At 44.8% G+C, this 72,089-nt stretch overlaps 1 long non-coding RNA gene across 3 annotated transcripts; it reads left to right on the top strand.

Moving 5' to 3' along the window:
- Nucleotides 1-38,642: 38,642 nt before the first annotated feature.
- LOC141174018 (uncharacterized) lies at nucleotides 38,643-63,690 on the top strand. Of its 3 annotated transcripts, none has more exons than XR_012252746.1 (3): nucleotides 38,643-42,250; nucleotides 42,744-62,846; nucleotides 63,265-63,690. It is a non-coding gene; the product is annotated as an uncharacterized lncRNA (long non-coding RNA). The 3 variants fall into 3 exon arrangements; XR_012252745.1 differs by having other exon boundaries at nucleotides 38,643-42,307; XR_012252744.1 differs by having other exon boundaries at nucleotides 38,643-62,846.
- The last annotated feature ends 8,399 nt before the right edge of the window (nucleotides 63,691-72,089 follow it).

Below are 72,089 nucleotides of genomic sequence, written 5' to 3'. Positions count from 1 at the left end.
CCACTTATAGGAGACCCGCTCCTTTGTAATGGGAACATTTTTTTTGCTGAGACCCTCCTCTATGTCTCTTCAAAGGGGTATTGGGTTGCGTCCAAATTTTTGGCAGCCCTTGCAGTCACTGGATACGCAATAACAGTATAGGAGACCCACTTGTTAATAATGGGAACAACAAAGCATAGCCGGCTGATGGCTCTCTAACAATAGCTAGGGCCGACTGCTGGTCTTTTAAGAATAGTAAGGGCCATCTGATATCCCTATAAAAATAGGCTTTATGACTTTCAGAGTCCCTCCATCATAAATAAAACAGGAAGTGTCTGATGATGTGTCACACACCACATTGCCAGCTAAGGTTGTAAAATGTTAAAATGACATTTCCCGGTGAATGCATTTGTCTTAAAAAAAAACGTAAAAAAAAAATAAAAAAATCTTTCTTTAGTATAAAAAACAGCGTCACCAATTTAACAACAATGTAATCACATTGTTCAGCTCATGCACCTCCTCCTCCATCTCCGAAATGACCACATCAGTCACAAGCTGACTGCACTGCAGCACTGCCTTGGCCAAGCGGCAACAGGCTGTGCTGAAGATAGCATGCTTAATGCTTAATTGACAAACCGCCCAGCGCTGCAGAGTTGTTGAAAGCTGTAACACAGCAGCCTGATCTGTGGCTCTCACCGCTGAACATACAGCCAGGCATGGTCATGTGTGACAATGGGCGGAACCTGGTGATGGAGAAATGACAGCCGGGGTAGGTTTCCCTCTATGCCAGTCCTTTCACCAAGCTAAAGAATATGGCTGTGGTGAAATACAACTCCCACTGAGAAGCTGTTTCAGATTGAAAAACATTGTGCCCACCAGAGGATTTGATTCTGAGGGCTAACCTTTCTCCCCCGCTCAAGAGCCCCATAGCAGCTGCAAAGTTAGCGCTATCATGAACTTTCCTGAGGTAGAAGCCAAGGCACACCAGAGGATTCTCTGGTGGGACCGTCCAACCCTGCCGAGAAGCAGTCCTGGCTAAGAAAAGTGTGTGGAAAGGTTCCCGGACACTCTATGGCTGCTTTTTTTAATGTGGATCGGCCATGCTTATGCATGTTATTTCTCAAACCGTATTACAGATCAGGCCATTGTCCATCTCTGTATTCAAGAAATTAAATGCGCAAAGAAAGATGTGTGTGTGTGTCAAACCACCATCGACAAGGGCGAGTTGATGCTGGAAGGGCTGCCATTGCTTCTGCAACAAGCTGCATTACAGGACTTCCTGTGAGAAATGACATGCAGGGTAGATAGGGTTTCCCTCTATGCCAGTCCTTTCACCGAGCTAAATACAACTGTCAGCAAAAAAAAGTTGTGGACTGGCTCCGTACCGTCTCTGGCCACATTCACCTGTCCACGTGTTTGTGGTTAGGCAGTCCTTCCCAGTAAGTGCACTGGGGAAGGCACGGGTAATGTTGTGGGACCCGTGCTTGTGGAAGGCGGAGGCGATACCGGGAAATATAGTGGCGTCTGGGGACCGAGTATGGACATCCGGCCGCCGCCGGCATGAGGTTGTGAAAAGCTTCCGCCTCCACGAGCTTAATAGGCCACATTTCAACTGCAAGCAGCTGTCAAAAATTTGGCAGTATAGTATTGCAGCCTGTGGGTGGGTGGGTGGCTGCCTGCATACTTGCGCTTGCATTCCAAGGAATGAAGGATGGTAGGGACAACTGAACGCTGCAGTGGGACAAGGACGTGGACGGTGATTATTGCAAGTCTGCAACGACAGGTGCATGGCGGGAGGCATCTTCGCATGCGCCAAGGATCACTTATGATGGGCACACTTTTAGACAGTGACCTGGAAGTCAGAGATACTTCCAGAGGTCTTCCCCATGCTGTTCCCATGTCTTTTCAGCACTGTATGCATGTGTCTGATGATGTGTCACACACCACATGGCCAGATAAGGTTGTAAAATGTTAAAATTACATTTCCTGGTGAATGCATTTGTCTTGGTTGAAAGTAATGCAAAAGTGCAAAAACGCATCAAAAACGCAACGTGTGAACATAGCCCAAGGTGTGGAGGAGTATTTTTGGTTTTGGTTATTTATTTTGCCTTCTATACAAGTCATTACCCTGGAAAGGATGTTCCTTAACATATTTCCCAGGAAAATCCATTTTGGTTTCGTTTTTGTATGTTTTATTGTGAGTCCGTAAAAGTGGCGTAATACTCTGACAACGTTGTTAACAGCAGTGACCTGGGAGTCAGAAATGCTTCCAGGGGTCTTCCCCATGCTGTTCCCATGTCATTTGAGCACTGTTTCCATCGATTTGGGCAATTTTTAGGCCCTCTGCAGACCGCCGGGTGGAGCCGCCTGAAAAATGCTTGAGTTTCCCATAGACTTACATTGGGCTCGTTGCTCGTGTCGAGCACCCGAGTATTCCAATTTGCTCGACCCGAGCAACGAGTACCCGAGCATTTTGCTCGCTCATCCCTAATAATAATAATAATTAGTGTTGAGCGAGTATGTTCTGTTCCGAGTGCTCGGGCGAGCTCCGAGTATTTACGGCTGCTCGGTGATATGTTTAAATCGCTCCCGTGTGCATGATTTGCAACTGTTTGACAGCTTTATTACATGTGAGGAATGTGTAAGAAATAGACATTCCTCATGTGGTAAAAATGTCAAACAGTCGCAAATCATGCACACGGGAGCGATTTAAACATATCACCGAGCAGCTGTAACTACTCGGCGCTCGGCCCGAGCATACTCGGCGAAAGGGTTAATAGAACATACTCGCTCAACACTAATAATACTTAATAAAAAGTTCAATGTCCCTAACTGGGGCTTGAACCCAAAAGCATATGTTTCACAATCAGCACACTTACCATTGAGCTATACACTCATTAAAGAACAGTGGGCATTCTACTTGATTGTTATTTCCAGTGCAATAAGGACTTTCAGACAAACATTGTCCAAACTAAATTCAAATGATGTATGAGTTTGATGAATGAGTTTGATACTTGACTTTCTTCACACATCAGAATCAAAATAAGAAGAACTTCCAGACACCATGAGTATTTGCATAGTAAATCTCATAAACCAAGAAAAACCATCTTGCAGCCTCATTTGAGCTTATGGCAGAATGGTACCTCTCGTGCCTCACGGAATGGACGTTCTGAGTTCAGATCCCTGGTGCAGAAAAAAATAAACTTTTTTTATTTTTTTAAATGATGCTGTCTAACACACAAACTCCAGTGATGCTTGGCTTTGACAGCTGACTTTTCTTACACATCAGAATAAGAATCACAATTACTTTTAGACACCCTGATAATTATCATAGTTAATATTATAAGCCAAAAAAAACCCGTTGCCAGTATTATGAGAAGCAATGGCTGAATGGTTAAGATTCACATCCACAGAGTGGAGTCTCTGGGGTTTGGGGTTCAAGTCCCAGTAGGCAAAAAAAACACTTTTTTTTGTTTTAATTCTTCTGGCTAGCATCACATAGACTACAATTATGTTTTATTTTAATATCTGACATTCTGATTGTAATCCTCCTGATGTGTTAAGAGTTTCAGACAATCAGTCTATTTGCATGGGAAATCACATAGCCAAACAAAATTAGGGCTGGTGGGGGCATTAATTTACTATATATCTATTTCCAAGTGACTGTACGTTTGCATCATTTCAGAGGAAAGGATCTAAGGATCAAATTTCTTGATTGTAAATTTTTCTTTGCATACACCCAAGAACTGGCTGCAAACTCCAGACCACTAGGGGGTCTCACTAGTCCATTGACTGATAGGAATGGTCCTTCTCTAGCAGCAAAAACAAGCATGAGGAGGTATAGGCCGGCCTATCATAGACTAGCTGATACTGGCTGCAGGAGATGTGTGGGAGTCCCTGCCACCTCACAGATCTGGAAAGCAGCTTATCTTACTGTAAGTTATACTTTGATTCAACTCTTCCATGTGTTTTTGCAGTTTCTTGGCCTTATGCACAAGGGCCAAGCATTTTACCTTCCGAAATAGCCCGTACTATTAAAATCTAAAAATATTTATCCCATATGGAAAAAGGAGGTGGGTCTCCACCTCCTATAGGCGTACACTACCGAAAAAAGTGCACGGCAGAGCGCATGTTCGCTCTGCTGTCACCATTGCAGTCTATGGCCCCCGTCACACCTTACGTCCAGACCCCATTTTGCGTGCAATTTAGGACGTATGCCCCGATGGGGACACAGAACACAATGTGAAAGCACCCTAACATGAAGTACAATGTGTCACTATAAAACAGTCTCAGAATCGGTTGGATACGTAAAAGTGATCCAAAGTTCTTACCACATAAGGTGACACGCCAGATTTGCAAATATAGACCTGGGTATGAAGGTAAAAACTAGCTCAGTCTTGAAAGGGTTAAAAAGCCTTCTGCTTTACATAAAAAAGAAAATAGCGGTCCATGTGAAGACAGGTTACACGGAAGACAATATAGAAAGCAAAAACAAAAGCTTGCTCCAGCCTAGAAACCCAGCCAGTATGTGCAGTTCACCATACAGTTCTGGACATACAGTACAGACCAAAAGTTTGGACGCACCTTCTCATTTAAAGATTTTTCTGTATTTTAATGACTATGAAAATTGTACATTCACACTGAAGGCATCAAAACTATGAATTAACACATGTGGAATTATATACTTAACAAAAAAGTGTGAAACAACTGAAAATATGTCTTATATTCTAGGTTCTTCAAAGTAGCCACCTTTTGCTTTGATGACTGCTTTGCACACTCTTGGCATTCTCTTGATGAGCTTCAAGAGGTAGTCACCAGAAATGGTTTTCACTTCACAGGTGTGCCCTGTCAGGTTTAATAAGTGGGATTTCTTGCCTTATAAATGGGGTTGGGACCATCAGTTGTGTTGTGCAGAAGTCAGGTGGATACACAGCTGATAGTCCTACTGAATAGACTGTTAGAATTTGTATTATGGCAAGAAAAAAGCAGCTAAGTAAAGAAAAACGAGTGGCCATCATTAGTTTAAGAAATGAAGGTCAGTCAGTCCGAAAAATTGGGAAAACTTTGAAAGTGTCCCCAAGTGCAGTTGCAAAAACCATCAAGTGCTACAAAGAAACTGGCTCACATGAGGACCGCCCCAGGAAAGGAAGACCAAGAGTCACCTCTGCTTCTGAGGATAAGTTTATCCGAGTCACCAGCCTCAGAAATCGCAGGTTAACAGCAGCTCAGATTAGAGACCAGGTCAATGCCACGCAGAGTTCTAGCCGCAGACACATCTCTACAACAACTGTTAAGAGGAGACTTGTGCAGCAGGCCTTCATGGTAAAATAGCTGCTAGGAAACCACTGCTAAGGACAGGCAACAAGCAGAAGAGACAACTTTGGGCTAAAGAACACAAGGAATGGACATCAGACCAGTGGAAATCTGTGATTTTGTCTGATGAGTCCAAATTTGAGATCTTTGGTTCCAACCACCATGTCATTGTGCGATGCAGAAAAGGTGAACGGATAGACTCTACATGCCTGGTTCCCACCGTGAAGCATGGAGGAGGAGGTGTGATGGTGTGGGGGTGCTTTGCTGGTGACACTGTTGGGGATTTATTCAAAATTGAAGGCATACTGAACCAGCATGGCTACCACAGCATCTTGCAGCGGCATGCTATTCCATCCGGTTTGCGTTTAGTTGTACCATCATTTATTTTTCAACAGGACAATGACCCCAAACACACCTCCAGGCTGTGTAAGGGCTATTTGACCAAGAAGGAGAGTGATGGGGTGCTATGCCAGATGACCTGGCCTCCACAGTCACCAGACCTGAACCCAATCGAGATGGTTTGGGGTGAGCTGGACCGCAGAGTGAAGGCAAAAGGGCCAACAAGTGCTAAGCATCTCTGGGAACTTATTCAAGATTGTTGGAAGACCATTTCCGGTGACTACCTCTTGAAGCTCATCAAGAGAATTCCAAGAGTGTGCAAAGCAGTCATCAAAGCAAAAGGTGGCTATTTTGAAGAACCTAGAATATAAGACATATTTTCAGTTGTTTCACACTTTTTTGTTAAGTATATAATTCCACATGTGTTAATTCATAGTTTTGATGCCTTCAGTGTGAATGTACAATTTTCATAGTCATGAAAATACAGAAAACTCTTTAAATGAGAAGGTGTGTCCAAACTTTTGGTCTGTACTGTATAATTCAGGTACTGTCTCAATAGAGCGATAAAATAATCCAGACAATGTCCTCCTAGACTTTTCTACCATAGAAAACAATGTGAATGCTTGTTAACAAATGTTTTATTCTTCATATTTTTTTCTTTTTTTTTAGGGTTTATTGACTATGGACTTGTCACAGGAGTGTAGTATCCTTTACAAGTTTATTTATAATGACATATTTATACCCATTTCTTATTTTAACATTTACCTTATTTGTGAGGTCAAATGAATGTTCTTTAACTCTTTAATAACTGCCAATATGTGTTTGCATGCCGTTCACTAATGACCATTATATAGCGCCTTAGAATAAGCACTAGAGCAGATTCTCAGCTCTCACATGGGAGCCGGGCTCCTGTCTGAAGTTCTGCTGTTTGTCTCAGCAGTTATCTGGCCAGATAAATCCTTAGGCGCCACTGTCAATAGCAACTGTTGCATCTAAATAGTTTAGAGGGTGTAAACTCCCTTTGTGTCCCATCGGAACCCCATGAATAAAATGTCCAGCAGTCTGGGGTCCAAACAAGAATGTATATGTGACTTTAGTGTATGCCTGTCAGGTAACTTAGACCAAAGTGACACTACCGTATAACATGGCCGAGTGCTATGCGATAAAACATGGCATAGCACTCTGCCCAGTGTTACTTTATGGGGCAGCTCAGATCTGCGATTATTTTCTAATTCGACATGCTGCGATTGTCAGCGAGGCGAGACTCACATGCACCCATACAAGTCTATAAGTGCTTGTGAAACATCGGACTGCACTCGGATGTCATCCCAGTGCAGTCTGATATACGCAGAGTCATGCCATGGAGGAGATGTAGAAATTACTTTCCCCGTCTCCTCCGCACCTGTTCAGTGATTCTGTCATGCGAGAGAATCGGAGCACAGAGCACTGACATTTGGCTCCCGCTCGCAGCAGACAGGAGCCGAGTGAAATACATATTGTCGGTGGAGCCTGTTACATGTATTCTTTCTTACTGGAATTTTTACACTTCTCCATCGGATGCCATACGCTGGTGTGATTCCAGCCTAATGGTGACTGTCACTATAGCTTTTCTTTCAAAAACCACACATAAACCATATTTCTCACTGTGATGAAAGCCGGCCGGTGGGTGCAGCTCTCTGGCGCCCCCTTACCTCTCAGGTCAGTCAAGGTACTGCACCTAGAGAAAGTAGTGCCAGGAAGCTGCAACCAGCGCAGGGAACACGGTAGTGTGTTATCCCTTCAACGTCACTAAACCGTAACGTCACTACACAGCACAACTCGCTAGCGCCCTCTTAGCCTCAGGTCAGTCAAGGAACTGCACCTAGGATAAGCGGTCGCCAGGGAGACTGTCCTGTAACCTACTGGGTATCGGGGCCCTCTGTAGTGAGGGCGGTATATATATCTTCCTTGGCCGCGCCAGGAATATATATATCTGAACCTCCGACCGTCACTACCAGCCTTCCCCAATCCCCAGTTGGTATGCTGCCACCAGTCCCTATTTTAGATATACGCCCAGTCCGTGAATGGGCCTATATCGGGTCAGGAACCAACCCTGGGTAGCGTTTTTGGCTTGAGCCGAGCTCACACGGACGTGCGTTCGTTATGCAGAATAAAAGGCAGGCCCACAATTACTTGAGGTAATTGATTATAATAATACACTAGATACACGATATACAACTAAATATACACAGGTATAAGGTCAGGCTAAACTATACAACAATGGAATACAACACACAGAATCACCACAGCATATCAGTTACCGGTTTCTTGATTTTCTTGTGACGCAGGGAGAGGATTCTGCGGTCGCAGGCACGGTTCTTTGTTACAGGCTGAGGCCTACCACCGCATGGTCAAACTGCTCCTCCCCTTGGTGGCCTCAGCTGGTGCTCAGATGTTCAGCACCCCACTCTTGGGTCAAAACTGACTTATCTCTTGTCTGTCCTGCTATCTTACCTGCCCCGTCCCGCCCACTGCTGGTGAGGTCAGCTGGCTCAGTCTCCACCCTCAGGTCTAACTTCGATCAGAAGCCCAAATTCTATGGAACCCAATAACTTCTTCTGGGATGGTCTCATGATACCCCCAGGGGTTCCCATGGATTCGGGCCGCCGTAACCGACCTTTTGATATCAATTATGATACCATACGGTCCTCAGGAATGGCTCCGCGCTATATCTTGGCTTCCAGAGCCCGTACAAACGTCTACCGCGGAGGCTTGTGTGCGCAATGGCTCCGGGACGCCGTGATATTTTTTTATTGGCCCATCCCACGCAACATGCGTGTACTATTCATGTTTCTATATCTTATGCCTCCATGCTTGTGACAGACAAAGAAACTAGTCCTATGGGACAAATGGTCAGGTACAGATAGACGAAGCACCCCCCCCTGCTGGCTGTGTTTCCTCTCGAAGTCTTTGAAGCTCCTAGCATTCAAGTGTTAAGTAGGCTTCTTATCTTACAGGAGCCTGGATGGGGGGAAACTATCTAGTTGACGTTTTAACAGAAGGTCCCAAGGGTGGGGGCTGCTGAAGTGTGGCCATCCCTGGATATGATTTATCATTACCAAGATGGCGGCTACAGGTTCATCACACCTCCCCCTATACGAGGGCGCGAGGGGGTAGCACATTCCTGTGTTCCCCCGTGCGTCCTTCTGCACCCTCCCCTTGCCGGGATAACCCGTCAGCGTTACCGTGGTCACGGCCTCTTCTGTGGCGAATGGAGAAGTGGTACTGCTGGAGAGCGAGGCTCCAGCGTAGCAACCTGCCATTCGACCCAGAGACCGTGTGTAACCAGCTGAGGGGGTTGTGGTCCGTCTCCACGGTGAAATGGCTCCCGTACAAGTAGGGCTGCAGACGCTGCAGGGCCCATACAATTGCCAGGCATTCTTTTTCCACCGTGGAGTAAGCCACCTCCCGGGGCAGTAGCTTCCTGCTCAGGTACAAGACAGGATGTTCCTGGCCTGTCGTGTTGACCTGACTTAGCACAGCACCGAGGCCAAAGTCACTGGCGTCGGTCTGTACCACAAACGGCCGGTCGAAGTCGGCAGCTTGCAGTACAGGGGAGCTACTTAGGGCGGCCTTGAGTGCCCCGAAAGCTGTCTCGCAGGCGACTGTCCAGTCGACTGCGACGGGCAGCTTCTTCTTGGTGAGGTCCGTCAGGGGCTTGGCCAGGGTGCTATAGTGTGGGACGAACCTCCTATAGTACCCGGCGGTCCCCAAGAAGGACATCACCTGCTTTTTGGTCCTAGGAGTGGGCCAGGATGCGATGGCATCCACTTTCCCCGGTTCTGGCTTCAGAACCCCCCCGCCTACCCGGTGACCCAGGTAGAGGACCTCACTCATGCCCAGCTGGCACTTTTCCGGCTTGATGGTCAAGCCTGCCCGGTGGATCCGACCGAGCACCTGCCGCAGGTGCTCTAGGTGATCCTCCCAAGTGGGACTGAAGACTGCAATATCGTCCAAGTACGCAGCCGCGTACCCTTCAAGTCCCTCAAGCAGCGTATTGACCATCCGCTGAAAAGTGGCAGGGGCATTCTTCATGCCGAATGGCATCACTGTGGACTCGTACAGTCCAAAAGGGGTGATAAAGGCAGAGCGTTCCCTTGCCGCGGGGGTCAGAGGAATCTGCCAGTACCCCCGGCTCAGATCCATGATGGTCAGGTACTTAGCCCCGGCCATCCGATCGAGCAGGTCATCGATGCGTGGTATGGGGAACGCATCGGTGGCCGTTACAGCGTTGAGCCCCCGGTAGTCCACGCAGAACCGTGTAGTTCGGTCCTTCTTTGGTACGAGGACTACAGGCGAGGCCCACGCGCTGCTGGATGCCTGGATCACCCCCAGCTTCAGCATCTCGTCTATCTCTTGGCGCATGTTTCCCTGCACCTCGAAAGAGACCCGATATGCTGAACGCCGGATCGGCGGGTGATCGCCAGTGTCCACGTCGTGGACAGCCATCTCAGTCCTTCCGGGCAGGCTGCTGAACAGCCCCCGGAAGGGGTGCAGGGTGGTCCCCAGCTGGGACCGTTGGTCCTCCGTGAGCTGGTGGCCAACCCCCACATCCTCGATGGACCCACCCGCCTTGGCTTGGGTGAGCAGATCCAGGAGGGTTTCTACCTCTCCTTCCTCGGGAAGGTTGCACACTGGGTGGGCAGTCGCTTCCCGCTCATGATGAGCCTTCATCATGTTTACGTGGAAGGCCTTCCTCCTTCCACGGGCGTGATCCAGGGTGACCAGATAGGTGACGGCATTGAGTTTCTGGTGCACGAAGTAGGGACCTTCCCAGGCTGCCTGAAGCTTGTTCTGTGGTACGGGGACCAGTACCCACACCTTTTGACCCACCTGGTAGGTCCTCTCACAAGCATTCTGGTCGTACCACCGCTTCTGGTCGGCCTGGGCCTGGGCCATATTGTCCTGCACCAGCTTTGCCAAGGCCATCATCCTGTCCCGGTGGCGCACGACATACTCGATGACCGACACCTCGGGGGTGGCCAAATCCCCTTCCCATGCTTCCTTCACCAGAGCCAGGGGGCCCCGTACCCGTCGCCCGTACAGGAGCTCAAAGGGGGAGAACCCCGTTGAGGCCTGCGGAACCTCCCGGTAAGCAAATAGGAGGTGTGGGAGGTAACGCTCCCAGTCTCTCCCGTGGGAGTCGACCAACATCTTAAGCATCTGCTTTAAGGTGCCATTGAACCGCTCACACAGGCCATTAGTCTGTGGGTGATACGGGCTGGCCACCAGATGTTGCACCTGCATTTGCTTACAGAGGGACTCCATCAGCCGCGACATGAACTGGGTCCCTCGGTCGGTGAGCATTTCTTGGGGGAAACCCACTCTGGAGAAGATCTCCAGTAAGGCGGTAGCCACCTTGTCGGCCCGAATGGACGACAAAGCTACCGCTTCCGGGTACCGGGTGGCATAGTCCACTACCGTGAGTATGAAGCATTTCCCGGAGTGGCTGGGAGTGGACAGAGGTCCAATAAGATCCACAGCAACCCTCGAGAAAGGCTCTTCGATGATTGGCAGAGTTACCAGTGGGGCTTTGGGGCGCGGCCCCGCCTTCCCCACCCTCTGACAGGTGTCACACGAACGGCAGTAGGCACCCACCGCGGCTCCCATCCCAGGCCAGTAGAAATGCTGAGCTATCCTGGCCTTGGTTTTAGCGATCCCTAGGTGTCCGGCCATCGGAATCTCGTGTGCGATCCGCAACAATTCTGCCCTGAACGGATAGGGTACCACTAACTGTCAGTCCCTGGGCCACGCCTCCGGTGAACCCTGCTGGACCGTTACCCGGTACAGCCGTCCCTGGTCCCAGACCACCCGCTCGCAGTCTGACTCCATGGGAGGCTGTGCCGCCTGTTCCTTGAGAGCTTTCAGGCTGTCGTCTGCTTCCAACGCAGCCTGAAATTCCTGACTTGATGTGGCCAGAATCGACGAAACTGCCACATCCTCTGTCAGCCCCTCCGGGCATGTCACCTGGCCGCTGTCTGACCCGGCAGACACTTGGTCAGAAGTGGGGAAGCCGTCGGACCTCTGCAAGGCTCCTTGGGCTCCGGCGCTCCCACTCCTGGTGACAGCGGCTATGACCGCTGTGACCGTGGGTAGTGCCTGCTTCCCCTCTGTTTCTGACCAAGCCGCCCGATCAGGCAGGCTTCCTAGGCCTTTGGACATCTCGGATGTGGGGAACTCCTGCCCTGGGGTCTTACCTGGCGGCTCCTCTCTTGGGACACCCCCACCTCCCATGGCCTGTTCCTCCCCCTGCAGTGGGCCTATACTCAGCAGCCTGGATACCCCTGGGAGCCCTACACTGCCGGTAGCTGCCCCCCTCTCCATCCCTGAGCTTCCCTCTACAGAATCCTGCCCGCCCCCTCCCTCACCGGAGGACAAGAGGTCACGGCACGCCGGCTGAGCACCTCTGCGGGCATCCCCACACTCCCCACCTGCTTTCACTAACCCTGTTTGTGTTGTGTCTGTGCAGGTGTTACCCTCAGGTTTCACTCCCTCCTCCTCAGCAGGACGCACACTACATACAACATGGTTGGCATTAGCAGCAGACAAATCAATACACTCTTGGGGGGCCGAACTTGGGGGTTCAGAGGGTACATACTGCGATACTAGACGCCCCAAGTCGGTCCCTAATAAAACATTTGCGGGAATATTTGGCGTTACTCCCACCTCCCGCATCCCCCTTCCGGCACCCCAGTCCAAATACACCATGGCAACGGGAAGTGCCGGCTCCACGCCTCCAACCCCGGAGACGGAAAGAGTCTTTCCTGGTACCAAGTCCTGGGGGGACACCACCTCAGGCCGTACCAGTGTTCGTTCAGCGCCCGTGTCCCGCAGTCCCATGACCGCAGAACGGCCTATGGTGACGGGTTGGATGTTGTCCAGGGACCTACCACCACCCCCTCCCACACACAAAACATTGGGCGCTCTCTGGGACTGGGATGGGGTCTTTTGGCGCTGGGGACACTCAGCCCTAAAGTGTCCTGGTTTGTTGCATAGATGACAACGTCTTACGTCTGGTCCTTGCCTGGAGAGGGCAACAGGGGGATACACCCCTTGTGTTCTAGGGGCCGGGGAAACAGGGGCATGACTGGGCTTACCCCCTCTCCAGGTGCTGCTGGCAGACTTCTTCAGCTCAGGCGCCCTGTTATTGGCATACTCGTCTGCCAGGGCGGCTGTAGCAGAAGCCCCTGTTGGTTTTCGGTCACGGAGGAACTGTCGGAGGTCCTCTGGGCAGTTCCACAAGAACTGCTCCGTGACGAACAGTTCCTGGACCTCCTGGCGGGTAGTAAGCGCTAGACCCGAGGTCCAGTGCTCTGCGGCTCTCAACAGCGCCCGCATATGATCGGTCCAGGTGTCCTTGGGGCCACGCAGCAGGCTCCGGAACTTCTGGCGGTACGACTCGGGAGTGAGGTTGTACTGCCGGATCAGGGCCCGCTTGATGCAGTCGTAGTTCTGTACCTCCCCGGCAGGTAAGTCCCCCAAGGCATCCAGGGACTTACCCCTCAAACGGGGGGTCAGGTATCTGGCCCACTGATCCCGGGCCAGATGGTGCTGAAGACAGGTCCGTTCAAATGCCACCAGAAAGGAGTCCAGGTCCCCATCCTTCTCCAGTAGAGGGAAGTCCTCAGCTCGGACTTTGGACGACTTGGTCTCCTGATGGGTTGGTTGCTCTAGCGGAAGCCCCCGCTGGGCCAGGTCCAGTTGGTGCTGGCGCTCCGCAGCTCGCTCTGCACGCTCCGCAGCCTCCCGGCGCTCTGCAGCTTCACGCTCCGCAGCCTCCCGGCGCTCCGCAGCTTCGCGCTCCTCCTCCGCTGCCTTCTCTGATGCTGCCAGGAGGGTTTTGTAGACGGCATCGCCATGAGACTGGAGACTTGCCATAGCCGCTTGTAAAAGGGCTTGTGATCTGGACAGGCTGGGCTGGGTAGGTGGTGGGCAGCCCACTGCGGGACCGTATACTGGGGACTGGCTCCCTGAGGTGCCCGGGCTGGACTCCTCCTCGCCATGAGTAACAATGTCCTCCCCTCCTGCCACACGGACCGTAGCATTAGCCTCCTGCAGGGTCTTGCTCCTGGTGCCGTCTGCCATCTTGGTAACCGACACCGCTGCAACCCTGAGTTTGCACACACCTTGTTATACTTTTAGCCTGACCGTCTAACGTTGGGCTGACCTTAAGACTCCAGCAGTGGAAGTTACCACTGGCAGTCTTTAGTGCCTGGGAGTAGGGGTCCCACAACACTATTATTCTGCAATCCCACCGCTCTGCCACCAATGTGATGAAAGCCGGCCGGTGGGTGCAGCTCTCTGGCGCCCCCTTACCTCTCAGGTCAGTCAAGGTACTGCACCTAGAGAAAGTAGTGCCAGGAAGCTGCAACCAGCGCAGGGAACACGGTAGTGTGTTATCCCTTCAACGTCACTAAACCGTAACGTCACTACACAGCACAACTCGCTAGCGCCCTCTTAGCCTCAGGTCAGTCAAGGAACTGCACCTAGGATAAGCGGTCGCCAGGGAGACTGTCCTGTAACCTACTGGGTATCGGGGCCCTCTGTAGTGAGGGCGGTATATATATCTTCCTTGGCCGCGCCAGGAATATATATATCTGAACCTCCGACCGTCACTACCAGCCTTCCCCAATCCCCAGTTGGTATGCTGCCACCAGTCCCTATTTTAGATATACGCCCAGTCCGTGAATGGGCCTATATCGGGTCAGGAACCAACCCTGGGTAGCGTTTTTGGCTTGAGCCGAGCTCACACGGACGTGCGTTCGTTATGCAGAATAAAAGGCAGGCCCACAATTACTTGAGGTAATTGATTATAATAATACACTAGATACACGATATACAACTAAATATACACAGGTATAAGGTCAGGCTAAACTATACAACAATGGAATACAACACACAGAATCACCACAGCATATCAGTTACCGGTTTCTTGATTTTCTTGTGACGCAGGGAGAGGATTCTGCGGTCGCAGGCACGGTTCTTTGTTACAGGCTGAGGCCTACCACCGCATGGTCAAACTGCTCCTCCCCTTGGTGGCCTCAGCTGGTGCTCAGATGTTCAGCACCCCACTCTTGGGTCAAAACTGACTTATCTCTTGTCTGTCCTGCTATCTTACCTGCCCCGTCCCGCCCACTGCTGGTGAGGTCAGCTGGCTCAGTCTCCACCCTCAGGTCTAACTTCGATCAGAAGCCCAAATTCTATGGAACCCAATAACTTCTTCTGGGATGGTCTCATGATACCCCCAGGGGTTCCCATGGATTCGGGCCGCCGTAACCGACCTTTTGATATCAATTATGATACCATACGGTCCTCAGGAATGGCTCCGCGCTATATCTTGGCTTCCAGAGCCCGTACAAACGTCTACCGCGGAGGCTTGTGTGCGCAATGGCTCCGGGACGCCGTGATATTTTTTTATTGGCCCATCCCACGCAACATGCGTGTACTATTCATGTTTCTATATCTTATGCCTCCATGCTTGTGACAGACAAAGAAACTAGTCCTATGGGACAAATGGTCAGGTACAGATAGACGAAGCACCCCCCCCTGCTGGCTGTGTTTCCTCTCGAAGTCTTTGAAGCTCCTAGCATTCAAGTGTTAAGTAGGCTTCTTATCTTACAGGAGCCTGGATGGGGGGAAACTATCTAGTTGACGTTTTAACAGAAGGTCCCAAGGGTGGGGGCTGCTGAAGTGTGGCCATCCCTGGATATGATTTATCATTACCAAGATGGCGGCTACAGGTTCATCACACTCACTGAAGTTTTCTTTTATATTTCCAAATTCCTCATGTAATTTACATCACAGAATTTCCATTCACTGTTCTGGTAAGCATGATACTACATTTTGTAGAGCTCCACCTCCTTTATCAAGCAAAGAATGCAGCATTCCATGTGTATGACACAGACGACAAACACTTGATGTGGTGTTTGTATGATGTTACTGACGCGCCCCCTGGGCCGCGTGTGTAGGGGAATACCTGGAGCCAGGTCTCTGTGTAATACTGGGGGTTGTAGTCTCCGTGGCGGCGACCCGGTCCCGTGGCTCAGGGTGGTCAAACCAGTGGCGGATCTGTTTCTTTGGTTTTGTAATATTTAAATGTCCGACTACGCCACCCGTGGATTGTGGTCACTGAGAACTGCCGCTGCGGGGCAGACCGCTGAGGCCGATATTGCAGAGGGTAGTATAACTCCCCACGGGAGGAGTATAGCCTCAGGGCAGCGCCGGTAGATGGTGAGGGTTGTGGTGCATGGGCGAAGCAGAAATGACTCAGAGTCCGTGCAGTGCAGTTCAGGGTCTTTACTGTTGGTAATGAAGAAGGCCCTGCCGGGAGTACTGGCTAACATTAGAGGCCTGGTCAGTCTGTGAGCGAACAAGAGTCCTCCTGGCCAGGTGGAGGTATAGGCCTTCCCGTCTGACTGCACTCTTCCTGGCTACCCTGCTGTAGTCGTGTAGTAGCCCACGTCCCTGAGTGTACCGTGTGGTGCTCAACCGTATGGCTGGTGACTTGGGGCCTTTGTTTCCTTCCGCTCCTCGATGGTGGTGCCGGTCCCTTGCGTGTGACTGAGCCTCTGGGCTTTCTATGGCCAGAGGACCTGAAATCCCCTGCCAGGTGGTTTCTGCTGCTGGATGTAGATATCCCCACAGCCTCGAACTCCGGTGTCCGGTTCTCTGCATCTTCTGCCAGGACGAGCTCTGCTCCAGTCCCTGGTTTTCAGCTCCTGGCTCCTACAGAGCTGCTTGCTGCTCCTCTGTCCCTTCCCTGGAACTAGACTCGACTCGACTCCCTAACCCTGCCCCAGATCCAGTTTATAAAGGGCAGGTTCCTCCCCTCCCTGGACTGGGGCAGGAGGTGTGGCTTGCAATATTGCTCCTGACCAGGAAAACCCATGCTCGCTCTCAGACATGGTATTTCTACCACTGTGGCAACCAGACCCCTGGGGTGCCACATTACATATGTAAAAATACAGAGGTATTTCTTACAGGGGTGTCAGCCAGGAAGAATAAGCAGAGCAAAAGAAAACAATATGAAGGTATTTTAAAAAAAGAAAATTATTTTTGGTTTGTTTACAGGGGACAATGATTTCAGAGAATTAGGTGTAAAGGTAACAATAATGTGATTTTTATTTTATCCTTACTTTTACACTTGTTGTGGACAGCAGGGGCGGATTACAACTCTCAACATTTTCCTTGCCAAATTTGATGAAAGCTGCCTCCAGCACCCAGCACAGGGGAACAGTGCAAACTGTACCGCTGTTTACCAGGCGACGGTGCGTGTCACACTGATAACACACAGATGTCATCCATGCGTCATCAATGTGAGCGTGTGTGGAACGTTTTGTGTCCCGTGTGTCCATGGGCAAAACATGTTGATATGTCTGGTTTTTGCATGTCCAGAGACCCATTCATTTGAATCAAAGGCATAGATAGGGGTTCAGCTCAGGAGGGAAAACATCTGAATGGGTTCCTAACCGGTAACCCTGATTACAACCATGGTGGTGGACCTTAAAGGGGTTTTCCCACAAACAAAAGTTGTTTGTAATCAATAGATCTTGGAATAATAATAACTTCCACAATTGGATGTGATTAAATAAAATGTTCCTGTGCTGAGATAATCTTATAAATGTGCCCCTGCTGTGTACTGTGTAATGGCTGTGTCTGACCGTACAGGAGCATGGTCTGATCATACCTCATCTCCTGGGCAGGGGAGGAAGCAAAGGAGTATACAGACATTACAGCATGGGATCACAGCTGATTCTTTTGTGAGGTAAAGCATTTCCCAGCCTGTTCTTAAACAATTTTTTACTTCAAAGAAAGAATCAGCTGTGATCCCCTGCTGTAATGTCTGTATACTCTTTTGCTTTCTCCCCTGCCCAGGAGCTGTGGTATGATCAGACCATGTTCCTGTACGGTCAGACACAGCCATTACACAGTACACAGCAGGGGCACATTTATAAGATTATCTCAGCACAGGAACATTTTATTTAATCACATCCAATTGTGGAAATTATTATTATTCCAAGATGTATTTAATAAAATTAACTTTTGTTCGAGGGAAAACCCCTTTAACCCCTTAATAACATCTGACGTACTAATACGCGTCTGTGCCCTGGGACTTAAGAGCCAGACCCGTATTAGTACGTCATTGCGATCGCGCGCGCACACAGGCTGTGCGGGCGCGATCGCCGCCGGGTGTCAGCTGATTGTCACAGCTGACACCCGGTACTATGTGCAGGGAGCGGTCCTGCACCGCTCCCAGCACATTAACCTCCGCGATGCTGCGATCGAAGTCGATCGCGGCATTGCGGGGGCAAGGGGAGGTGATCGGCGATACTCACCTCCTCTTCCGGCTTCCAGCGCAGTCTGCAAAGGCTTCCCGGGTGTTGCCATGACAACCCGATGTCGTCATGACAACATCCGGGTCACCAGAGAGTAGGAAGATTGCTTGGGCATGCGCAGTGCATCTCCAAGCAATCTTCACACTGTGCACTTCTGACAGCCTTCATGGCATAGGGATGGTGCTTCATTCCTGTGCCATGCAGGCGATCAGAAAAAAAAAAGTGAAAGTCCCAGAGTGGGACAAAGTAATAAAGTGTATAAACTGTGTGAAAGTGGAAAAAAAAAAAAAAAATGTGCAAAAATATTATAAAAAAATAAAAAAAATAATACACCAAAAATAAAAATATAATGTACCCATCAATAAATATTATTATAAAAAAAAAAACAACAAAACAATAAAAGTACACATATTTGATATCGCCGCGTCCGGAACAACCTGACCTATAAAACTGTCCCACTAGTTAACCCCTTCAGTGAACACGGTAAAAAAAAAAAAAAAACGAAGCAAAAAACAATGCTTTATCACCATACCGCCAAACAAAAAGTGGAATAACACGCGATCAAAAAGACGCATATAAATAAAAATGATACCGCTGAAAACGTCATCTCGCCCCGCAAAAAAAAAGCCGCCATACAGCTCCATCAGCCGAAAAATAAAAAAGTTATAGCTCTCAGAATAAAGCGATGCTAAAAAATATTTTTTTCTATAAAATAGCTTTTATTGTGTATAAGCGCCAAAACATAGAAAAATGATACAAATGTGGTACCGCTGTAAACGTACTGACCCGAAGAATAAAGCTACCTCATCAATTTTACCACACGCGGAACAGAATAAATAAAACAAAAAAAAACAATTCCTGAATTGTTGGTTTTTGTTTATTCTGCCTCCCAAAAATCGGAATAGAAAGCGATCAAAAAATGTCACATGCCTGAAAATGGCACCAATAACAACGTCAAGTCATCCCGCAAAAAACGAGCCGTCACATGACTGTCTGCCAAAATCTGGAAAAATTATAGCTCTCAAAATATGGCGATGCAAAAACTAGATTTTACAAAAAATGCGTCTTTTAGTGTGTGACAGCTGTCAGTCATAAAAACCCCATATGATTCTGGCATTGCTGTAATCACACCGACCCGAAGAATAAAGTCGTCTAATCACTTATACCGCACAAGGAACGGCGTCAAAAATAAACTCTTGGGTTAGGATTGGGCTAGGGTTAGGGCTGGGTTTGGGGCTAGGGTTGTGCTGGGGCTAAGGTTGTGCTGGGGCTAGGGTTGTGCTAGGGCTAGGGTTGTGCTAGGGCTAGGGTTGTGCTAGGGTTAGGGCTGGGGTTGGGATTTTTTTCAAAAGTAAGAAAAAAAGATGACGATATGGCGACTAGTGTTGAGAGCAAGTGCTCGCTACTTGAGTTTGCATCGGGTGCTCTGGTATGCATTGAGTATCGTGGGTATTTGAGTGACATGCTCGAGTCTCTGCCCCATATGCTTCGCGGCCAAAAAACTTTACGGGGATTGCCTGCCATGCACGAGCGATCCCCGCATGTTTTTTTTTGGGTGTCTAATAACCGTGAAACATGCGGAGCAGGGACTCGAGCATGTCACTCGAGCACACGCTGTACATGGTGCATACCTGAGTACCCGATGCAAACTCAAGTAGCGAGCACTTGCGCTCAAGAATAATGACAACTTATTCAATATGATGACCTAATGTAAACAAATTCTGTGCCGTACCTCTGGGTTCAAAATGTTCACTATACACCTTAATAAAATCCTTGAGGGGTATAGTTTCCAAAATGGGGACACTTGTAGGGGAGCTCCACTGTTTAGGCACATCACGGGCTCTCCAAACGCGACATGGTGTCCGCTATCAAATTGAATGTTGCATTTAGAGAGTCCCTGTGTGCCCAAACATTGGAGCTCCCCCACAAATGACCCCATTTTGGAAACTAGACCCCCCAAGGCACCTATCTAGATGCATAGTGAGCACTTGGAACCCCTAGGTGCTTCACAAATTGATTCCTAAAAATGAAAAAGTGTTTTTTTTTCACTTTTTCATTTTTACAAATCAATTTGTGAAGCACCTGGGGGTTCCAAGTGCTCACTATGCATCTATAAAGGTGCCTTGGGGGGTCTAGTTTCCAAAATGGGGTCACTTGTGGGGGAGCTCCAAAGTTTGGGCACACAGGGGCTCTCCAAACACAACATGGCGTCCGCTAATTATTCAAGCAAATTTTACAATCAAAAAGTCAAATGGCGCTCCTTCCCTTCCGAGCCCTGCCGTGCGCCCAAACAGTGTTTTTTCCCCAAATATTGGGTATCTGCGTGCCCAGGGGAAATTGCACAACAAATTTTGGGGTCCATTTTTTCTTGTTACCCCTGTGAAAATAAAAAAAATTGGGTCTAAATTAACATTTTTGTGAAAAAAGTTAAATGTTCATTTTTTTCTTCCACATTCAAAAAATTCCTGTGAAGCACCTGAAGGGTTAATAACGTTCTTGAATGTGGTTTTGAGCACCTTGAGGGGTGCAGTTTTTAGAATGGTGTCACTTTTGGGTATTTTCTATCAAAAAGACCTCTCCAAGTGACTTCAAATGTGATGTGGTCCCTAAAAAAATGGTTTTGTAAATTTTGTTGGAAAAATGAGAAATCGCTGGTCAACTTTTAACCCTTATAGCTCCCTAACAAAAAAAAAATTTGGTTCCAAAATTGTGCTGATATAAAGTAGACATGTGGGAAATGTTATTTATTAACTCTTTTGTGTGACATATCGCTCTGATTTCAGGGCTTAAAAATTCAAATTTTGAAAATTGCAAAATTTTCAAAATTTTCGCCAAATTTCTGTTTTTTTCACAAATAAACGCAAGTGATATCGAAGAAATTTTTCCACAATCATGAAGTACAATATGTCACGAAAAAACAGTCTCAGAATCAGGGGGATCCGTTGAAGCGTTCCAGAGTAATTACCTCATAAAGTGACAGTGGTCAGAATTGTAAAAATTGGCCCGGTCATTAACGTGCAAACCACCCGCGGGGCTTAAGGGGTTAATAATACGTATAGGGGAACCTCAGCAGATGACCGCGCTGTTACTAAAAACAAATCTCTATACAAGACCAACACTGATATTAGTGCCATATGGTGACATATAGTGGGAGATATCAGTCCTGCAGAACATGTAGGAGATCAGAGTACAGTTACAGATATTGACTTACAGATGACGTTCTTTCTGATGAAGTCATTCACTTTTCCCATCTTCTCCATCTGGCTCAGACCGATGTGACAACTTCTCCAACCAAGACTCGGCTGCAGAGATTACACCAAAGACACATTTGACTTCTCACATTTCCAGCACATATATTTGCAACCTACACAAACTCCTTATCCTGTTGTCATTACAGTACTGAGCCGCTGCTGCCGTTACAGTGGGTACGGAAAGTATTCAGACCCCTTTAAATGTTTCACTCTTTGTTTCATTGCTGCCATTTGGTAAATTCTAAAAAGTTCATTTTTTTCTCATTAAAGTACACTCTGCACCTCATCTTGACTGAAAAAAACAGAAATGTAGAAATTTTTGCAAATTTATTAAAAAAGAAAAACTGAAATATCACATGGTCATAAGTATTCAGAACCTTTGCTCAGACACTCATATTTAAGTCACATGCGGTCCATTTCCATGTGATCCTCCTTGAGATGGTTCTACTCCTTCATTGAAGTCCAGCTGTGTTTATGTAATCTGATAGGACTTGATTTGGAAAGGCACACACCTGTCTATATAAGACCTCACAGCTCACAGTGCATGTCAGACTAAATGAGAATCATGAGCTCAAAGGAACTGCCCAAGGAGCTCAGAGACAGAATTGTGGCAAGGCACAGATCTGGCCAAGGTTACAAAAGAATTTCTGCATTACTCAAGGTTCCTAAAAGCACAATGGCCTCCATAATCTTTAAATAGAAGTTTGGGACCACCAGAATTCTTCCTAGACCTGGCCGTCCAGTCAAACTGAGCAATCGTGGGAGAAGAGCCTTGGTGAGAGAGGTAAAGAAGAACCCCAAGATCACTGTGGCTGAGCCGAGAGATGCAGAAGGGAGATGGGAGAAAGTTCCACAAAGTCAACTATCACTGCAGCCCTCCTAAACTCGGGCCTTCATGGCAGAGTGGCCCGACGGAAGCCTCTCCTCAGTGCAAGACATATGAAAGCCCTCATAGAGTTTGCTCAAAAACACATGAAGGACTCCCAGACTATAAGAAATAAGATTCTCTGGTCTGATGAGACGAAGATAGAACTTTTTGGTGATAATTCTAAGCGGTATGCATGGAGAAAACCAGGCGCTGCTCGTCACCTGCCCAATAAAATCCCAACAGTGAAACATGGTGGTGGCAGCATCATGCTATGGGGGTGTTTTTCAGCTGCAGGGACAGGATGACTGGTTGCAATTGAAGGAAACATGAATGCGGCCAAGTACAGAGATATCCTTTATGAAAACCTCTTCCAGAGTGCTCTGGACCTCAGACTTGGCCGAAGGTTCACCTTCCAACAAGACAATGACCCTAAGTACACAGGTAAAATAACAAAGGAGTGGCTTCAGAACAACTCTGTGACCATTCTTGACTGACCCAGCCAGAGCCCTGACCTAAACCCAATTGAGCATCTCTGAAGAGACCTCAAAATGGCTGTCCACCAACGTTCATCATCCAACCTGACGGAACTGGAGAGGGTCCCCAAATCCAGGTGTGAAAAACTTGTTGCATCATTCCCAAGAAGACTCATGGATGTACTAGCTCAAAAGGGTGCTTCTACTCAATACTGAGCAAAGGGTCTGAATACTTATGACCGTGTAATATTTCAGTTTTCCTTTTTTAGTAAATTTGCAAAAATTTCAACATTTCTGTGTTTTTTTTTTTCAGTCAAGATGGGGTGCAAAGTGTACTTTAATAAGAAAAAAAATGAACTTTTTAGAATTTACCAAATGGCTGCAATAAAACAAAGAGTGAAAAATTTAAAGGGGTCTGAATACTTTCCGTACTCACTGTATATATATCTTAATTGTTATCACAATTGGGTACTTTGAACATAAACATTGATGCTATTGGTTAAATATTGCATGCACATCTAACATATATGGCTATTACTCTGGCTACTACACAGGGTTTCTTTGTCTTGTCAAACTCAATATATACATATAGGCTTCTCGCTTAAAAAATCTCCAACACTTTTGGAATTTGGAAACTAGCCTGTGACTTGAGATTGTGGAATATAGGATCACAAGTGGCAAAGAATCCAATCATAGAATGTTAGAGTTGGAGGGGACATCCAGAGTCATCTGGTCGAACCCCCTGCTCAATGCAGGATTCACTAAACCATCTCAGACAGATTTCTGTCTAGCCTCTGAAGACTTCCATTGAAGGAGAACTCACCACCTCTCGTGGCCGCCTATTCCACTCATTGATCACCCTCACTGTCAAAAAGTTTTTTTCTAATATCTAATCTGTATCTTCTCCGATTCAGTTTCATCCCATTGTTTCTTGTGTTTCTGTAACGGGTCTGGGAGGCGGAACCTCTGAGCAACTATACAAGGGGGCGGTCCTTGTAAGGAAGCGGGTGGCTCCCAGGGAAGACGGGCAGGTAGTCACGGCAAGTGACAGGGACAGTCTCTGGGTAGAAGGGCAGGTAGTCACGGCAAGTGACAGGGACAGTCTCTGGGTAGAAGGGCAGGTAGTCACGGCAAGTGACAGGGACAGTCTCTGAGTAGAAGGACGGGTACTCACGGCAAGTGACAGGGACAGTCTCTGGGTAGAAGGACAGCAGGCAGGTGGCTGGTGAGCGCTCCCAGGTGAGCGGGCGAGAGTCTCTGGACGGGCAGGTGGTCACGGCAAGTGACGGCAGAGCCTCCAGGTAGGCTAGCAGACAGGTAGCAGGTGAGCGCTCCCAGGTGAGCAGGCAAGAGTCTCTGGACAGGCAGGTGGTCACGGCAAGTGACGGCGGAGCCTCCAGGTAGGCTAGCAGACAGGTAGCAGGTGAGCGCTCCCAGGTGAGCAGGCAAGAGTCTCTGGACAGGCAGGTGGTCACGGCAAGTGACGGCGGAGCCTCCAGGTAGGCTAGCAGACAGGTAGCAGGTGAGCGCTCCCAGGTGAGCAGGCAAGAGTCTCTGGACAGGCAGGTGGTCACGGCAAGTGACGGCGGAGCCTCCAGGTAGGCTAGCAGAGAGGTAGCAGGTGAGCGCTCCCAGGTGAGCAGGCAGGCTGGTCCATAGACAGACTGACAGGTGTCGGAAGGCAGACCGTCGGACCGCAGGCTTGCAAGCAGGTAAACGGATATCAGGCAGGTATCAAGCAGGAATCTGGCAGGTGACTGGCAGGTAACTGGTAACGGGACCTGAGGGCTGAAGCAGAGTGAAGGCTTTGCAACAACATTGCTCGGGCACCTCCATTTTGGAGGAGGTGCCTTATATATGGTGAGGTCCTCCGGCCATTGGCCGGGGACTCCTTAGGACGGCGCGCGCGCCCTAAGCACAGTGGCCGGGAAGCAGCGCGCGCTGCCAGCAGAGCGGGAGGAGGACGCCGGGCACGGAGAGGAGAGGTGAGGGGAGCAGCATCCCTGCCTAGCAGGAGGCAGGGACGCCGACGCTACAGTTTCCATGTGCAAATGAGAATAAAGCTGATCCCTCTACAATGTGACAGCCCTTGATATATTTGTAGTCAGCTATTAAGTCTCCTCTCAGTCTTCTCTTTTGCAAGCTAAACATTCCCAAATCCTCTAACCGTTCCTCATAGAACATTGTTTGTAGACCGGTCACCATTTTGGTCGCTCTTCTCTGAACTTGCTTCAGTTTCTTCATGTCTTTTTTAAGATGTGGTGACCAGAACTGGACACAGTATTCCAGATGAGGTCTGACCAAAGAGGAGTAGAGGGGGATAATTACTTCACGTGATTTAGACTCTATGCTTCTGTTAATGCAACCCAGAATTGTGTTTGCCTTTTTTGCTGCTGCATCACACTGTTGACTCATGTTCAGTCTGTGATCTATGAGTATACCCAAGTCTTTTTCACATGTGCTGTTGCTTATCCCTATGCCTCCCATTCTGTATATGCTTTTTTCATTTTTCTTGCCCAGATGTAGGACTTTGCATTTTTCCTTTTTAAAAACCATTCTGTTAGTTGCGGCCCACAGTTGCAGATTATTTAGATCTTTTTGAATCCTCTCTCTCTCTTCTCTAGCATTGGCTATCCATCGTAGCTTAGTGTCATCAGCAAATTTAATCAGTTTACCCTCAATTCCTTCATTTAAATTGTTGATAAAGATGTTGAACAACACAGGGACCAGGACAGAGCCTTGTGGTACCCCACTTGAGACATTCTTCCAACTGGATGTGTAATAGTGAGGGAGGCTATAACCTTCCTTTGGCACTAAAGTAGTTAAAGAAAATGTTCCTGTAGTTAGATCTCTCTGAACTGTTGTTAAGCCAAGCTAAGGGGTTAGCTTCAGTGGTTCAGTCCGTAGAGTAGAGGAGGAACTTGGTGCCATGGTCAAATATTGAGTATGTCTAGAGCTTAGTTTAACATAATTCCTTGTGTCCTGCAGTACTTGTAACCAGCCACAAGATGCCACTGTCAGGTACAGCTGTTAGTAAGAGTCTGCTAGCAGGGTGATAGTGAGGAGTTAATTGAGTAAAAGGACAGCCCATAGAGGGTGGACACTCAGGAAAACCTGCAGTGTTTCCAAAGAGAACTCAGTGAGAGTTGGGACAGTGAACTGTATGGGCAGCTTGATTATATGGTGGCTGCTAGGGTAGACGGGAGCTCCGTACCCTCAGACAGTAGGATCACCAGTGTGAAGATCTCCCTACACAAGAGTCCTGTTAGCTGGCAGGAGAAAATCAACAGAGGTATTGAGGACCCGGGGCACTTTCAGTCTGCAGGCCACAGAGGAAGATAGGACTCCAGGCTAAGACGTGGGGGAGATATAGGATCTGGATGCACTGTCGATAGTGAGGAAGATTCTCTTGAGCTAGAGATTAGAGTCACAGAGATGCGTCACGTAAAGAGGGAACCAGGGCTGAAGATGTTGCCAGCGCCTGTGAGGGAGCCTTATCCATTATATCTGCCTGTAAATATTGTACATATTCCTCTTCCCCAAGTAAAGTCCCAGTTATGGTTAAGAACTTCGTGTCCTCTGAATTTATTGTTTCCCTGGTCCCAGAAGAGAAATGCCTGGAGACAGCCGCGTTCGGATGGTCTGAAGTAAGTGGAGAGCACCACATACACAGCCACACATCAGAGGGAGGACACGTATTGTCTGTAGGGTGACAGAGCGAGCAGGGGCTACAGCTTGCCCACGACTACCTCGCTGAGGCACCTTACAGATGTGCAACCATTTATGACCACTCTTTTTGTCTTATCACTAAGCCAGTTCTGAATCCACCTAAGGCCACGGCCCCACTATCAGTATTTGGTCAGTATTCGGTCAGTATTTTTTCTCAGGAGTGGGAGCCAAAACCAGGAGTGGGTGATAAATGCAGAATTGGTGCACTTGTTTCTATTAAACATTTTCTCTGATTTATCCTCACCTGGTTTTGGCTCCCACTCCTGAGAAAAAAACTGACTGAATACTGACTAAATACTGATAGCGGGGCAGTGGCCTAACAGTTTCCTTGTCCATTCCATAGCTGGTAATTTTTTCAATAAGAATAGTATGAGATACTTTGTCAAATGCTTTTCTTCTTCAGTTTAATGCTGCAATTTAGTTAATGTAAATAGGCCCATACACAATGAGAAAGGGTGGAATTGGTACACTAGTAATATTTACACAGCGATATAATGATAGTTCAGAGGATTCCATAAGGGTCATGGGATTGCCAGACACAAAGAACTTTTAATTAGTGAAGGTCTCTTTTTTTGGGAATAGAGAGAAACCTGAAATATAGAACAGAAAAAGAAGGAATGAAGAGAAAAGAAAACAGGAGGGGGAAAAAAACAGTAAAGAAGAGGGACTATTGGGGAACACAAAGATAATCTGTGGATTCCTTATATTTCAGCAAATACAAGGCAAAAAAAAGGGACTTCAAGAAATCATCTCCAGCTTTTTTTTTATTGCACCGCCGCTGGAGTAGTGCTTTAAAGTCTCAGGAAGACAGCGGTATTTTATGTGCGAGGATCACATCGCAATCCTCAGACTGCCCGCCACCTCTCCTGACCTGAGCCTGACAGCTGCAGAGAATTACATCACGCTGTCAGACTTAGGTCAGGAGAGAGGCCGGCCAGTCCGTGCACTGCGATGTGATCCTCGCATGAGAAATATGGCCGTCTTTCTGCGCCCTAAATGTAAGTCTCCTGCCCACTGTCTCATACTTACCTGCCGCTGCCTTCATAATTTTCCAGCATTGCTGCGTTCGGTCTCCGGCAAAAAGTGACCTTCCGGCAACTCCAGTGTTCCAGCGCAGAGGTCACTTTTCAATACAAGTCTATGAGAGCCTTATTCTGCCCTTATTCTGGTTCTCATAGACTTGCATTGAGAGCTTGTGGCGTAGCTTCTGACTACTGGCCAATCAGAATCTGCACTCACAAGATGGCGCGGGGGGAACCGGAGCAGCACTGAAAATGGGGAAGACGTTGGAGGGCGAGTACATCGTCCGGTATTACATGTGTTTTCTGCAGCAGAAATGCACTAAAACCACATATGAGTTTTTTACCTGCAGATTTTCTGCATCATATACAAGTCTATGGGGAAAATCCGCACATAAAACTCAGCGTACCCCGCAGGAGAAACTGACATGTTGCTGATTTGAAACACCAACTGCTGCGTAAAAAAAAGCACAGTGGGCACGAGATCTCTATACATCCCATACACTTTGCTGGAAGTGTAAGAGACTTTTTTTTGTGCAGCAAAAATACACAGTGTAAAAAAAAAATCACCAAAAAAATCATAGTCGGAACTTTTACCTAAGGCCACGGCCTGACTATCAGTATTCGGTCAGTATTTTTTCTCAGGAGTGGGAGCCAAAACCAGGTGAGGAACAAGCAGAGAAAAGGTATAATAGAAACACGTCACCAATTCTGCATTTATCACCCACTCCTGGTTTTGGCTCCCACTCCTGAGAAAAAATACTGACCGAATACTGACCAAATACTGATAGTGGGGCCGTGGCCTTAGGTTAACAATTCAAAATAAGGTCTGCACAAATATATAGAGGTGTGACTACCTCAAATATTTATGAGGCTGGGCTCAGACGGGTGTATCTCACTGTTCATGTATGGACTGCAATGGAAACAAACTGCGCCTGAAAACGGTTTGCAGTAAAACGCATGCAGCGCCATTTTGTCATCCAAGAAGGGTTATTCCAGCTCTGCTTCCACATTGGAAAGTAAATGGGCCCATTGACAACAAGTCCACTGATATTTGCCGATGTCACGTTCGCAACTGGCAAGTATCTGACCCCTTTTGTGGTGTAAAAATGGCGCTGAACGCACATTACTGCAAATTGATGCTGTTTTTGGATGCAGTTACCGGCTACGTGATTATTACAGGTGGAGAACACCATTTTTAGACATTATAGCAGGAAATATCAAGCCAATTAGGCCACATTCACACATTCAGTATTTGGTCAGTTTTTACCTCAGTATTTGTAAGTCAAAACCAGGAGTGAAACAATCAGAGGAAAAGTATAATAGAAACACGTCACCACTTCTGTATTTATCACCCTCTCCTGGTTTTGGCTTACAAATACTGAGGTAAAATACTGACCAAATACTGAACGTGTGTCTATGTGGCTGTTAGGCCACGTTCACACGTTAAGTATTTGGTGAGTTTTTTACCTCAGTATTAGTGTTGAGCGAGCACTAAAATGCTCGGGTGCTCGAAGCTCGGGCCGAGCTCACCGTGATACTCGGGTGCTCGACCCGAGCAACAAGCCCAATGTTAGTCTACGGGAGACCCGAGCATTTTTGCGGCGGCACCTCCGGCAGTCTGTAGAAAGCCTAAAAAGTGCCCAAAACGATAGTGACAGTGCTCAAAAGACATGGGGGAAGCATGGGGATTGCCCCAGGAAGCATTTCTGACCCCCAGGTCACAGCTGTCAACAACGTGGTCAGAGGTATTAAGCCACTTTTACAGGCTCACAATAAAACGTTCAAAAACGAAACTGAAACGGTTTTCCTGTGAAATATGTTAAGGAACTTCCTTTCCAGGGTAAAGACTTGTGTATACTGTAAAATAAATAAACAAAAACAAAAATACTCCTCCACACCTTGGGCTATGTTCACAAGTAGCATTTTTTATGCGTTTTTGCACTTTTGTATTGCTTTCAACCGTGACAAATGCATTCACCGGGAAATGTCATTTTAACATTTTACAACCTTATCTGGCCATGTGCTGTGTGACACATGCATACAGTGCTGAAAAGACATGGGAACAGCATGGGGAAGACCCCTAGAAGCATCTCTGACACCCAGGTCACTGCCTAAAAGTGTGCGCATCAGAAGTGATCCTTGCCGCATCAGAAGATGCAGACTTGCAACTATCCCTGTGCAAGTCCTTGTCCCAGGGCAGTGTTCAATTGTACCTCTCCATTCCTTGCAATGAAAGCGTAAGTGTGCAACCTGCCACCCACCCACCCCCAGGCTGCAATACCATACTGCTAGCTTGCTTGCACTTGAAATTGGGCCTTTTAGGCATGTGGAGACAGACGCCGGCCACCATGTCATGGCTGCGTCGGCGGCCTGGTATCCATACTCAGTCCCCAGCCTCCCGGCGGCCAGGTGTCCACACTCGATCCCCAGCCGCCAGGGGGCGGCCGGGTGTCCATACTCGGTCCCCAGCCGCCCCGCGGCCGGGTGTCCACACACGGTCCCCAGCCGCCTGGGGGCTGCCGGGTGTCCATAAACGGTCCCCAGCCGCCCCGCGGCCGGGTGTCCACACATGGTCCCCAGCCACCTGGGGGATGTCCGAGTGTCCATAAACGGTCCCCAACCGCCCCTATTTCTCCTTGGAACTTCCCCCACACTTTTCTTAGCCTGGCCTGCTTTAGGGCAGCATTGGACAAGCCCACCAGAGAACCAGACTCCTCCAGTGGGCCCTAGCTTCTACATCAGGGGAGTTGAGAGTGCCAAGGTGAGGAGCATGATGATGATGATAGAAGTTAGCGTCTGCTTTGTTTTCTTGGAATGCAATCGCATGTATGTAGTAGCGGCTAGGCCTGAGGTGGTCAGCGTTTTGGCGCATATCCTACCTCCTCCCAGGATTGCTGGATGTTTTCCTGCTACTATCCCAGTTCTATGACTCCCGTTAAAACAAAGGTGGTGGCAAAGGAGAAAGAGCAGGAGGAACAGGGACCATTCACATCAATATCAGGCCAGTCAACCACACATGTCTTGTAGGATAGCGTTTCGGCTACACAGTTATAGGGCATGCAGTGAGTGCAATGCCTACCAAAAATTTCGAGGCACTCCAATGCCCCTTGGAAGTGACATGGAGGTCAGAGGGCCTTAACTTAACCGTTTTTTCCATTTATAGCAACTGGGTCTCCTGTGCACTGTTGGCCTAAGCAGTGAATGGAAGGCTTTCCAAAAATTATGAGGAACTGCAATGCCCCTTGAAACTGACGTGGATTACAGCAAACTAAAAACCTTCTACCCATTATTGGGGAGTGGGTATCCCTTAGTGTTCGCCTATGCATTGAAAAGCAAAAGCTGACTAAAATTAGGAGGAAATGCAATGCCCGTTGGATGAGTCGTGGAGGTTAGGGGTAATTAAAAACAACATTTCAATGCCCCTTGGAAGAGCTGTGGAGTTCAGAGTGGTTTAACAAGACGGTTTTAATGCCCCTTGGAAGAGACGTGGAGGTCTGTATTGCTAATAAAAATATGGATATCTTATAGCCTACATATTGTAACATATTGTTTATATGCTTTGATAAAGTGTGGTCATTAGACCAAGTGTGGAATATATTGCAATATACTGCAGTGTAATATCATTGATATACTCTGATAGTTCTTTTACATGAACTGTCCTTGATGCATGCTATCCACAAAGTGTTTGCTAGGTGTCAATGCAGTAAGACAATGTTAATTGTTCTATGGTCTATGAAGTTGTGTGTTTCAAAGATTCATTATCCTGATTTGTACACAAGTGACCAGTGTTATATTTGCTTTGACAAATAGTGTTATTGTAACCAAAATACTGATTCAGATAATGTATGTACACTTACCATTATGTTCCACGAGAAATACACAGATCTATTGTCTAAAACAATGTTTATAGGTAAACTTCTCGAGATTACAGAACCTGGCCAATTCTGTATTATCGACGACTCATACTTATAAACATTAACCAGTTTTATGCTTCCATTGTCTAAGCCTTATAAAAGTCACTGGAATCATGATACAGACAGAAGCTTTCTTGTGTAGACTTCTCAGGGGTTTTCTGTCAATTAGACAGATGATGCTCATAAGCTCCTAGATGGAGAAGCCATAAGTTATACCTGCACTGATGTGTAGTGTTGTATGTACCTGCCCATGCAGTGTTGTGAAGACTTCCAGGGGTCTCTCTGTCTTGGTGAAATTGCTTCTCTGATGTTCCAGATGGATGATGTTTAAAAGCTTACAAGAGCCATGCAGTACAGCATATTAAAAACATTATTCCCATTATTGGGGAGTGGGTCTCCCATAGTCTTTGCCTATGCCTTCCAAGCAAAAGCTGCCAAAAATTAGGACGGAGGAACTTGCAATGCTGGCAACACGGACCACGGTCACCCTGGTGGTATAGTGGTGGTGGAGGCTGAGGATAAGGAGAAGAGCAAAATACAGCTGAAATGAGGAAGCGTATACCCATGTGTGGGTGTGAAGCGGTGCATGGGAATACACCTCCCGAAATAACACAGTGGATTTGACTTTATGTTACTCTGCTGTCATTTGGTGGTGATGAGAAATCTGGCCCAATCCAGCCCTTGTTCATTTTGATAAGGGTCAGCTTATCAGCATTGTCAGTGGACAGGCGAGTGCACTTATCAGTTATAATTACCCCAGCGGCACTAAAAACACGCTCCGATAACATGCTAGCGGCAGGCCAGGACCTCCAAGGCGTACAGAGCGAGTTCATTCCAAGTGTCCAGCTTGGATACCCAATAATTAAAAGGCACAGAGGAATCACGGAGGACGCTGGTACAGTCGGCAAGGTACTCCCTCACCATCTTTTGAAACTTTCCACTCCTTGTGAGAGTACCCCGCGCCTCAGGGCCTGTAAGCTGGGCGGGTCTCAGAAAACTGTCCCAGAATGTGGACAGTGTTCCCCTGCCTCTGCTGGATTGGAGTTGCGTCTCTCTCGCCTGTACGCCTTGGTTGGGCAACGAACTGTGACCTCTGCCGCTAGCGTGTTCAGATGGGAATTTTTTTAACAGTTCTGCAGCAAGGGCCTTCTGGTACTGCCATATTTTTGTAGACCTCTCCACCTCAGGAATAAATGAAAGTTCTCCTTGTAGCGGGGGTCTAAAAGTGTCACCCAACAGTTTGACAACGCGAGGGTCACGGTTAAGGCAGCATAACATAAAGTCAGCCATGCGTGCCAGACTGGTAAGGGCAAGACTTCCGTGTCCTCACCAACATGACGACTGACCATGCTCTCCTCCTCCTCCTCCCTGTCCTCAGGCCACCCACGCTGAACCGACTGTATGACAGTTGTACAGGTACTACCGTCTACAGCGCATGATACCAGCTCCTGTTCTTCCTCCTCCTCCTCCTCCTCCTCTCCCTCATTATCCCCCAATGCACGTTGGGATGAGATGAGGCTGGGCTGTGTGTAATCGCCCATTATGGCTTCTTGATCCATCTCATCATACTCTGGCTGCAATGCCTCCTCTTTAATTCTCTGCAGAGAGCATTGCAAAAGACAGACAAGTGGGATGCTGACGCTAATGATGGCGTCATCGCCACTCACCATCTTGGTGGACTCCTCAAAGTTTGTCAGGATGGTGCATATGTCAGACATCCAGGTCCACTCCTGAGGTCTTATGTGTGGAGTCTGACCTGAATATCGACGGCCTTGTTGCAGCTGGTACTCCATAACTGCTTTCTTCTGCTCACAAATCCTTTGCAACATGTGGATGGTAGCATTCCAACGTGTGGGGACATCACACACCAGTCGGTGTGCCGGAAGCTGCAAACGCTGCTGCAACACAGCAAGGGCGGCGGAAGCTGTAGACGACTTCCGAAAATGAGCTGACAGGCGGCGTACTTTGACGAGCAGATCTGGCAACTCGGGGTACGATTTAAGAAACCGCTGAACCACGAGGTTAAGCACATGAGCCAGGCATGGTATGTGTGTGATCTCGCCTCGCCTCAGAGCCGCCACCAGGTTACGGCCATTGTCACACACGACCATGCCTGGATGTAGGTTCAGTGGTCTCAGCCACAGATCTGCCTGCTCTTTCACAGCTGTCCACAACTCACAAGCAGTGTGAGGTTTATCACCTAAGCTTATGAGTTTCAGCACTGCCTGTTGCCGCTTGGCTGAGGCAGTACTGCAGTGCTTCCAGCTTGTAACTGATGTGGTGATATCTGAGATGGAGGCTGAACATGAGGAGGAGGAGGATGATGCGCAGGAGCTGTACACTGTGGGGGCAACTCTGACTGACATAGGGCCCGCAATCCTCGGTGTGGGGAGGATGTGTTCCGTCCCAAGGTCCGACTGGGTCCCGGCTTCCACTATGTTTACCCAGTGTGCCGTCAGGGAGATATGCCGTCCCTGGCCACAAGCACTTGTCCACGTGTCCATTGTCAGGTGAACTCTCCCAGTAACTACGTTGTTGAGGGCACGGCAGATGTTTTGGGACACGTGCTTGTGTAGTGCGGGGATGGCACACCGGGCAAAATAGTGTCGGCTGGGGACCGGGTACCGAGGGACGGCCACCGCCATAAGGTCGCGGAAGGATTCCGTCTCCACCAGCCTAAAAGGCAGCATTTCCAACGCAAGCAGTCGTGAAATGTGCGAATTTAGGACTGTGGCCTGTGGGGCGTTGGCTGCGAATTTGCGCTTTCATTCAAAGCTCTGGGATATGGACAATTGAACGCTGCAGTGGGACGTGGACGTGGATGCTGTTTCTTGAGAAACTGCCATAACAAGTGAAGACTGAGAGTAGGGGGCATCTTTGCATGCAGTATGGACAGGGGATTGCCTTGCACGCACAACAGGGGGTTCTATTACACGCACAACAGCGGAAGAAGCAGTGGTGACACCCGCTGACACTGGTCGTGGCCCCTGGGGTTCGCCCCACAAAGTCGGGTGCTTTGCTGACATGTGCCTGATCATGCTGGTGGTGGTCAGGCCAGTAGTTTTGTCACCCCTGCTGATGCTGGCATGGCAGGTGGTACAGATGGCCTTTTTGGGGTTATCAGCAGAGTCTTTAAAAAAATTACAGACTCTGGAAGACCTACCGGTTGTACTGGCAACATCCCTCGTGTTGGTGTTACGGGGAACTGTTGCCCGCCTTCTGTGTGCGGCCACCACACTGCATCTTCCTGCCTGTTGGGGTACTCTGCCTCCCTCCCCCTGTGTGCTGCTGGCCTCGCTCTGCGTGTCCTCCTGCCACGTTGGGTCAGTTACTAGATCATCCACCACCTCCTCCTCTTCCACTTGCGCACCACGATCCTCCTCCTCACTTTGTGGCAATTGTGTCTTGTCATCGTCCACCTCTTGTGACAAATTGCCAGCGTCGACTTCTTGTGGCCGTGGCTGTTCAAATATTTGGGCATCGCTACATGGGATCTCCTCTTCCACCACTTCAAGCGGAGCAGGCGAGGGGCACAAATATGGAAATGGACCAGTGAACAGCTCTTCAGAGTGTCCAAGTGTGGGATCAGTTGCTGTCTGACGACACTCGGCATGGTGGGAGGAAGGAGCATCAGGGTGAGGAGGAGTATGCGGTCGAGACTCACGGCTACTAAAACTTGACCGTGTGGAAGACAGACTGGAGGTGGTGGTGCCCAGGTAACTGGAAGTATTTTCTGCTATCCAATTAATAACCTGTTCACACTGATCAGTTCGCAATACTGGTGTTGTAGTGTGCTTCCCTAGTAATTCGGTCAAGAAGTGGGAGCGAGAAGATGTGGCTGTTGGTTGTGGCACATTTTCACCTTGGCCACGGCCCCGTCCTCTACACGCACCATCACTAGAACATCCAGTTCCACGTCCCTTGCCATGCGCCTTGCCCATTGTAAATGAAGTAAAATAGCTTACACTCGCACTATCAATGGAAAAAGGGTAATAAAAAGGAGATTAGAACCGTGGAAGAGGGAAACCACAGTTCTATTTATCTGGCCTACACCAGACTCTTTTAAACAGATATATTGGTGTCTGACCAGTCAGCGAGATACTATTACAGTTTTTTTTTTACGGAAAAAATGGCAAAAGCAGGATAATACAGAGATTTGACCCGTGGAACTGCAAAACCACAGTTCTATTTCTCTGGCCTACACCAGGCTCTTTTAGACAGATATATTGGTGTCTGAGCAGTCAGGGAGACACTATTACAGTTTTTTTTATGGCAAAAAATGCCAAAAGCAGGATAATACAGAGATTTTACCCGTGGAACTGCAAAACCACAGTTCTATTTCTCTGGCCTACACCAGACTCTTTTAAACAGATATATTGGTGTCTGACCAGTCAGGGAGACACTATTACAGTTTTTTTTACGTCAAAAAATGCCAAAAGCAGGATAATACAGAGATTTGACCCGTGGAGCTGCAAAACCTCAGTTCTATTTCTCTGGCCTACACCAGGCTCTTTTAAACAGATATATTGGTGTCTGACCAGTCAGGGAGACACTATTATAGTTTTTTTTTTATGGCAAAAAATGCCAAGAGCAGGATAATACAGAGATTTGACACGTGGAACTGCAAAACCACAGTTCTATTTCTCTGGCCTACACCAGACTCTTTTAAACAGATATATTGGTGTCTGACCAGTCAGGGAGACACTATTACAGTTTTTCTTATGGCAAAAAATGCCCAAAGCAGGATAATACAGAGATTTGACCCGTGGAACTGCAAAACCACAGTTCTATTTCTCTGGCCTACACCAGACTCTTTTAAACAGATATATTGGTGTCTGACCAGTCAGGGAGACACTATTACAGGGTTTTTTTTTCACGGCAAAAAAATGCCAAAAGCAGGATAATACAGAGATTTGACCTGTGGAACTGCAAAACCACAGTTCTATTTCTCTGGCCTACACCAGGCTCTTTTAAACAGATATATTGGTGTCTGACCAGTCAGGGAGACACTAATACAGTTTTTTTTACGGCAAAAAATGCCAAAAGCAGGATAATACAGAGATTTGACACGTGGAACTGCAAAACCACAGTTCTATTTCTCTGGCCTACACCAGACTCTTTTAAATAGATATATTGGTGTCTGAACAGTCACAGACACACTCAATTTTTTTTTTTTTGGGGGGGGGGCGGGGGGAAATACCAAAAGGTTAATAAGAGCCGTATTTGCACAGTCTGACTGAGGAAAAAAAATAAATACAGGATTTAGATGAAAAAAAAAGAAAAGAATTTATCCTGGCCCCTGAGACCTGGGTGATAAGTCTAGCAATTTGACCAACAGGAGCACACAGGACTGTAATGCAGCGTTTGCTGGTATAACCACTGCGTCTCCTATACAGCCTGCCTGCCTGCCTGATAATCTGGGATGGATATTAATCCTGAGAAGGACTGTTTGTTTGATTTGGCAGGCTTTAAAGACCCTACACTACCTATTTCGCACTATACAGGGTGGTCCAAAAGTAGGTGGACAGAAAGTGTAATAAGGTTATGGAGGGGGAGATTTATCAAACATGGTGTAAAGTGAAACTGGCTCAGTTGCCCTTAGAAACCAATCAGATTCCACTTTTCATTCCTCACAGACTCTTTGGAAAATGAAAGGTGGAATCTGATTGGTTGCTAAGGGCAACTGAGCCAGTTGCACAGATCTAGTTTTCACACATAGATCTCCCCCAAATCTGTTTTCTTTTCAGATAATTCAGATAACACATAATGGCAAATAATTTAAATACAGATCAAAGAAAATGGATTTTAACAGAGTATTGGAAATCTCAAAATACTGAAACCGTTAGAGCAAATTGGTTTGAAACACTTGGTACTCAAGCCCCAAAGAGATAAACCATTTACCGCATTCGTGACAAATTCATTGCCACTGGCTCAATCCTTAATGCTCCAAAAACTGGTCGACCCAAAACAGTCTGTACAGAAGATAATAAACAACTTGTTGCTGAAACATTTGTTCAGAGTCCAAAAAAGTCCACCAGAAGAGCCTCTTTTGAATTGGGAATTTCACGAGCTTCTATCATGCGAATCCTGAAATCTATTGGGTGGAAAGCTTATCGTCCACATCTAATTCATGGTTTATTGGAGGATGATCCAGACAGGCGGCTGCAATTTAGTGTTTGATAAATCTCCCCCTTCATAACCTTATTACACTTTCTGTCCACCTACTTTTGGACCACCCTGTATATCTCTCCCTAACTCAGCAGCACTCTCCCTACACTGTCTGATCCGGAGAGACTGTGTCCAAGATGGCGGCGCCCGGTTTTAAATACTCGACGTGACGCTGTGCGGCCAGCCAATCACTGTAATGCCCACAACCAACATGGCTGCGGCATTTCAGTGACTGGCTGGCAATCCCTGCATGTTCATTGGCTCTGTAAAGAGCGCCAAACATGCAGGGCGGAGACCCGAGCTCCCACCCGAGTAACCCGGAAATGCTCGGTGCTCGCCGAACATCCCGAGTAGTGAGATGCCCGGGCGAGTACCGAGCATGCTCGCTCAACACTACTCAGTATCTGTAAGCCAACACCAGGAGTGAGTGATAAATACAGAAATGGTGACTTGTTTCTATTAGACTTTTCCTCTGATTGTTCCACTCATGATTTTGGCTTACACATACTGAGGTAAAAAACTGACCAAATACTGAACGTGTGAACGTGGCCTTATTCACAATACAGTGGCAATTTGTGGTAAAAAGTTCAATGCAATGTGTGACCGATGCCTGAGGACCGAGTGCAGGTGGTTTTCATCAAGAAACATGGCTTGCAGATGCACTTTTCCTCACAAAAGTAAGTTTTGGTGTTTTATATCGGGGTGCTGCTGGCTTGTACAGTGTTATAGAGAGCTTATTTATTGGAAGTTTTAATACACAGCCGCCTGTTTTCCTCATTCTGTTATATAACCCCAGTGTACAGGGCGCCATACACACTGCTTACAGGCAGTGCGTCACTACAGCTACAAAACATAATAAACAGTCACGTATCAACTGGATTCAGCCGGTCTGAACTGGTTTTCTAACGGGACTACATACACTGCTCACCGGGACTTCGGTATCCCTACGCCCAAACAATCCGCCATTTTATACTGAGTCATTTGCTTGCCAGATTTTAGTTTATAGTGATTATTAAGGAGCTTAATTCAGCAGTAATTGTTAGGTTATTGAAAAAAGTTTAATAATTTGTTTTAATATGAATCCTCCGAGGTTACCGTGTCCTCTGTGTGTTAAAATAAACAGGGACTACATGAAGTTCTCCTCACGTAGCACTCGCGGAAGGATACAACATTGGAGCTGGTATATGTGACGTCACGAGAGCCTATAAAAACCTTCCCCCAGATGCCGTCTCTCATTGCTGCGGAGACGTCTGCGAGAGGAAGCCTTGTCGTGATGAAGCTGCTGTCTTAAGCTACAGAAAACCCTTTGTTTCCTTCCCTGGCATTTCTCGGCTATTATATAGGCTTCTGTGTAAGGTATTTTGTTCCCATTGACTTTATTAGAACGTAAAATACCATTTTACCAGATTATTGGGCGGGTGATAGCGCGGGTTAGCGTTTACTGTGTGAAGGTGTATCATGTGAGACTTGAGCTGATTTTTTATTAATCCGTCCATATAGGAAGACTTGCCTCGTATTTGATGCAGCTTGATGTTGTGCGGGGTCTACTGGCTATAGACTTAAATGGGAGGTGGGTTAAACTGCGTTCATTAAGTACATGGACGCCGGTGCTTTATCAGCGTAGGCAAGAGTATGGCGGGTGCTTGGAGTGTACTCGGTGGGGCGGGTGACTGCGGCTTTTCTCAAATATGGCCGCTGGTAGCCTGAGGGAGGGCGGAGTTATGGGGCTGACTCGCTTTACGTCATCTCTTTTGCTAAGCGGGCGTTGTCTGCTAGTGGGCGGGGCTAAGGTTGATGATGTGTTAAGTTGTGCTCAGTTGCTAGATAGCCACCAGTATGTAATAGGACACACCCAATGTAGCTCCACGTCAGCATGAAGCTGATATCTTTATGAGTTCTTGCTAGGGGGCGGAACTAATGGCCATACGTGTCCTGCCCTTTAGTGGTAGGCTTACCTTTTGCCAAATATAGAAGCTGATATTTTAGTGGGTGGAGTTAAGTGGTGACTCGTTAACCTGCCCCTTGTATTCCTGATGCCATATATGGTTGGTAGTGAGGCTCTTCACCGCCCCCTCTTGTTCCTGCTCTGTAATGGCATTTCAATGACTGCTCTTCTGGCAGTTTCTGGATTTGACTTGTTGCTCTTAAGCAATGAAGATTTTAGTGGATACAATATATATTTTTTCTCAATCTTGGTAAAATGGTATTTTTAACATTTAAATGTTCACTTGTGGTTTGTAACGGGAGCTTTGTAATAGCCAAGAAATATATATCCCATGTGCATTCTCTGAAGAGCCGTTGCATTTTTCCACGGACGAACAGCGATGGAGCCACGCAACAGAATTAAAGACTATTGATGGATTGGTCCCATACCAGAAACCGGACGAAAGACTGAATCTGCCCGAAATGAACTTGGTGCTTGAAATAAGCAACCCAAATAGACTGTCCCGGGAAAACAGATGTTTGCACTTATCTTGCCGGCCAACCGAGGCCACCCAGTTAGTGGGCTAAGTATCACATTGACCACCAGTATACATTTATTTTGAGATTTTACAGGGCAACTTGGTAAAGATAACTAGGTGATATCTGGTTTCCGTCACAATGAGATTGTAAACTGTAAGAAGTCATTAAATTACATAATGAAACATGTTTTGTTACATTAGTAGCAATCTGTTATGTTGCTGATCTTATTTGCTATAATACAACTGTAATGTTACAGCTGCTTGTTATAGGACGATGAACACCACATTGAACCACTTTCCATGACCCCATGTTAACTTAAATTCTTTTTCCTTAGGATGCAGTCATAGAACCTCATTTTCGTGATCCTTGGCCACTAGCACCTCTAAACTTCAGGCACCAGCAGTGGGGGTTGTCTGCGCAGGTGTCTGGTCACCAAACAGATCTTTTTGTTTATTTTCTACTAGTCTTAATCTTCTCAAACATGAAATCACATCTGGGAGGAAACCTCACCCATTTGTGGCCACTTCATAGATAATGGGTAAGCAGGAGAGCCTTCCAAGCTTTTAGGCTATCGAAATAATCAAGCACACGCTACCTGGTAAGCAAACATTAGTATGAAGTATTTCCCTTCCCCCTAATACGTGTCCTGGAGGATAGCTGTATGCCATATTTAAAGGGTTATTATCAAGTTGGAAATGTATCCTATCCTGTGATAACTTTCCATTCACTGGGGTTCCAACCGCTGTGGTCCCCAGCGATCCGAAGAAACAGAGCTCTGCACCCCAACTGAATGGGAGTGTTGTCGCTGCTCCATTAAGTGTTAATTCATTAAGCATGAATGGAGCGGTAGTGTGTGATTGACCACCTCTCCATTCAGACTAGGTTTCTTCAGAGCTCTGGTTCTTGGGATTGCTAGGTGCCACAGCAGTCAGACCCCAGCAATCAAACAGGTCCTATCCTGTGAAAAGGAGAAGTATTTGAACTGAATGCCCCTTTAAGGCAAGTGAAATACCCCACAGATTCCTGTTTTCATGGTGACTTAATCTGGTTGCTGTGTTAAATTTTATTCTCCCCAAGCTAGCAAATGCTGAAGTGAATTAATAATTTAAAAAATTGAGCATCTACAAATGGCTACTATGTAGTATAATAGTACATTGTGCTAGGTTATCTTTCTCCCTGTCCAAACTACACTCTGGTGCATATTGCCAAACTTCAGCAAACTACCAGTACATTTAGACTCCCATGAGATAATGCATGAATTGACAAACCTTAGGACTAGATCTACATGAATACTGTAACATGTGGATGTATCTTTTTTACATTTTTTTTTTCCTAGGATGTTCTATTTTTGGTGTTACTGTTGACTGACAATCAGAAACATGCTTTCATAAACCTGTATAAACAAGTAAGGTCTTTCCTTGGTTCTTGTTGCTGTAAGTTGCTTATGCATTTGCTGTGTCTTGTACATTATTTATTAAATTAAAAAAATAAATGTATTGTTTCAATGTCTTTCTTAAAGGATTTGGTGCAAATTCCCAATGGTAATTATCAGGCAGGAGAGAAGTGATCAAGGTCTAGGTCATTCTGGTACCACCCAATCCTGCTGTCGTCTTTCTGCTGATCTGAGTACTCTACATCTTGGTTACACTTGGTAAAGCCACTAAAACATAAAGGTCTTGGATTTCTATAGCGCATGGACCTTATGGTTCAAGGTTAAGTGACACGTGTACACATGAGACTTGTTAGTTGTCTGAAAGATTTTTGATTTCGTTTCCTTGGACAGGTTACTCATCCTGAATGAGTCAGGTTACATGCCCTCAATGAAGATGTCAAGTGATGCTAAGTCTGCAGCGTCTCTTATCAGTTAAGTGTAATAAAAGGTCAACAAGTCTGCATGATTTACACACAGTTCATTTGACACCGCTTTGGTGCCTACATTATCATATTTTGCTAATTGTGCTTCATATAGTTTCCATGTAGATATGTATGTGCATACATTGCCACAAGCAATGCTTTAAAAGTTGCTTATAGCAACCACAAAAAAGTCTGTAATGGCTAAATATGTAGCTTTACAGTGACACTGCCATAAAGGCTGATATACAGCAAGGTGAATGACCATATTCCCTTTGTCAAACAAAATACTTTTGTCTTTGTTTTTACTAATTTGGCAGTGTGGGATGTAACTCAAATAACTTTCAACTTGTTCTACACAACTACCGACAACTTTTACACAAAACTGCTTTCAGTTGCCATACAATTCATGCACTTCTTGTTTTTTTTGTGATCTCTCCATCCTCGGAAATGGAGTTCAGAGACACAGCCAAGTTTCCTTCTCTGCCAATCAGGAACTTTTACAAGTAAGATGGTTATGATGTCTGGGCAACTTGGTATCGTGTCTTAGCAGCACTGAAAAGGTATGCTCATGTGCTTTTTCCCTGGAGTACAAGGGGTACTGGCGGTGGATTTGTCCTTGCGCAGGCCCTTAACATTCCTAAAGATCAAAATAGAAAACCATGTTGGGGGCATGATTATTCACTCTTTGCCCAATTACTACCCCTATGCTTTTTATCATGCTGTTCAAATGGGGGTTACATGATCTACAATTAAAAAAAAAAGAGCTGCTCTCTAATGGTGTACTACAGTGAGGAGAGCATTTATAACCTATCCTATATTAAAAAGGGGAGCTAGATTAACACGTGTTCAGAAAAAAGATTGTATTCTGGAATTGGTCCTTTGATCAGAATAAATGACCACTATCCTTACCACTTTGTGTTCTGTCCCTATGACCACAGGAGAATGGCTGCTTTCTAACTATCCAGCTTCTAAACACGGCATACGATGTATTTGTAGGTCTACAGAGCCTTTTTGCAGCATGCTCAAGAACCTTGATGCAGGTTTCAGAGGCAGCTCATCATTTTGCATATATTTTAACTGGCACAGCTGTCAGCAGAAGGTAAACCATGTGTATGTCTACAGTGCTGGATGGGTAAGGCTAACTTAAAGGGGTTGTCTGGCCTTGGTGTAGTCATTATGGGACTGCAGACTTGTGCAGCCTCACAACGGACACTTAAGATTGGATATGAGTGGGTGGTCACATGACTACAAGTATGTGATTTGCATACTTCTGGTCACATTATGACTAGACGTAAGCCTAAAGGTAGACTGTCTAGTCCAGGGTATTCAATCCTGTAATAAGGTTTTATTCTGCCTTATTGATTGAACACCCTGAACTGGACGCGGTCTAACTTATTATGATTGAAGACTTCCGAGTTGGTTCCTTGGAATGTTTGGATGTGCATCCCAATTTGTGTGCGGTCAGCAATGTTTATTTAAACTTTCCGGCGACTTGTCCAGCATCACTCAATTCACTCCTATTGAGTGAGGCCAAGCATTTCTAGTTTTGAGTGAGGCCAAGCATTTCTAGTTGGCATGTGACCACATGTCTGCAAATGGTATACTTGTGGTCAAGCTCCTGGCACTTGAGACTCCTGATGGTGTGCATGCTATGAGGGTCCACAAATCTGTAGACAGTAAATGGAACCCCAACCCTTGACAAGTATTTACAGTCACTGCAACTTCTACATTTAGTGGGGAGAACTTGGTGATTTCTCTGAAGGTTATACAACAAGTCTTTAATTTTAGTAGTGTGCCGCAAGCCAGAATATCAACAATTTTATCTAGATTATAGGGACTGTCCCTCTGACATCCCCAGCTCAATCACCATTTCAAACCATTGCAAATGTTGGCCTGCAAAGAAAAATAATTTTGTCTAAACAGAGCGTATGACCATGTATCAATCCAATATCTTTTATACTGAATTAAGTTTTTTTTATTACAATAAGATATTTGGTGGGGAATCTTAATGGGAGGTATCTGCAACATGGACAGGTTCTATAATATTGGATAAAAAGACCTTGAACTGGAGTCTAATGGCTGCAATATTCCAGACAACCCATGGACAAGTGTGGGGCTGTTTCTGGAAGTTATCGGTCCATTCTTTGCAAATGTATTCCCGTTCCCAAGCCAATGCAAAACTCAACAATTGTGTTCACTAAGTGGCAATATTCAGATTAGTGTGGTTAAATAGGGTTACAATTGATAGAAAAAGACATTATTTTGGTCTTGAAGGTTAGAAATTTCTTTCACAATAAAATGTAAACCTTGTTTATTACAAAACAATAAGCCGCTTTGCAGTTAAACTCTGGAGTATGCTGGCATCAAACTATTAATTTCCTGTGACGTCTCATGAAGAGGACACATTCCAAAATGAAGATTTCAAGCAGCCTGGTGTATGTAGGATAACGTAATACTGGTTGTGTTTCGTTTTATTCTGTGATGTCTTTCCTGTAATAATAGAAGGGTATATGGGTATTTCTTGCATATTATACATGGCTACCATCTCTACTAGCTTAGCAGGAATTGAAAATACATAGGCAGTTGTGAAATGTTTGGTAAACTGTCAAGTCACTTGTACTATGTGATTTTTCTGTATTATAGTGATGTGGGAGCAACTAGTTTCCCACATAATCTATTAATATAATAGATTTATCAGTAAAATCTAAGGTTTGTTAGTGGTTGTGGAGTATAGTGAAGGCTCGACTATACCCCCCCCCCTGCTCCCAACGCATGTGACCTGCACTATACACCTGTACTCAATAGAGATTCACAAGAACCTGCTAACGTCGCAACAGAAGCACAGTGCAGCTTCTACTGAAATAAATGCAACAGGAGTGGTTTATCCTCTTGGTATTTTTCAGATCAGATTTTGGTCAGTGGATTTCCAGTAAAACTGAAGGGTGTGCAGCTCCCACAGAATCCGGAGTACATGATCAAACTGTTTTTGGGCTATTGTCTTCTATGATTCGATAGTGCCATTTGAGCATTGATTACCTTGTATAATTTCACTCATTGCTAGAAACCTTACTGTGGTAAATATACACAGCTCTGTGAAGATATTAGTGTAAAAGTAAAGTGGAGATTTCTCGCTTCACTTTTTTCGTCACTTTTATGCTCTAACCAGAGACATGAAAGCATCCTTGTCTTCTGCTTTGTCCCTAAACTTATGACAGATTCATCTTGATGTGTGACAATGGTACAGAGATGTCGATGGAGACTGCCCTTAACATCTATGAGAGGGTAATGCCAGGAGCAGTGATGGAGCAGTAGTGAATCGCCGTTTACCTTTGGATTTGGTGAAGGCAGGAAAGGCTTTTCTTTCTTGATATTTTTCAGATCTGTCGTTCGTCTCCATTGAAACACTGGTTGAGGAATGCTGCCTCCACAAAATGCAAGTTCACCATCAATCTTGAACAACCATGTGTCCACGTTAGCTTTCGCTCTAAACCAAAATTCATCTCAGCAGTGCAGTTAAGGGACGAGCCCTGTATGCTTTCACTGAAGAGTGGTAGAAATTTGTGATGATATAAAAAAAATTACGGGTGGGGTATTTTGCTTTTACTGTTTTTGTATTTTGTAACAGACTGAAAGAGGCAACTGGTCTTGGCGCGAGCCCCTCACCACCAAACCAGAACCATAAGAACACTGGTGTGCGTTACTTATCCCATAGTATGGGGAAAAGATCCTAACTTGGGAATTGTAGTGCTGCAGCCGTTTACAAATCTACGACAGGATGATGCCTGGAGCAGAGGTGAAATTCTGATTATTATTAGGGTGAGGTGGGTGCAGGAAAAGCTTTTATCCTGGTATCTTCCAGACCTGTTCTTCAGCAGAAAAATATGTTTTAATAATAACATATTCCAGAAAATGAGCATGCCATCTTGAGCAGCCATGTGCCCAAATTGCCAGTCTACTTCGAGTAGGTTTGGGGACATTTCATAATCTCAGCAGTTCGGTTTTCAAACGGTCAAAGTGCAGTTTACAGATGGAGGTGAGTACAGGAAGGTCTTTTCTCACTTTTTAGTATTTTTCAGACAAGGGGTGTGTGTATATATATATATATAATATATTTTTTTTTGTGCGGCTATAGACTACTACCCATAATACTTAAGTGCCTTAGTAAAATTACTTTGTGCCTGATTAATCTGGATCCTATTGAGATGACCTCGCCTTTTTATATTTTTTCTTATATTTTTAAATAAATAATTGCATTTTGCTTAAGTGTGGCTTCATTGCACTTTTCCTTCTGGGTTACCCCCATGGGATTATGGGTTGCTTAATCTATAGGGTGCATCCCTACTGTATTTATAGTTCAGTGTAAGGATTGTTAGTATTTTTCCCAATATGTATTCATATAAAATTCTTGTGCTTAAAGGGGAAAGGATTTTTTTTTTTCTTTTTTAAAATTCTCCGGAAAGCTATCTAGATTGTACCAAGAACTTCATCCAGAAAAAATGAGACCACACCAACTTGGCATACCTTATGGATCCTGTAGTACGGTGAAAGGACTTAACTTTGGGAAATATTAGTGGTTAAAGTTTTTGCAATTTAGTTGGTGAGTGCAGAACAGGCCTTTCTCCTTGGTCAATGTGTAATCTGAGGCTCTAATAGAGCAAGGTGACTGAGAAACACAAAATACAAGAAGGACATCAGACTGGAGCGGCATGGTTAAATTGTCACATAAATTGGGGGTGGGTTTGGGGCAATTTTCCAATTGAAGAGCCCAGTATGATTTGACTGAAGATTCATTAGGATGAGGTGAGTGCAGAATTTTTTTTCTCCCTTATTATTTTTCAGATTAGTTGCCCTCCATTAGAACAAAGTGAGTAGTGCAGCCCCACAAAGGGCAAGTACACAATTGTGTGTCCCAAGTTGTCAGATAAGTTGGAGCAGTTTGGGGCAATCGTCTGCTAATTGATCTTGGCAGCGCAATTCAAGTGTGACGACCCCTGTGTGATGGCACTGAAGATTGCTAGGAAGCTGCTTATTGTGGTAAATGTACAGATTATTGATATGGTGTATACCAGTATGTATTGTAAAAGATAAATCTTAAAGGGCAAGTGGTTGGCTTACTGTTCTTCTATCATCAGAGTTAAAGACTGCAACTGAACTTGATCCTGAACGCCCATCCAGATGCGTGCAAGCACAATCTTTTAGCTTTTTTTTTTTTTTTTTAGAAAAGATCTTGACTTGAAAATTAGTGACATAATTAGGAATTGTGATGACGATGGACAGTGTCCTGTGCTGAAATTCATTACAGATCTATGCCCGGATAATGCCGAGGGCAGCGATAGAGGAGAGGTGTAGTCTATCAGACGAGTGGGTTTGGGGTGAATTTTTTCTTATTAATCTCATCAGGGCAGATCATGTGTGAAGACCCCTGTATGATGGCACAGAAGATTACTAGGAACCTGCTTACTGTGGTAAATATACAAATATATATACACATATATATATATATATATATATATATACACGCACACATTACCATAGATGCTGTGTCCTGCTGTAAAAGATTCTTCTTGAAGGGGCGGGAATTGTTTTGCTTTCCTGTTTTTTTTTATCAGAGTTAAAGAAGGCATCAGAATTTGGTGTTTGACCCCATCTAGAAACATCAGATCAACTTACCGCACTTGATTGACCCGATACTTTAGATAAATAATATTTTTATGGAATTGGTGATATGGATGATGGAGCTGTGACGATGGAGATTGTCCAATGTTGGAATTCTTACGAACCATGAGCGGATAATGCCGGGAGCAGAGAATTATAACATTTTACTTTTCGGATGAGGGGAGGGCAGGACAGGACATTTTGTGTCCAAATTGTCAGATGTCTCGGAGTTGCTTTGGAAGCGATTGTCTTATTGATCTCAGCAGGGGCAGGTGAAGTGTCAGTATCTGTGACGGAGCCGCTGTGCTCTGCAGTTTCCCATATAGATGAGGTGAGTGCAGGGAAATATTTCTTCCTTGATATTTTTCAGATCCGTTTGTTATCAGCGGCTCTACAGTAATACAGTGGATGAGGAATACAACCCCACAGTATACAGACAATCAGACATGAGCAGACAATGCGTTAGAGAGTGTTTGGGGGGCGATTTGTTTTCTTCTTTTCCAACAATGAAGTTCATGTGTTTCGATAGCCCTGTGTGATTGCATTGGAGATTGCTGGGAACCGGCTTACTGTGATAAATCTATAATATATATATACAGATTGCCCTGAAGTTTTTTTTGTCAGTATATATTGTTGTAAATTATTGTTCTTGTAGGGGGGGGTTTGCTTCACTGTTTTTTTTTATCATCAGAGCTAAAGAAGGTAACGGGACCACCACCCAGAAATGAGAGACCACCATGTTATTGTAGTTTATTCATCCTGTAGTCTAGAGAAAAGATGTTGACATGGAAATATTAGTGACATAAGTTGGAGTTGTGTGAATGGAGATTGTCCAATGTTGGAATTCGTTACAGATCTATGACCGGATAATGCCTGGAGCGGAGGAGGATTGTAGGTTACTACTAGGAGGAGGTGAGTGCAGGAAGGATTTTCTCTCTTGATTTCTTTCAGATTAGTGGTCCTCCAGCAGGTACAAGTGATTGAGGAATGCAGCCCCTCAAAGAGCAAGAACGCGATTGTGTGACCAAATTGTTGAAACTGCTTTGGGGCGATTGTCTTCTTATTGATCTCAGCAGGACAGATCAAGTGTGAAGACCCCTGTATGGTGGCACTGAAGATTACTAGACACCTGCTAATTACTGTGGTGAATATACAAATATACATACACATGTTGTATAGCTGCTGAATATTGCTGTAAAGTAGTTTTCTTTAAGGGGGGAGTAGGTGTTTTGCTTTTCTGTTCTTTATCATCAGAGTTAAAGAAGTCAACGGGACCACCATCCAGAAATGCGAGACCACTATCTTATTGCACTGTATTAACCCCATACTATAGAGAAAAGATAATTTGCTATTGAAATGGTGGCATAGATGATGGAGCTGTGGTGACGATGGAGATTGTCCTATGTTGGAATTCTTTACAGATCTGTGACAGGATAATGTCAGGAGCGGAGATGGGGCAGAGAGGAATTACAGTGACTATTGGGAGGAGGTGAGTGCAGGGAAGGGTTTTCTCTCTTGCTGTTTTTCAGATCCGTTTGTTATCAGTGGATGAGGAATAATGGCCCCCACAATATGCAGACAATCAAACATGAGCAGCGCGGTGGTCAGTTTTAGATGAGAGGGAGCGTGTTGTTTGGGGGCAATTTCTTTTCTTCTTGCTCCCAGCAGTGGAGTTCCATAGCCCTATATGATGGCCCTGAGGATCGCTGGGAGCCGCTTACTGTGGTAAATCTATAATATATATACAGATTGTACTGGAGACGTTTGCAAGTATATATTTGTTGTAAATAATTGTTCTTGTAGGGGGAGGTTGTTTTTCTTTACTGTTTTTTATCATCAGAGCTAAACAAGGCAACGGGACTGCCATCCAGAAATGTGAGACCACCATCTTCTTGTAGTTTATTCATCCTGTAATGTAGAGAAAAGATGTTGACATGGAAATATTAGTGACATAAGTTGGAGTTGTGGTGTGAATGGAGATTGTCCGATGTTGGAATTCGTTACAGATCTATGGCCGGATAATGCCGGGAGCGGAGGAGGATTGTAGGTTACTACTAGGAGGAGGTGAGTGCAGGAATGATTTTCTTGCTTGATATTTTTCAGATTATTGGCACAAGCGGTTGAGGAATGCAGCCCCCACAAAGTGCAAGTACACTTTTGTATTCTGTGTCCAAACTATCAGACAAGTGGGGAGCAGCTTTGGAGCCATTGTCTTTTTATTGATCTCAGCAGTGCAGTGCAAGTGTGAGGACCCCTGTATGATGGCACTGAGGATTACTAGGAACCTACTTACTGTGCCAATAATAACTGTGCTCTGCAGTTTCCCATATTGATGAGGTGAGTGCAGGGAAATATTTTCTGCCTTGATATTTTTCAGATCCGTTTGTTATCAGCGGCTCTACAGTAATACAGTGGATGAGGAATACAACCCCACAGTATACAGACAATCAGACATGAGCAGCGATGTGTCTGAACTTTAGGATGAGTTGGAGAATGTTTGGGGGCGATTTGTTTTCTTCTTATTCCCAGCAGTGAAGTTGATGTTTCGATAGCCCTGTGTGATTGCACTGGAGATTGCCGGGAACCGGCTTACTGTGGTAAATCTATATACACATTGTACTGGAGTTGTTTCCCAGTATATACTGTTGTAAGAATGGTCTTGAGAGAGGGAGATTTTCTTTTTTTGCTTCACTGTTCTTACCCATCAGAGTTATGGAAGGCAATGGGACCCCCATCTAGAAATGTGAGACCACCACCTTACCGTACATTATTGATCCTATTGTATGGAGGAAAGATCTTGGTCTGTAAGCAGCCGTGTCTCCAATGTGGCATTTCACTTTTACTTGGTTTGGAGCGATTGTGTTCTGGATCTCAGCAGTGCGGCTCCTGTGTGAAGAGCGGAGGAGGATTGTAGGTTACTACTAGGAGGAGGTGAGTGCAGGAAGGATTTTATTCCTTGATATTTTTCAGATTAGTGGTCCTCCAGCAGGTACAAGTGATTGAGGAATGCAGCCCCTCAAAGAGCAAGAACGCGATTGTGTGACCAAATTGTCAGATAAAGTTGGAGCAGGTTTGGGGCGATTGTCTTCTTATTGATCTCAGCAGGACACATCAGGTGTGAAGACCCCTGTATGATGGCACTGAAGATTACTAGACACCTGCTTACTGTGGTGAATATACAAATATATATATACAGACATATTGTATAGCTGCTGAATATTGCTGTGAAGTAGTTTTCTTGAATGGGGGGTAGGTGTTTTGCTTTCCTGTTCTTTATCATCAGAGTTAAAGAAGTCACCGGGACCACCATCCAGAAACATGAGACCACCATCTTATTGCACTTTATTGAGCCTATATTATAGAGAAAAGACTATTTTTATTGAAATGGTGGCATAGATGATGGAGCTGTGGTGACGATGGAGATTGTCCTATGTTGGAATTCTTTACAGATCTGTGACAGGATAATGTCAGGAGCGGAGATGGGGCAGAGAGGAATTACAGTGACTATTGGGAGGAGGTGAGTGCAGGGAAGGGTTTTCTCTCCTCATATTTTTCAGATCCGTTTGTTATCGGTGGCTTTACAGTAACACAGTGGATGAGGAATAATGGCCCCGACAATATGCAGACAATCAGACATGAGCAGCGCAGTGGCCATAGTTTTAGATGAGTGGGAATGTGTTTGGGGGTCAATTTGTTTTCTTGCCCCCAGCAGTGAAGTTCCATAGCCCTGTATGATGGCCCTGAGGATCGCTGGGAGCCGCTTACTGTGGTAAATCTATAATATATATACAGATTGTACTGGAGGAGTTTGCTATATATTTGTTGTAAATAATTGTTCTTCTAGGGGGAGGTTGTTTTTCTTTACTGATTTTTATCATCAGAGTTGAAGAAGGAAACGGGACCGCCATCCAGAAATGTGAGACCACCATCTTATTGTAGTTTATTCATCCTGTAATGTAGAGAAAAGATGTTGACATGGAAATATTAGTGACATAAGTTGGAGTTGTGTGAATGGAGATTGTCCAGTATTGGAATTCGTTACAGATCTATGACCGGATAATGCCGGGAGCGGAGGAGGATTGTAGGTTACTACTAGGAGGAGGTGAGTGCAGGTAAGGATTTTCTCTCTTGATTTTTTTCAGATTATTGGCACAAGCGGTTGAGGACTGCAGCCCCCACAAAGTGCAAGTACACTTTTGTATTGTGTGTCCAAACTATCAGACAAGTGGGGAGCGGGTTTGGAGCCATTGTCTTTTTATTGATCTCAGCAGGGCAGTGCAAGTGTGAGGACCCCTGTATGATGGCACTGAGGATTGCTAGGAACCTACTTACTGTGGTAAATATATATATATACACACACACATTACCATAGATGCTGTGTCCTGCTGTAAATGATTGTTCTTGAAGGGGGGATTGTTTTGCTTTCCTGCTTTTTATCATCAGAGTTAAAGAAGGCATCAGAATTTGGTGATTGACCCCATCTAGAAACATCAGATCAACTTATCGCACTTGATTGATCTTATACTTTGCAGAAAATAATATTTTTATATAATTGGTGATAAGGATGATGGATCTGTGACGATGGAGATTGTCTGATATTGGAATTCTTTACAATCTGAGCGGATAATGCAGAGAACAGGGAATTGTAAAATAACCATTTACTATTAGGATGAGGGGAGTGAAGGAAAGGCCATTTTGTGTCCAAATTGTCAGATGTCTCGGAGTTGCTTTGGAAGCGATTGTCTTATTGATCTCAGCAGGGGCAGATGAAGGGTCAGTGTCTGTGACGGAGCCGCTGTGCTCTGCAGTTTCCCATATAGATGAGGTGAGTGCTGGGAAATATTTTCTGCCTTGATATTTTTCAGATCCGTTTGTTATCAGTGGCTCTACAGTAATACAGTGGATGAGGAATACAACCCCACAGTATACAGACAATCAGACATGAGCAGCGATGTGTCTAAACTTTAGGATGAGTTGGAGAATATTTGGGGGCGATTTGTTTTCTTCTTATTCCCAGCAGTGAAGTTGATGTTTCGATAGCCCTGTGTGATTGCACTGGAGATTGCCGGGAACCGGCTTACTGTGGTAAATCTATATACACATTGTACTGGAGTTGTTTCCCAGTATATATTGTTGTAAGAATGGTCTTGAGGGAGGGAGATGGTTTTTTTTTTTTTTTGCTTCACTGTTCTTACCCATCAGAGCTAAAGAAGGCAATGGGAACCCCATCCAGAAATGTGAGACCACCACCTTACCGTACATTATTGATCCTATTGTATGGAGGAAAGATCTTGATCTGTAAGCAGCCGTGTCTCCAATGTGGCATTTCACTTTTACTTGGTTTGGAGCGATTGTGTTCTGGATCTCAGCAGTGCGGCTCCTGTGTGAAGAGCGGAGGAGGATTGTAGGTTACTACTAGGAGGAGGTGAGGGCAGGAAGGATTTTATTCCTTGATATTTTTCAGATTAGTGGTCCTCCAGCAGGTACAAGTGGTTGAGGAATGCAGCCCCTCAAAGAGCAAGAACGCGATTGTGTGACCAAATTGTCAGATAAGTTGGAGCAGGTTTGGGACGATTGTCTTCTTATTGATCTCTGCAGGACAGATCATGTGTGAAGACCCCTGTATGGTGGCACTGAAGATTACTAGACACCTGCTAATTACTGTGGTGAATATACAAATATACATACACATGTTGTATAGCTGCTGAATATTGCTGTAAAATAGTTTTCTTGAAGGATTGGGTAGTTGCTTTCAGTCAACGGGACCATCATCCAGAAACGTGAGACCACCATCTTATTGCACTGTATTGAGCCTATACTATAGAGAAAAGAGTATTGTTAATGAAATGGTGGCATAGATGATGGAGCTGTGGTGACGATGGAGATTGTCCTATGTTGGAATTCTTTACAGATCTGTGACAGGATAATGTCAGGAGCGGAGATGGGGCAGAGAGGAATTACAGTGACTATTGGGAGGAGGTGAGTGCAGGGAAGGGTTTTTTCTCCTGATATTTTACAGATGATTTGTTATCGGTGGCTCTACAGTACAACAATGTGGATGAGGAATAATGGCCCCCACAATATGCAGACTATCAAACATGAGCAGCGCGGTGGCCATAGTTTTAGATGAGAGGGAGCGTGTTGTTTGGGGGCGATTTCCTTTCTTCTTGATCCCAGCAGTGGAGTTCCATAGCCCTATATGATGGCCCTGAGGATCGCTGGGAGCTTCTTACTGTGGTAAATGTATAATATGTATACAGATTGTACTGGAGGAGTTTCCCAGTATACGTTGTTGTAAATGATTGTTCTTGTAGGGGGAGGTTGTTTTTCTTTACTGTTTTTTATCATCAGAGCTAACAAGGTAACGGGACCGCCATCCAGAAATGTGAGACCACCATCTTCTTGTAGTTTATTCATCCTGTAATGTAGAGAAAAGATGTTGACATGGAAATATTAGTGACATAAGTTAGAGTTGTGGTGTGAATGGAGATTTTCCAATGTTGGAAATCGTTACAGATCTATGACCGGATAATGCCGGGAGCGGAGGAGGATTGTAGGTTACTACTAGGAGGAGGTGAGGGCAGGAAGGATTTTCTCTCTTGATATTTTTCAGATTAGTGGTCCTCCAGCAGGTACAAGTGATTGAGGAATTCAGCCCCTCAAAGTGCAAGAACGCGATTGTGTGACCAAATTGTCAGATAAGTTGGAGCAGGTTTGGGGCGATTGTCTTCTTATTGATCTCAGCAGGACAGATCATGTGTGAAGACCCCTGTATGATGGCACTGAGGGTTACTGTGGTGAATATACAAATAGATATATATATTACAGACCTATTGTATAGATGCTGAGTATTACTGTAAAGTAGTTTTCTTGAATGGGGGGTAGGTGTTTTGCTTTTCTGTTCTTTACCATCGGTGATGGAGCCGCTGTGCTCTGCAGTTTCCCATACAGATGAGGTGAGTGCAGGAAATATTTTGTGCCTTGATATTTTTCAGACGTTTATCAGCGGCTCTACAGTAATACAGTGGATGTGGAATACACCCCCCATAATATGTTCGCCATAAAACATGAGCAGCGATGTGTCCAATTTTTTGGATGAATTGGAGAATGTTTGGGGGGTGATTTGTTTTCTTCTTATTCCCATCAGTGAAGCTCATGTTTCGATAGCCCTGTGTGATTGCACTGGAGATCGCTGGAAGCCGCTTACTGTGGTAAATCTAAAATATATGATATAATGCAATAGATGCCATTAGATATTGTTGTAAATGGTTGTTCTTGAGGTGGAGGTGGGGGTTTCTTTTGCTTTACTGTTCTTTCACAGCTAAAAAGACAACTAAACTTCGCACTGGACCCCCATTAGTAAACGTGAGACCACCATCTTTTTGAGGTTTTATTGATCCTATAGTATAAAGAAAAGATCTTGATATGGGAACATTAGTGATATAAGTTGTGGTGTGAATGGAGATTGTCCAATCTTGGAATTTGTTGTAGGTCTATGGCCGGATAATGCCGGGAGCGGAGAATTGTATAATAGCAGGAGGTGAGCGCAGGAAAGGATTTTCTCGCTTAATATTTTTTAGATTGTCAGCTCTTCTTGAGTCGTAAAAAAAATGATGTATGAATGCAGCACCCGCATAATGCAAGTACGCGAATATTCTTGTCTGATAAGCTGGAGTGGATTTGGGGGAGATTTTCTTCTTTCTTATGCCAACAGTGCAATTAAAGTGTTACCAGCCCTGCAAGTGAATCAAACGTAAGCAATAGTGTGCCAAAATGTATAGATGTGTGTGCTGGTAAAAGTTTGTTCTTGAATGGTTTAAGGGATTTGTTTCGTTTTTCTTTCTCATTAGAGTAATGAAGACATCTGAATTTGGCATTCGACCCCCATCCAGAAATGTGAGACCACCATTTTAATGTACTTTATCGATTCTTTGGTACAGTAAAAAGATCATGATATGTAAATGATAGTGGCATCATTCCGCTTTGTTGGATTACGATGGAGATTGTCCTATGTTGGAATTCTTTACAGATCTGTGACAGGATAATGTCAGGAGCGGAGATGGGGCAGAGAGGAATTACAGTGACTATTGGGAGGAGGTGAGTGCAGGGAAGGGTTTTCTCTCTTGCTGTTTTTCAGATCCGTTTGTTATCAATGGATGAGGAATAATGGCCCCCACAATATGCAGACAATCAGACATGAGCAGCGCGGTCGTCATAGTTTTAGATGAGTGGGAGCGCGTTGTTTGGGGGCGATTTCTTTTCTTCTTGCTCCCAGCAGTGGAGTTCCATAGCCCTGTATGATGGCCCTGAGGATCGCTGGGAGCCGCTTACTGTGGTAAATCTATAATATATATACAGATTGTACTGGAGGAGTTTACTATATATTGTTGTAAATGATTGTTCTTGTAGGGGGAGGTTGTTTTTCTTAACTGTTTTTTATCATCAGAGCTGAAGAAGGTAACGGGACCGCCATCGAGAAATGTGAGACCACCATCTTATTGTAGTTTATTCATCCTGTAGTCTAGAGAAAAGATGTTGACATGGAAATATTAGTGACATAAGTTGGAGTTGTGTGAATGGAGATTGTCCAATGTTGGAATTCGTTACAGATCTATGACCGGATAATGCCGGGAGCGGAGGAGGATTGTAGGTTACTACTAGGAGGAGGTGAGTGCAGGAAGGATTTTCTCTCTTGATTTCTTTCAGATTATTGGCACAAGTGGTTGAGGAATGCAGCCCCCACAAAGTGCAAGTACACTTTTGTATTGTGTGTCCAAACTATCAGACAAGTGGGGAGCTGGTTTGGAGCCATTGTCTTTTTATTGATCTCAGCAGGGCAGTGCAAGTGTGAGGACCCCTGTATGATGGCACTGAGGATTACTAGGAACCTACTTACTGTGGTAAATATATATATACATGCACACATTACCATAGATGCTGTGTCCTGCTGTAAATGATTGTTCTTGAAGGGGGGATTGTTCTGCTTTCCTGTTTTTTTATCATCAGAGTTAAGGAAGGCATCAGAATTTGGTGATTGACCCCATCTAGAAACGTGAGATCAACTTATCGCACTTGATTGATCTTATACTTTACAGAAAATAATATTTTTATATAATTGGTGATATGGATGATGGATCTGTGACGATGGAGATTGTCTGATGGTGGAATTCTTTACAATCTGAGCGGATAATGCAGAGAACAGGGAATTGTAAAATAACCATTTACTATTAGGATGAGGGGAGTGAAGGAAAGGCCATTTTGTGTCCAAATTGTCAGATGTCTCGGAGTTGCTTTGGAGGCGATTGTCTTCTTATTGATCTCAGCAGGGGCAGGTGAAGTGTCAGTATCGGTGACGGAGCCGCTGTGCTCTGCAGTTTCCCATATAGATGAGGTGAGTGCTGGGAAATATTTTCTGCCTTGATATTTTTCAGATCCGTTTGTTATCAGCGGCTCTACAGTAATACAGTGGATGAGGAATACAACCCCACAGTATACAGACAATCAGACATGAGCAGCGATGTGTCTAAACTTTAGGATGAGTTGGAGAATGTTTGGGGGCGATTTGTTTTCTTCTTATTCCCAGCAGTGAAGTTGATGTTTCGATAGCCCTGTGTGATTGCACTGGAGATTGCCGGGAACCGGCTTACTGTGGTAAATCTATATACACATTGTACTGGAGTTGTTTCCCAGTATATATTGTTGGAAGAATGGTCTTGAGGGAGGGAGATTTTTTTTTTTTTTTGCTTCACTGTTCTTACCCATCAGAGCTAAAGAAGGCAATGGGACCCCCATCCAGAAATGTGAGACCACCACCTTACCGTACATTATTGATCCTATTGTATGGAGGAAAGATCTTGATCTGTAAGCAGCCGTGTCTCCAATGTGGCATTTCACTTTTACTTGGTTTGGAGCGATTGTGTTCTGGATCTCAGCAGTGCGGCTCCTGTGTGAAGAGCGGAGGAGGATTGTAGGTTACTACTAGGAGGAGGTGAGGGCAGGAAGGATTTTATTCCTTGATATTTTTCAGATTAGTGGTCCTCCAGCAGGTACAAGTGGTTGAGGAATGCAGCCCCTCAAAGAGCAAGAACGCGATTGTGTGACCAAATTGTCAGATAAGTTGGAGCAGGTTTGGGACGATTGTCTTCTTATTGATCTCTGCAGGACAGATCATGTGTGAAGACCCCTGTATGGTGGCACTGAAGATTACTAGACACCTGCTAATTACTGTGGTGAATATACAAATATACATACACATGTTGTATAGCTGCTGAATATTGCTGTAAAATAGTTTTCTTGAAGGATTGGGTAGTTGCTTTCAGTCAACGGGACCATCATCCAGAAACGTGAGACCACCATCTTATTGCACTGTATTGAGCCTATACTATAGAGAAAAGAGTATTGTTAATGAAATGGTGGCATAGATGATGGAGCTGTGGTGACGATGGAGATTGTCCTATGTTGGAATTCTTTACAGATCTGTGACAGGATAATGTCAGGAGCGGAGATGGGGCAGAGAGGAATTACAGTGACTATTGGGAGGAGGTGAGTGCAGGGAAGGGTTTTTTCTCCTGATATTTTACAGATGATTTGTTATCGGTGGCTCTACAGTACAACAATGTGGATGAGGAATAATGGCCCCCACAATATGCAGACTATCAAACATGAGCAGCGCGGTGGCCATAGTTTTAGATGAGTGGGAGCGTGTTGTTTGGGGGCGATTTTCCTTTCTTCTTGATCCCAGCAGTGGAGTTCCATAGCCCTGTATGATGGCACTGAGGATCGCTGGGAGCCGCTTACTGTGGTAAATGTATAATATGTACACAGATTGTACTGGAGGAGTTTCCCAGTATACGTTGTTGTAAATGATTGTTCTTGTAGGGGGAGGTTGTTTTTCTTTACTGTTTTTTATCATCAGAGCTAACAAGGTAACGGGACCGCCATCCAGAAATGTGAGACCACCATCTTCTTGTAGTTTATTCATCCTGTAATGTAGAGAAAAGATGTTGACATGGAAATATTAGTGACATAAGTTAGAGTTGTGGTGTGAATGGAGATTTTCCAATGTTGGAAATTGTTACAGATCTATGACCGGATAATGCCGGGAGCGGAGGAGGATTGTAGGTTACTACTAGGAGGAGGTGAGGGCAGGAAGGATTTTCTCTCTTGATATTTTTCAGATTAGTGGTCCTCCAGCAGGTACAAGTGATTGAGGAATGCAGCCCCTCAAAGAGCAAGAACGCGATTGTGTGACCAAATTGTCAGATAAGTTGAAACTGCTTTGGGGCGATTGTCTTCTTATTGATCTCAGCAGGACAGATCATGTGTGAAGACCCCTGTATGATGGCACTGAGGATTACTAGACACCTGGTTACTGTGGTGAATATACAAATAGATATATATATTACAGACCTATTGTATAGATGCTGAGTATTACTGTAAAGTAGTTTTCTTGAATGGGGGGTAGGTGTTTTGCTTTTCTGTTCTTTACCATCGGTGATGGAGCCGCTGTGCTCTGCAGTTTCCCATACAGATGAGGTGAGTGCAGGAAATATTTTGTGCCTTGATATTTTTCAGACGTTTATCAGCGGCTCTACAGTAATACAGTGGATGTGGAATACACCCCCCATAATATGTTCGCCATAAAACATGAGCAGCGATGTGTCCAATTTTTTAGATGAATTGGAGAATGTTTGGGGGGTCATTTGTTTTCTTCTTATTCCCATCAGTGAAGCTCATGTTTCGATAGCCCTGTGTGATTGCACTGGAGATCGCTGGAAGCCGCTTACTGTGGTAAATCTAAAATATATGATATAATGCAATAGATGCCATTAGATATTTTTGTAAATGGTTGTTCTTGAGGTGGAGGTGGGGGTTTCTTTTGCTTTACTGTTCTTTCACAGCTAAAAAGACAACTAAACTTCGCACTGGACCCCCATTAGTAAATGTGAGACCACCATCTTTTTGAGGTTTTATTGATCCTATAGTATAAAGAAAAGATCTTGATATGGGAACATTAGTGATATAAGTTGTGGTGTGAATGGAGATTGTCCAATCTTGGAATTTGTTGTAGGTCTATGGCCGGATAATGCCGGGAGCGGAGAATTGTATAATAGCAGGAGGTGAGCGCAGGAAAGGATTTTCTCGCTTAATATTTTTTAGATTGTCAGCTCTTCTTGAGTCGTAAAAAAAATGATGTATGAATGCAGCACCCGCATAATGCAAGTACGCGAATATTCTTGTCTGATAAGCTGGAGTGGATTTGGGGGAGATTTTCTTCTTTCTTATGCCAACAGTGCAATTAAAGTGTTACCAGCCCTGTATGATCTCACCAGAGATCGATAGGAACTTGATTCCTGGGGTAAATATACATATATATATGTGCAATTTGTATTCTAGCTTGCTGGTATATATCTTTGAATATGTTTGCTGGAAGGAGGGATTTGCATTTTATTTATTTTTTTATCAGAGGCAACTAAATTAAGCAACGGACTCGTATTTGGAGACATTTGAGCACCATCTTTCATACTTTATTGATCCTATAATATGGTGAAAAAACCTTAGCTTGGTGGCAAAACTTTTAATTAGTGGGACATTCTCATAGGATAATGCCAATATCGTAATGGAGAAGGGGGAATTGCAGTTTACGTTTAGGATGAGGTGAGTGCAAGAAAAGATTTTTTTTCAGATGTTTTTCAGTGACTCTCGTACAAAATACTTGAGAATTAACGGCCCCCATAATATGCAAGTGAATCAAACATAAGCAATAGTGTGCCAAAATGTATAGATGTGTGTGCTGGTAAAAGTTTGTTCTTGAATGGTGGAAGGGATTTGTTTGGTTTTTTTTTCTCATTAGAGTAATGAAGGCATCTGAATTTGGCATTCGACCCCCATCCAGAAATGTGAGACCACCATTTTAATGTACTTAATCGATTCTTTGGTACAGTGAAAAGATCATGATATGTAAATGATAGTGGCATCATTCCGCTTTGTTGGATTACGATGGAGATTGTCCTATGTTGGAATTCTTTACAGATCTGTGACAGGATAATGTCAGGAGCAGAGATGGGGCAGAGAGGAATTACAGTGACTATTGGGAGGAGGTGAGTGCAGGGAAGGGTTTTCTCTCTTGCTGTTTTTCAGATCCATTTGTTATCAATGGATGAGGAATAATGGCCCCCACAATATGCAGACAATCAAACATGAGCAGCGCGGTGGCCATAGTTTTAGATGAGAGGGAGCGTGTTGTTTGGGGGCGATTTCTTTTCTTCTTGCTCCCAGCAGTGGAGTTCCATAGCCCTATATGATGGCACTGAGGATCGCTGGGAGCCGCTTACTGTGGTAAATCTATAATATATATACAGATTGTACTGGAGGAGTTTACTATATATTGTTGTAAATGATTGTTCTTGTAGGGGGAGGTTGTTTTTCCTTAACTGTTTTTTATCATCAGAGCTGAAGAAGGTAACGGGACCACCATCGAGAAATGTGAGACCACCTTCTTATTGTAGTTTATTCATCCTGTAGTCTAGAGAAAAGATGTTGACATGGAAATATTAGTGACATAAGTTGGAGTTGTGTGAATGGAGATTGTCCAATGTTGGAATTCGTTACAGATCTATGACCGGATAATGCCGGGAGCGGAGGAGGATTGTAGGTTACTACTAGGAGGCGGTGAGTGCAGGAAGGATTTTCTCTCTTGATATTTTTCAGATTATTGGCACAAGCGGTTGAGGAATGCAGCCCCCACAAAGTGCAAGTACACTTTTGTATTGTGTGTCCAAACTATCAGACAAGTGGGGAGCGGGTTTGGAGCCATTGTCTTTTTATTGATCTCAGCAGGGCAGTGCAAGTGTGAGGACCCCTGTATGATATCACTGAGGATTACTAGGAACCTACTTACTGTGGTAAATATATATATACATGCACACATTACCATAGATGCTGTGTCCTGCTGTAAATGATTGTTCTTGAAGGGGGGATTGTTCTGCTTTCCTGTTTTTTTATCATCAGAGTTAAGGAAGGCATCAGAATTTGGTGATTGACCCCATCTAGAAACGTGAGATCAACTTATCGCACTTGATTGATCTTATACTTTACAGAAAATAATATTTTTATATAATTGGTGATATGGATGATGGATCTGTGACGATGGAGATTGTCTGATGGTGGAATTCTTTACAATCTGAGCGGATAATGCAGAGAACAGGGAATTGTAAAATAACCATTTACTATTAGGATGAGGGGAGTGAAGGAAAGGCCATTTTGTGTCCAAATTGTCAGATGTCTCGGAGTTGCTTTGGAGGCGATTGTCTTCTTATTGATCTCAGCAGGGGCAGGTGAAGTGTCAGTATCGGTGACGGAGCCGCTGTGCTCTGCAGTTTCCCATATAGATGAGGTGAGTGCAGGAAATATTTTTTCCTTGATATTTTTCAGATCCGTTTGTTATCAGCGGCTCTACAGTAATACAGTGGATGAGGAATACAACCCCACAGTATACAGACAATCAGACATGAGCAGCGATGTGTCCAAACTTTAGGATGAGTTGGAGAATGTTTGGGGGCGATTTGTTTTCTTCTTATTCCCAGCAGTGAAGTTGATGTTTCGATAGCCCTGTGTGATTGCACTGGAGATTGCCGGGAACCGGCTTACTGTGGTAAATCTATATACACATTGTACTGGAGTTGTTTCCCAGTATATACTGTTGTAAGAATGGTCTTGAGAGAGGGAGATTTTCTTTTTTTTGCTTCACTGTTCTTACCCATCAGAGTTAAGGAAGGCAATGGGACCCCCATCTAGAAATGTGAGACCACCACCTTACCGTACATTATTGATCCTATTGTATGGAGGAAAGATCTTGATCTGTAAGCAGCCGTGTCTCCAATGTGACATTTCACTTTTACTTGGTTTGGAGCGATTGTGTTCTGGATCTCAGCAGTGCGGCTCCTGTGTGAAGAGCGGAGGAGGATTGTAGGTTACTACTAGGAGGAGGTGAGTGCAGGAAGGATTTTATTCCTTGATATTTTTCAGATTAGTGGTCCTCCAGCAGGTACAAGTGGTTGAGGAATGCAGCCCCTCAAAGAGCAAGAACGCGATTGTGTCCAAATTGTTAGATAAGTTGGAGCGGCTTTGGGGCGATTGTCTTCTTATTGATTTCAGCAGGACAGATCAAGTGTGAAGACCCCTGTATGATGGCACTGAAGATTACTAGACACCTGGTTACTGTGGTGAATATACAAATATACATACAGACAGATTGTATAGCTGCTGAATATTGCTGTAAAATAGTTTTCTTGAATGGTGGGTAGGTGTTTTGCTTTTCTGTTCTTTATCATCAGAGTTAAAGAAGACAATGGGACCGCCATCCAGAAGCGTTAGACCACCATCTTATCACACTTTATTGATGAGAAGATCCCAGTATGATGTGACCTCAACCTACTTACTATGGTAAATACATACATATATGTATACATGTTTTGCAATCTTGAAAATATTTTGGAAAAATGTTGTTCTTAAAGGGGGGAGAGTTATTGTCTTTACTGCTTTTTTATCATGAAATTAACGAAAGGCAACTGAATTTGGCACAGGACCCCCATCTAGCAAACTTAATTGTTTTCCTATTTTATGGTGAAGATCTTGCCTTGGAAATAGCATGAGCTGAAGTTGAGGTGACCGGATAATGCTGAAAGCAGTGATGGTGCACAGTTTCAGTGTAGTTTACTATTAGAATGAGGGGAGTGCAGGAAAGGATTGTGTCTTGGTAATTTTTCAATTTGTTAGTTATCTGCGGCTCTTCCAGTAGAGGAATGCAGTCCCCATGAAATGAAAGTACGCTATGAAACCTAACTAATTTCTTCTTCCACAGACCCCTTGTTTTGTGCTCACCGGTTTTAGTAAAACCCTTCATCTTCATCCAGACCCGGATCATCCTTCTCAGTATTCCACTCTTCACTTCTCATCGCCGCGGTTTGAAATAGTCCACTTGTTGGCTAGAGCGCTGCCGGTTTTCCACTGTAGGATAAAAGGATCCTTCTGATATGCTTCTGGAGATGAACTACTGGTGTTCCTTGAAATATTGACTTGTACCAAGTGATGGAAGAACCATGAGTCCATATTTTCTTGACCTACACAACTTTCTAAAGGATGTTTTGGCTGGGGCTGGGATTCTTTTTGGAATGTAGAGTAAACCGCTGTTATGTTCTGTGATTATTATCTTTCTCATTCACATCCTAAGATAAATGCTGTTTGTCAAAAGCGTACAAAGTGGTAATAAAAGTTTTATGTACTTTTATACAGAGAGCTATGGTGTTATTCCTGCATTTAATAATCATCTATCTAGAAATGATTGTCATATGTGGCCACATAAATATATTGATAGTTTATGTACGGGAGATGGTAGTGTTTCCAGTGATAAATGATTCACACACATGATTTGATTTACAGAAAGGTAGAATTAGCTGGTTTCTGTGGGCAATCTCATCATTTCTAGTTTAGAACGTCGTTCTTTTAAAGAAAAAAAGAATAAACTAAAAGCAAAACCATGAGGTTCTTAATAGCTTACCCCACTCCTTCTTTCACAGCAACTCTAAATGGATGGTCAGGCAACTACAATGTATTTTCTTACTATCTATCCTTATACCCTAACCATTTTTGTAATTTACACAACACCCTTCCCTTTTCCCTATCTACCTAATCTCTAAATGTGTTTTTTTTTTTTTTTTACTGTACTTCTTGTGATGATTTGTTTGAGAGGAGTATCAAACGTGACATCACAGGAGGCTGGAGCTGCACTTACTTCCCTGTTGTGTCCATCACCCCTCCTGGAACAGGACGTAACGGGGCAGCGCTGCAGTTACTCACTAGTTTCTTGCATCGCTGCCCCCTCTGAAGACCTCCTAGGTGATGGATGCCGTGGCTGATATGAGTGCAGCGCGCCGGCTCCCTGCTTCAGTCTCCGCCACAGAAAATACATTTTATGTGCCGGACCACCCCTTTAAACTTCATTCCTACTTTGAATAGGATTTATCAGTTTTGACAGACAAGTCTGGAGATTTTTACCATGGCAAACATTATGCTGCCTGCAGAATCATCCTTGTGATTCGTTTGGCTCTGTGTCAGTGATGGGCTGGGGGACATAATGTATAAGTGCATCCGATGCTGCAAAGTATAGCAGTAGACTGTCCAAAGCTCGCTGATGTCCTGATCCAGGTCTGGAAGCAGACCCCTCAAGAGGACACCATTCGTTATCTCATCGGTAACGTACCCATATGTTGTCAGGTGTGCATATAGGGGCTATAATCACTACTGCATCACATTATGAATTAACCTTCTGAAGGAAACACAAATAGGATCTGCCTGTGATTTTTAATTATTTTTTACATTTTTGGGTGCTTTGGAATCCACTCCTCCATTGGTTGATGATTTTGGTTAACTCAGTTTGTTCTCAATGAATTACATAATTTATAAAGTCAATATGTCAATATAGTAAATATAAATAAGTAAATATTTTCAATTTGCATCTTTCAGTTATCAAGATCCGATAAGTGGTTTAAAGCACCACTCCTGCAAGTTTTTGTATTGCAGTGCTGGAGTGGTGCTACTTATCTCTGGTCTCATACTTACCAGCTGTCGTCTTCTGCTGTTCTCTGCGCCGCTCTGGTCGGTCTCCAGGAGTTTGTGACCTGCCGGATCTCTTTAGTGTTTGCTGGACGATCCGGAAGTCATAACTCAATTTAAGTCTATGAGAGAACGAGGATCTCATAGACTTGCATTGAGAGCTTGTGACTCGAGATGAGCGAACCTGAGCTGAAATGTTTGGCTTTCGTATCGAATAGTCACTATCCGGGGCAGAACACCAAACACAATCTTTCTGTGGAAGTCCGTCGCAGTGTTCCGAGTCCGGGGGCTGGGGGGGAAAGGTGCACCGAGCGCCTGTGCTTGGTTTGAACAGTCATTCTGTGCTGACAAGAGTCCCTTGAAGGCTACGTTTTCACTAGGAGTTTTTTTTATGTTGCATATTTTATATTTAAAAAAAAAATGCAAGTAACCTATTTTACTTAATGGGTGCGGAAAACATCAAATACTCATCATGAGAACGTAGCCACAGGTACAGTAATGGCTTGTAGACCAAATTCTTGTGGCCTGCTGACTTCTCTATTGCATTTTTGCTGTCCCACTGAGCCTTACAACATCTTGCTTGTTCTAAAACTGAAGAAAACAAAGAGAGTGCATCATGCAGAACTTTTTTTTACCATTCTAAAAATTGACTTCTAATAGAACCTAGACGGAATAATCAATGAACCTCACTGCTCTCTGCTTCCTTTTGCATCCAAATATGCAACAGATCCGTTTTAGACATAAATTCCATTTGTCCCTAAAAACAGAACAGCCAAATGGAAAGTCAATACGCAAATGTAGGCAACAGAGGAGATGGAGAAATTACTTTTCTCCGTCTCCTCCGCAGCTATGCTGCGATCCTCTCCGTGCGAGAGGATCAGAGCATAGAGCGCTGATATTCTGCTCCCGCTGGCAGCGGAGCGGGAGCCGAATGTCATTAGCATATCGCATCGGATGCCATACGCTAGTGGGACCCCAGCCTTAGTCATGTGCCGATGAGCTGCACTCCCTAATTCTCTCAATATTCAGTGAAAAACTGAAAGAAGCAGGAAGAGAAGCTCGTTGTCATCTGACTGTAAGTATTAATGAAGTGGCTATGTGATGACTGCTGGAACCTGCAAGCAGAGCTGAATCCTGACAGTGAGGATATTACACACTGTTAAGATTGGCTACAGGGCTTCATTTTCTAATTAAAGGGCTTGTCCAGGTTTGAGATGAAAGTCTATAGTCACTCTAGATGACTGCAGGCTTCTGAATTCTCACAGCGCATGCACTGCACACTTTTAGGATTCTCCCTTGCACAAGTATGTGATTTGTATATTTCTGGCCTCATTCCGACTAGACGTGTCTGGCCTCACTCAATTAATTTTCATTGAGTGAGGCCACACATGTCTAGTCGGCTTCTGACCGCATGTATGCAAATCGCCAGCACAAGAGAATCCTGACAGCATGGTGCGGTGCGGACTGTGAGAATTCAGAAGTCTGCGGTCACATAGAATGACTGCAGACTCATCACAAACTTGGCCAACCCCTCTAATGCTCCTAACATAAATAAAAATATGAGAATTAGTATCACAAAAAAACATTTACATCCAAGTACCTGATAGATGACGTTGTCTCTGATTGGAGTCATTCTCTTTCTTTTCTTCATCATCTTGTCCAGACGCCATGATAACTTTCCTCATCCACAGCTAGTCTCTGCAGACTTCCATCTTCTCCGGTCTTCATCCCCACTCCTGAATAAAAATATCTGCCCTACGCTGAGCCCTTGAATAAATAATTGCCCCTCACTATATTCCATGCGCAAAATATGACCCCCACACTGTCCCTCTTGCGGTACATGCTCTCCACACTGACCTCTCCTTTCCATACTGTGCCCCCTCCTCCACTGTCCTCTCACACTATGTCCCCCTATGGGGCCCAGTCTCTATACTGTGCCCCCTCATCACACTCCCCCCTCCTTGGCTACTATCCCTTCCTGGCTGTGCCCTTACACTGTCCCCCTCATGCTAGCCCCCCTCCCACACACACTACTCATACAAAGTCTTTATTCTGTGCCCACTCACACTTTTCTCACCCCATACTGCCTCCTCACACATCCCCCTCATCTCACCCCTTGCTTCTCATATTGTGTCTTCAAATTTCTCCTGTCCCCATATTATGTCTGCACCGATCCCTCCCTTGCTCTCTTGTGTCCTGAAATCATCCCCATCCAGTTACACTAAATCTACCACACACACACAGTAAATACCCCCCTCCCACACATACAGTAAATATCCCCTCCCTCACACACAGTAAATACCCCCTCCCACATACACAGTAAATACCCCCCTCTCAGACACAGTAAATACCCCCCTCCCACACATACAGTAAATATCCCCTCCCACACACACAGTAAATACCCCCTCCCACATACACAGTAAATACCCCCCTTTCCACACACAGTACATACCCCCCTCTCAGACACAGTAAATACCCCCCTCCCACACACAGTAAATAACTCCCCTCTCAGACACAGTAAATACCCCCTTACAGTACATACCCCCCTCGGAAGCGCTCCGCTTCGGAGGGTTAGAGAGAGAGACAGGAGGCAGTGTGCAGCATGCTACGTCAGCACTCCCCAGCCAGGACCTGTGAGTCACGTGCGGCGTGCTGTGTCAGCGCGCCCCAGTTAAAGGTACCGCATACTGCGTAGTTGCAGGCGCTGGGTGCAGTGTTGTGTCACCTGTGGCCGCAGACGGACCTAGCGCTGGCCACGACCGTGGGTGATTTAAGTGTGCAAAGTGCTCTTGTTAGTACAATGTGTCACCTGCGGGTGCAGACAGACCTAGTGCAGGCCGCGGGTGATTTAAGTGTGCAGGGCGGCCCTGAACTGTTACTGAGTGACCGGCCTGGGGGGCATACGTCCCGGCCCAGCCCGCCCCTGCAGTTAAGGCACCCAGTGCCAGAGGCAGCAAAATGACACAAAAATCTTTGAACCTCCACCATATTTGACAGTAGGTACTTTGTTCTTTTCTTTGTAAGCCTAATTCCATTTTCGGTAAACAGTAGAATGATGTGCTTTACCAAAAAGCTCTTATCTTTGTCTCGTCTGTCCACAAGACAGTTTCCCAAAAGTATTTTGGCTTACTCATGTACATTTTGATAAACTGCAGTCTAGCTTTTTTTATGTCTGAGTGGGGTCCTCCTGGGTTTCCTGGCATAGCGTTTCATTTGATTCAAATGTCGACGGGTAGTTCACGCTGAGACTGATGCACCCTGAACTTGCAAGACAGCTTGAATTTCTTTGGAACCTGATTGGGGCTGCTTATCCTCCATCCGGACTATCCTGCATTGCAACTTTTCATCAATTTCTCTCTGCGTCCACGGCCAGGGAGATTAGCTACAGTGCCATTGGTTGTAAACTTCTTGATTATGCTGTGCACCGGGGACAAAGGAACATCAAGGTCTCTGGAGATGGACTTGTAACCTTGAGATAGTGGATATTTTTCAACAATTTTGGTTCTCAAGTCCTCAGACAGTTCTCTTCTCTTTCTGTTCTCCATACTTAGTGTAGCACACACAGACACACAATGCAAAGATTGAGACTTCTCCCATTTTTATCTGGTTTCAGGTGTGATTTTCATATTGCCCACACCTGTTACTTGCCACAGGTGAGTTTGAACAAGCACCATATGCTTGAAACAAAGTTGTTTACCCACACTTTTGGAAAGGTGTCAACAACTTTGTCCAGCCCATTTTGGGGGTGTTGTGTGAAATTATGTCCAATTTGCCTTTTTTCCTTTTTTATGTGCTGTTCCAATACACACAAAGGAAATAAACACGTGTATATCAAAACACATGTAATGGCAATAACTTTCTGGGATAAATACTTCATTTTCTGGGACAATTTCAAAAGTGCCAACACTTTCGGCCATGACTAATATATTGGGGCATATTTACTTATATTATCCGATTCATAGCCAGTTTTTGAATTACTATAGATGTTCCAAATTCACAGTGGGTTATGCTAAATGATAAAGTTTGCACATCTTAAATAGTCAGTCATTTCAACAAATTTTGATATTGAATGTTATGTCAGGAGGATGCATTACATATGTATGCCATTGACTCATGGTAAGAAAAAAAAATTGTACCATGTACTTTTACTGTGTCCCACTGAGTAAGAAAGCATTGCAGATTATGACTTCCCATACCGGAAAAAAAGGTACAGTCCTTTGGGTGCACGGGGGTCTATGAATACTTAATGTATAAACAAGTACCTAAAGTTTCTGTACATCGTCTATAAAACAGTAAGAGTTGCAGTGCTAGCTGTGTCAAGAGGGCAGTAGTGCCGTACAAAATACTACAGAGCCAACCTTATAGTGAATAGCTTAAGTTTGCAATTTGCCTCTTCAGAGAAAAAGAGGACCTATTGTACAGTGTCCATTTTAGGACATGATCAGATATCAAAATCAAACATCAGAATGATATCAGTTTGAGACTAAATACGCTGTCTGACAAGTGATTCTGACAAGTGATTTTGACAACTGTAATAATAATAAAAAAAAAAGTAACTGTTCGCTGATGGGACTTGAACCCAAAACTCTGTGTCCCTAAGCTAGTGCACTAACCACTGAGCTATAAACTCAGCTGTAAAAAATTCTATCAGTTCTATTTGGTTATATGATTTTCAGTGCAAATGTGTCTAAAACTTATTGTGACTTATGCACAGACTGCAAGCAAGCCAAATTCAAATGATGTTTGATTCTGATGTGTGAGTGATGTGTGACTTTCTTCAAACATCAGAATCAGAATCACAATGACTTCTAGTCACCCTGAGTATTTTCATGGTTGATCTCATAAGACAAGAAAAGCTGTCAGTTATTATCACTTAACTGGATAGCTCAATGGTAAGGCATCAGCCTCTGAAACTACCGACAGGAATAAGAATTTTTTTTTAATTATGCCTATTTAGCACACAAACTACAGGGGTGTTTTACTTTTAATATCTGACACTGATTGTCATCCTGATGTGTTAAGAGTTTCAGACACGCTGTCTATTTGCATGGTAAATTACATAGCCAAAGTAAATTGGGAGGCACTAATTTACTACATATCTATTTCCAAGTGACTTTATATTTGCATAATTTCTTAAAGGGGTCTAATGATAAAATTTCTTTATTGTAAATTTTTCTTTCCATCCACCCAAGTACTGGCTGCAAACTCTCAATTTACTTTTGCTATGTAATTATTATTATATATCACTACCTAAATAATCAAATAATGAACCTATAGTTTAATGGCAAGGCATCTGTGTCACATAGTTTTGGTTTGAAAGGAAAATAATAATAATAATAATAATAATAATTTAAAAAAAGTTCAATGTCACTAACTGGGGCTTGAACCCAAAAGCATATGTTTCACAATCAGCACACTTACCATTGAGCTATACACTCATTAAAGAACAGTGGGCATTCTACTTGATTGTTATTTCCAGTGCAATAAGGACTTTCACACAAACATTGTCCAAACTAAATTCAAATGATGTATGAGTTTGATGAATGAGTTTGATACTTGACTTTCTTCACACATCAGAATCAAAATCAGAAGGACTTCCAGACACCATGAGTATTTGCATAGTAAATCTCATAAACCAAGAAAAACCATCTTGCAGCCTCATTTGAGCTTATGGCAGAATGGTACCTCTCGTGCCTCACGGAATGGACGTTCTGAGTTCAGATCCCTGGTGCAGAAAAAATAAACTTTTTTTATTTTTTTAAATGATGCTGTCTAACACACAAACTCCAGTGATGCTTGGCTTTGACAGCTGACTTTTCTTACACATCAGAATAAAAATCACAATTACTTTTAGACACCCTGAGAATTATCATAGTTAATATTATAAGCCAAAAAATACCTGTTGCCAGTATTATGAGAAGCAATGGCTGAATGGTTAAGCTTCACATCCACAGAGTGGAGTCTCTGGGGTTTTTGGGGTTCAAGTCCCAATAGGCAAAAGAAAAATTCTTCTGGCTAGCATCACATAGACTACAATTATGTTTTATTTTAATATCTGACATTCTGATTGTAATCCTCCTGATGTGTTAAGAGTTTCAGACAATCAGTCTATTTGCATGGGAAATCACATAGCCAAACAAAATTAGGGCTGGTGGGGGCATTAATTTACTATATATCTATTTCCAAGTGACTGTACGTTTGCATCATTTCATAGGAAAGGATCTAAGGATCAAATTTCTTGATTGTAAATTTTTCTTTGCATACACCCAAGAACTGGCTGCAAACTCCAGATCACTAGGGGGTCTCACTAGTCCATTGACTGATAGGAATGGTCCTTCTCTAGCAGCAAAAACAAGCATGAGGAGGTATAGGCCGGCCTATCATAGACTAGCTGATACTGGCTGCAGGAGATGTGTGGGATTCCCTGCCACCTCACAGATCTGGAAAGCAGCTTATCTTACTGTAAGGCTGAGTTCACACTATGCGTTTTTCATGCGTTTCCGCGGCGTTTTTGCAGTTGCGTAAACGCCACGGAAACGCATGAAAAACGCATGGTAGAAGGGCAGCAATGTTCCCCAATGGAAATCCGCATGTGCTGTGCCCATGATGCGGATTTTTCCGCAGCGTAAACGCTGCGGTCAAAAATCCGCAGCATGTCAATTAATTTTGCGGAAACGCTGCTCTTTTGCCGCCATTGACTTGCATTAGACCGCATGGAATCCGCATCACTGTATATGTTGATGCGCTTTTCATGCGGTCTAATGTGCGGATGGTACCCGGGTGTGGATGAGAGGACTCTCATCCAGACCCAGGTACCATTAAAAAAAAAAGAATAAAATAAAAAATATATATATTCTCACCTTCTGACGGCCCGCGCTGCGTCCTGCCGGCTTCCCGGGCACTTCGCGGTTGAATGAAGGACCTTCGCTGACGTCAGAGTCATGTGACGGGTCACGTGACGCTGACGTCGGAAGGTCCTACAGTCTTCACTGCCGGCAGCCGGGACCGATGAAGCAGGACACCGGGGGCCATCAGATGGTAACGTATAGATTTATTTTTTATTTTTTGACATCA

Source organism: Phyllobates terribilis, unplaced genomic scaffold (genome assembly GCF_046119375.1).
Source record: "Phyllobates terribilis strain yellow unplaced genomic scaffold, ASM4611937v1 Scaffold_13__5_contigs__length_258822181, whole genome shotgun sequence".
NCBI classification, from domain to species: domain Eukaryota; kingdom Metazoa; phylum Chordata; class Amphibia; order Anura; family Dendrobatidae; genus Phyllobates; species Phyllobates terribilis.
Note: the sequence above shows the minus strand (reverse complement) of the source record. Positions and strands in the feature narration are given on the sequence as shown.